This window comes from Cryptomeria japonica, chromosome 8, assembly GCF_030272615.1.
Source record: "Cryptomeria japonica chromosome 8, Sugi_1.0, whole genome shotgun sequence".
In the NCBI taxonomy this organism is placed as follows: Eukaryota; Viridiplantae; Streptophyta; class Pinopsida; order Cupressales; family Cupressaceae; genus Cryptomeria; species Cryptomeria japonica.
In genome coordinates, this window is record NC_081412.1 from 273,058,723 (window position 1) to 273,130,811 (window position 72,089).

A 72,089-nucleotide genomic window follows, 5' to 3' on the forward strand; every position below is an offset into this window, starting at 1 on the left:
ACAAAATATAAAATTATAAATATTTTGAATCTTAAAATAATTAATATAAAAACTCTAACACCATGAAATATCTATCACTAAAAAACAAATATAAGAGATTATCCACTCTAATTGTGATGTATGGGTGGATAGTGACCTTTTATCTCTTACAAACTTGATAAGACCTGTTATGATAAAATATGTCCCCATATGTATGGGTGGACAGTTACCCTTTATCTTCATTAAATTGAAAAGAACTTATATGATAAATAATGTAGGTATACATATCATATTCAATCCCCTCATTCCACAACTAATCCAAAAAAAAGAAAAGAAAAGTGTAAAGCAGTTTTCACGGAACAAGCACCAACTGCACTTATCCAGTTGGGTGCAGAGCATCAAGTGACAATGGCCCTGACCACAGGTCAAAAGTGAACCCAGGTTGAAATTAAAATATAGGGTGAGTTAAATTAGACATTTCTGTGAAGCGCCGAATGCTTTGTTTGCCCATCCATTCGCAACAAATCTCTGATACCGCAGCTTCAATCTGTCCATTTCTTCATTTTAATGTGAGTTCTTGATATATCCTTTAAAGATATCTGTAAAATCACTGAAAATCTAGTCCATTTTGTTTGATTAATTTTGACCACCCACCGCACTCACCGATCCAAAACTTGATGTCTTTTGCTTCGTTTTTCTGCGTTTGTCATTGAATTTTCTAGTTCTTTTTTGGTTAAATTTGCAAATTTTGTTCTCACTGGAACTTAAGATTCAAGGCGGCAGATTTCCTTGTATAACTGGGTATCCTGTTAATGATCTGTATTTGCAGTACATTTGTTTTAAGTATGCGCATTTTTGAAACATTTGGAATCTTTTGTTGTGATTTATTGATGCTTTCCTTCCTTACAATAATCAACTTTTTTGAAATTTGATACTGTATGTAAAATACTACTGCATGCCTTTATACTTGTTGCTAATGTACTTAATCAACTTTTGTCTTGCACTGATTTGTAAAGCCGCTTGAAGATATCAGAGAAGCTTCTTTCTCTTCCATCATATTTTCCTTTATGTTCTTTTGTTTAAATACATCCTTTTACAATTTAAGGTGCCGTTTCTTTACCAGGACTCTGGCAAGTATAGTAAAGAGAATCGGAAATTAATGTATCTAGATATATGAAGTGGCCGTGGCTTGCGCATGTAAGGTTTGCTGTATTTAAAAATAATTGTGATATTACAAACATTTATGTGATGATAAATAAAGTGGGATTCTAAATGGAAAAGCTTCCCTTAGGCGTCAATGGGTTTGAACAACATGATTTGAATAGATGGTAGAAGTTCACTATTTAGATGGTAGATGGTAGATGGTAGATGGGTTTATAACTTAGATATGATTTGTCGAAGCATTAGGTAATGGGAGGAAGGCCAAAATGGTACGACAGGCTTCTCGTTGTTTGAGTAAAGCCCTTGTTTGATTCTATTCAAATTCAAGATGGGAATGCTACTCTTTGTCTTCAACTTTAACTATTCGATTTAAATTTTTAATTAGTAATGGTTGCATTGATTTTCTTAGTCACCTCAGACAACTTGACTACATTTTTGTTTATGCTGGATAATCTGTATTCATGCGTGTGATGTTGGCATGTTGATTCTTCACTTTTTGAAACATTGTCATTAGAACTATAAAACGTAGATTATCCAGAAGCAACTACCTACGCCAAATGGAGGTTTGCATGCACCCGATCAGACAACTCATTAGGCATTGCACGGGATATTTTTGCCAGTGTCTGGAGCACATTCCTGAACCCTTGAATTTTGAAATAGACAGCAAACAGTTTTTCTACGTCGTGGTTCTGTCCTTATTCTTCTAGCGACTAGAATAATGAAAATGGTGTCTACGATCTCTTAGATGCTAGCATGCCAAGATGACCCAACTTTTTTTGGTTTGTCTAATTATATTAGCAATTTTGAGAGTGATGCCAGAACATATGGGTCTCAACTACAAAATCTCAAGATTTGAGTTTTGAGATTACTTGGACAGCTGTCATCAAAAAGGTAAGAATGACATAATTATCCCTTTAAATTGTTGTTTCTCTAGTTCCCTAAATTTCTTGCTTTGGTATCCGATGATATTACGCAGGCTGGATCGTTTGGGCAAACCGATAAAAGTGAAGGTCGGAAGCTGAAGATTTGTAATCAAATGAATATGGCAGAGTGAACATGGAAAGTTTCTACTTCGAAATGCTGAAAAACATCCTTGACGGCTGGATGTCTGAATGAACATTAAGAAATTTCACAAAATCGGCCACGTGGAGTTTTTTAGTAACCCAGTCTAAATACATAGTAAGTAAACCCAGAAAAGACTGTAATAACTAGTCTAAATACACAGAAAGTAAACCCAGAAAAGATTTTAACAGCAGACATATATATTTTCTTTTTATCTTTTCTGAAATACATAAGAAACAATACAACAAACTTATATCACTCACTGATGCTAATCTCTCTGCATAATCCTTGCTGCTGCCTAGTACTGTTGAAGACCTTAGAATGACTTTGCTGTTGCATTGCACTGCTGAATACCTTAGAATAACTTTGATGCCACCGTATACTACTGAATATCTCAGAGGGTTTTCAGCCTTGTGAGGTAATCTGAAAAAGCCTTAATTCATCTCAAGCAACAAGCTGCTGTAGCAGCATCCAATTTCTGTAAACATAATTAAGTTTTTGTCAATGTTCCACACCCCCAAAAATCCTCCTGTTTTTGAGACGGATGTTTGCAGGACAGGGGATTTGGTGGAAACATCCCCTCATGCCCCATCACCTCTGCAATTGAACCAGGGACATTTTCAGGATGTACCCCTCAAAGAGGGAATGTTTTTGGGATGCCCTCTTGGTTTGGGGATGTCAAAGGGACTCCTAGGAGTCTCCTAACCATTCTTGGGACTTTCAGACATCTCCCATGGAAGGAAAATGGAAAAGTCAATTTTGAAAAAAAATCAAATAGTTGTTTTGATTTGCGTGGCACAAACCCTAACCATAATGGTCTACAAACTCCACCCTTATAAGTAGGCTTCTAAGCCTCATTCCAAATCACTCCCAAGTTTGAGAAGGACTTGGTGTTGCGAAAAGCAAAGTGATAAAATTATGAAAATGGTATGTGCTATGAAGATTTGTGTGGTTTTGAAAATGGCTGCCTTTGGATCTTGCAAGGGGCACTACCCATCGACCATGTTAAGGGCTCTACTCCTAGACGCCCAAAGGGGATGTTGCCCTTTGATCTTGTTGGGGTCTCCGCCCTAGAACCTCACAAGGGGCTACACCTTGACTTTGCTAGAGGCTCTGCCCCCAAATCTCCACTTCCCACCGTTCACCCTTGGTCCCCCTTGTCCCAAGACTTTGAGGAGAATAGGTTTTTGTGTTTGTAATAATTAATGATGCCATTTCTCTTCCCAATGCTACCTATATAATTTTCAAACTAAACTATCCATGAATTATGGGAATTAATCCCACGTTCAATGCTAGTTAGCTGACAAACACTTTCCAAAAAGTTAGGGACATAATTGATTGCTCAAATCCTTATTTAATTGAAGCTGACTCCTTAATTGAAAATAACTAATGCTATAGTTGTAGCATCCCTTATTTAATTGACACAGCTAAAAGTAATTGACTAATGAAAAGACTGGCTAAATCTAATAGCTGACAAGATCTAGTCAACCCTAATCAATATCAACTACCAACAACTTAGTGTTTGCAGGTCAAAAAGGGGACATCACAATTTTTGAGAAATCTACACTTTTTCCAATGGTTGCAAAGTTTAGTTATAAATTCAAAATACAATTTACTTGCATGAAGCTATCGTGAGGGATTCCATTTACTTTTTTTGAAGCAATAGATATCAATTTGTTGAGTGGAGTGTATAGATGTATTGAATCTCTAATTTTCTACAACACGAACATTTCAAATACTTTTGCAACTTTTACCAACTTTAGGACAATAAGGATATTAAGTAAAGACAATATATGGTTTCTAAAGATGGATAAACTCCCGTGTCTTAACAATCTTATCTTGGCTTGGAAGCATTGAATTAGCTAAAGATTCATGTCAAAGCCTTATTTTAGAGAATAGATTTTGGCAAGGCATATGATCATATAAAAAAATGGAGCTTAATTATTGACATGTATTCATGGTTGGGTTTTCATATCGAATTTGTAACGAGAATATAATTCTTTCTTAGTAGCTATCAATTGTTTGCCAACCAAATCATTTGGATTTCATAGAAAAATGTGGCAAGTATGTTTGTTATCTCCTTTCATTCTTATAGTTTGTTATTTCCCTTCATTCTTTTAGTGCCCACAAAGGATCAAAGTAGTTCAACTGAACCTAAAAGATTGATAAGAAATTATGCTCTTGATTTAAATGTGTGTTTCGAGTTTTATTGGCAACCTTTACATTATGTTCAACATGTTGGTTTCTGCCCAAGTAGGATTATAGTACTTGGTTTAGTTATTAACATGAGTTTTGTAAGTCGTTTGTGACGTTTGTTAGAGTTTGTAACAATTAGCATGCTTTCTTTTTATGTAGCTTGAGAAGCAAGGTGAAGTGGGAGTTTCCAATTAAAAAACACAGGGTTAGAGGAGAATGCACCATGTTGGATTTTGTTGAGTTGCCAAATTTGTAGGCTAAGGATGTTGGAGGATGGTAGGGCAACTTGGAAATTGGTAACATTATTTTTGTGGTAGCTTGTTTTGAAAAAAGAGAATATTATGCCTTGAGGCACAAATGGAAAGCAAGATATGGTATTGGACGAATTTAAAATGAAGTTAATATGTTTAACGATATTGGCTTTGTAATGGCTAATATTAAATTTCATACAAATTTGCATGTGGAGGATAAATATTAGGATATATGATCCTTGACTTGAGGTTATCAAAGGGAATGGGGCACGAAAAACTTGCATTGTTAACCATCACAACCTCATCATGGATAAAGCCTAGTCTTCATTAAGATATTATTCACCAATTTTTTCTCTAGAATTTAAGAACTTAGAGCCAAGTGAGAGATTCTCCTAGAGATAGTTGATTCAGTCAATAACATCTTTGACAAGTACATGTGAATCGACCTTAAAACAATGTTGGAATGGTTCTTCATTCTTTTAATTTTTTGCAATATTCTAGAGAGATATGTTGGGAGATACATTAGATTCTAATTGGAGTAGTTTCAATGTTCTAGCTTTATGGTGTCTCTTTTTCAAAAGCTGATGCAAGAAGTCTTTTTCCTTTAGAAAGAAATAAACACGACCTTCTTAGATCATAAAAACATCTATGTCATGCTCCCGATCATGTCATAATGGATTTAATAATAATATTCACTACCACGTCAGAAATAAATAAATGAATTGAGAAAATTGTCTTAATTAATAAGACTTCACAATTTTTTAACACCTAAGTCACTGGCCATAAGGAATCCATTCCCTTGATCAGCAATCTGTAGTATTAACAAACCTTTAAACAAGACGTCTCTAACCCAGCATCGATGCATAAATATATATCAGTGATCTATTTGAATTTTGAATCTATAACACTCCCGACACAATAAGTAAGTCACCTTTTGGTGAATGAATGGGTATTAAGGAGCAATTTCATTACGATTAACAAACCACCATTGAAGAGTAAATAAAATGCAGCCATATTAAATATAATCATATCTTTTCCTTGACAGTTCCCCAAGGGATCACTAGGAATTAATTTAGGACAGCAATTAATAATAAAATCAGCATTAATTCCAAAGAGCCACGAGTTAAGGAAGAGGCAGTGGTCAGGTTGGAAGAGACACATCACTTGAAAAGGTGGTGATCTTGGTAGGAGGTGTGACCCTTCGGCCCTTCTTAAGAGATATTTAAGGCAGATCTTGATTGAGAGAAAGACATTGAACAGATTGCAAAAAAAATTATTTATTTGATGCAGATAAGATAATCGAATAACTGGATTTTTCATAGTCATATAAAGCTGAGTATATGCAGCCGATCAGGCTGTAATAAGACATATATCAGAATTATACACTAGCAAGTCTTTGGTATGCAATAGGGGCAATAATATCATGCATCTATAATTTTTAATGTAGATCCTGTATCAAGTTATTAATAAACTTTGTAAATCTAGTATGTTTCTTCAAGTTTGTCCATTCTGCATTCCTATAAACAATCATTACGAGAATGGAGGGAGATATCTTAGGGAAGAGGTGGTAGACAAGGTTCCCCTGAATTAAGTAGGCCATCCCAAGGGATGGAATCATCAAGGTGGATGTTCTTGCCGCTTGTGGGCCAAGGGGCAAGTTGTCTTGGTTAGACGCTGCGCCCTTGGGCTTAATTGGGCTGAACATTCTTTCTCAATGACCGTGGTTTCTTCGAATTAAGTAGGCCACCCCAAGGGATGGAATCATCAAGGTGGATGTTCTTGCCGCTTGTGGGCCAAGGGGTGAGCTGTCTTGGTTAGACGTTGTGCGCTCTTGGGCTTAATTGGGCTAAACAGTAACTGGACACCCTTTATGGCTGTCCTCTCCAAACTCTACTACTATGGTTGATTTAGGGAAAAGGAACCATTGGTGCTTGATTTATAATATCAACAAGTTTCATGGTTTATCTAAGTAGGTTAAGATGATTATTGACGAAAATGTATGTGTATTTATATTTGTTGTTGAATCCCTAAATGAATAATCTTATGAATTATATTTCAAGTATTATTTAACATGGCTGCAAGACCTAAACCAAGATTTATGTTTATAACTATATTACATTCCTTATTTCAGTTGAATTTGTGATTTTAGGGCAAGATCCCGGATCATCCCAAAAGGGGACATTACAATCTAGAAATTCACTTTTCCTCAGCTAGATGTAGCCATTGATAAATCATTCATAAGGAGGCATGTGATATTTCTTCCAATGTGATCAACTTGCAAAATTGTTTGGAGGAGCTTTGGACCAAGAGGATGCAAATAGATTGCTTCATTCTTTAATAGAGTCTATATTCAAGGGAGTTAGGTTTGTTGGATCTCGTTGCTATGGGTAAGGTCATCCACTAATGGTTTTCTCGCTGCTATTGTTGAACGTGTTTCAGAGTTATGGCCATACTTGGCATGTTTGTATGATTGGCCTTATAATATTTTCTCTGTACTCCACCTTATGTTAAAAAAGTGACAAGTCATTTTAGGGTTTCAAGTTGGGTGAAAAAGAAGGTAGTTACAATTTAGTATGACTTGTAACTAGCCAAAGTTGTCATAAAAAGACATTTTGTCGTTCGTATGTATCTTTCTCAAAAATCAACAAGGAGGAGAATTTTGAGAACTTTTTACATATTTTAAAGATAACTTTTGCAATAATAGAAGACATCGTCCATGGTTTTCAAGCCTTGAGGATGGCCCCTCTATGAAAAGGACAACCTTATGGATTCTTTGCCTTATTTTCATAGTATGTTACTTGTTAGCCAATGGAATTGGTCATTCCTATAGTTCTTTGCTTTATGTCTTTGGATAGTTCAATTTTGTAAATACTTAATATTTTGCAATTTTGCATCAGAGAAAGTCTATTTGGTAAATACTTAATATTTTGCAATTTTGCTTTATCTCTTTGCTTTAGCCAAGTAAATGCTTAATATTTTGCAATTTTGCATTGGAGGAATTGTAACTCTTTGGAGAGTGTAATTTTTATTCTTGCATGTGGTATCTAATGATTAATTTTTCATAAAATCTTTATATGTATGTAAAAATGTTTTTATATTTCATCATTTGTAAGATTTCCATAGGTGTTTAATAAAGGGAAGTTCTCTCCCATGAGTTGCTCCTAATCAATTAGTGTAGACAAATTTTGAAGGATAGTTGTTTAAGACACCTACTATGGGGTGCAAAGCAAAAGTTTGAAGGAAATTCCGTATGCATGAGGTAGAGCTCATGACCATTGAGGAAACAATCCAATGCTTCAACTAAACCCCAAATAGCTTGAGGCTGATAAGTAGGAACAACACGACAAGCGCTAAGCACTAGAGAGCAGCTATTGCTATGCTTGACAAATAAGAAAATAGGATTGATTTCAACACATGATTATTGCCCCTTCCACTAGCAAGAAGGGTCGTTTTTGTTGCCAACAAGGAGCAACCTTGCTTTAGTGGCATTTTTTCCTCAATAGTAGAATAATCATTGATCAAGTTGGCTAAGAAAAGTTGTACAATGTTAGATTGGGATAGTGGAAATTTGGATCCTTTCTTTGATTTTCAAAAAAGGTTCAACTTCAAAGCAACTTCCAAAAGGAAAGGTATAACAAGAAAGCTTGTGAGATTTCCAAGAATGGTAAACTTGAATAGAGTGCTTTAGGCATAGCGGTAAAAATCTTTTGGGGAAAAAATTGACAAACCAAAAGCATAAGATTTTTTTTTTAAAATTTGGGATTTAATTGGGAAAAAAATGGATTTAGAAAGTTGTTAAAATTGTTATAAAAGGTGAAAAACTTCTTGTAAAATTTAGAGGCATTTCAATAGCACAGGGATATCTAGAGCAAACAAAATTGAGAGTTTAACCATGAATTGTGTAATATATATTTTTGTCATTTATGTTTAATCATTGATTACATTGCATTGCAAAGATAATGACTACATGCTAATAGTTTTTAAATTTGAAATTGACAATCTACTTTGTACAAAGTCAGCCTACAAATTGACTATAAAGCTCCAAAAAATTAGACATAGCAAATGACTAGTGGAGTTATAAAGCAAGCTACACTAGAGGGCTATAGGTCTTGGTGATAAGTCTTGCGAGTCAGAGCCTCTCTTGAGTCTTTCAATCACACCACTATCATAGTTGCATTTTTTAAGGAGATTGTGATCATCACTACTGTCAAGGACAATGTGATTTGCAATTCACTTATGATTTGGATTGATCTTGTCGAGGTCAATTGGCTAGTCTTCCTCAATAGTACTTGGTTTTGTCCATATAGAAATTAGTTTTGACAATTGAAAGGGAAAATATCAATGATTACAATTTATAATTATGATTGCAAGTATTTCAAAACTCTAACCTTGAGCTTTCTTTAGCATCAAGTAGAGGTTGTGGTGAACAAAACATCTTCATTCATCTAAGTTACTGACGGTTCGGGCACGCAAACCTGGTTTGTGGGTTTGGGCAAATTTTTTTTGCCCTTTGGGTTCATGGGTCGGGTTCGTTCGTACACACACACACACACACACACACACACTTCATCATTAATCTGATCAATGTGTGAGGAAAACCCAACGATAGAAGGGGTGCTTTTAGGGACATTTTAGAGTTTTTGGATGCAGAAAACAGTAAAAAATGTCTGTTTTTGTTATGTTTTGGTGCTCAAAGCCTTTGGATACGCCCGAGTTCATACTTGGGGAATCCAAACCCTTGGGTACGTACCCAAGGCAAACCCAGATGAACCCCCGGGTGAACCCAAACCTAAGCAAACCCGGTTTAGGTGCATGGACCAAAACAGCCGAACATGGTAACTAAGTCATTCATCTATCAGTGTGTTAGATGGCTGTATTTCTTCGAATATACGTGTTCAAAAACACTCCAAACAAATAGCAAGTAGGTGAATTGCATGGTTGGCTCGAAATGCCACAAAAATTCCACCACTGCATTGAAAAAACACAAATTATCTCTAGATGATGCCATGCAACATCTAGTAAGAGTTTAAAACCCTTAATGTATATGTTCGCAATAGATTTTGCCAAATTATGGAGTTTGCTTGATTTTGAAGGTCTTCTTGCCTTGCATGATAAGCATATTTGGGTAGAAACCCTTGCCTTTGCTTGTTTATTGTAGCTGTGCCATAACTTGTTTGCCTTGTGTGAACTCAACACATATTTGAATGAGGGGATATAGAAAAACAATGGATTTATGTAGTATCTAGTGGCATGGAGAGGTGAGTGCATTTGTCGATCCCATCTTGTATTTATTTTGTCTCACAATGGCTTGTACTTGTCTTTGTTATTTTTCATCCTACCTCTCATCACCTTCTTTGTCCTATCCATGGCTTCAAGTTCATACAAATCGTCCATGGAGATTTCTCCCCATTCACTAGCCTCAACTCTTATGAGAGGTTCACAACTTGTTCAATTGTATCACAAGAACTTGCAGAAATATTCTACTCGGCCATTATTTTGCCATCCATTTTATTTGTGAAGCTAGATTCCACTGACTCATTTGAAACGAACGTTTGCTTCAAATTCATTTTTTGTTGGCAAAGAGTTTACAATGTAATGGAGTGCCTAGCAAATCTCATCACCTTGGTAGAACTAGCTCCTTGCCCTCTGTGAAGGAGTGTATTATATGTAACACCCTTGTGTGATTGTAGATGAACTTGGTAATAGTGCAAGCCTTTTGTAATATCTTCATAACCTATTCAAAATTTCCAATATCCTCTAGGGTTAGGTTAAGGTAGTGTGATACAAATGGGCAAAAACATAGAGGGATAACTTGCCCATTAGGAGTTTCCCAGTAGCACAACAAGCAACAAATTATCTATAATAAATTTAACCACATTTGGTGGCTCTACATCCACGAACACCTTGTCAAACAACTTGAACAATGCTTATTTGATTCATCCATGGATTTCAAAAGACCGTGTCAATATCACAAGAGACAAGGAAGTTGAAGAGAGTTTGGTTCCTTTTATTCGTTCACCTATTTAACATTATGGTGCATCCAATCTTTACCCACTCAAATTGATGTTTGTTAACATCCTTAACATCTTGTATTGCATCATTTAGCATATCAACCCTCAATGGTTCATATGGTGCGACTTTTAGCGCAAGACCAATTTCATTGGAATCCACCATACCTTGCCAATATTGAGACCTAGCAACATGGAACGATAGGCTAGATTAGAACTAGAAATTGGCAATTAAGATGCAAAGAAAGAATTATTGTTTCCTCTGCCCATGTTTTGGCTATGTATTATGGAAGTAGGTGTTGTTTGAGATTCTTTCATTGACTCTTTTGCACTGATTGCTTGATACAAATGATTACTCCTACCATTTTTAGAATTAAAAGACACTTCTGTCCTAGTTCTTGTCTTTTAGTTGTAGTAACAAAAATGGCTTGAATAACTTGTCTTGCTTGAAATGTGACATTTGTAGGGCACTTATCACAAGCAATGGTGTCATGTTTTGGATCCTTCATCAAATGCTATTTGAAGCATATGTGCCTTTGTTGACATCATTCAAATAAAAATTGCATTTGACCTTGGTTGTACCGAAGATTGGCTTGCAATATGCCCATGCAAAGTCCTTTTGGTGTGGCATGATGACTTAATCTATAAAAAAATCTGATTTCATGCTTCCATATGTTTCAAGGTTATAACTTTTGTTTTATCACTCCCAAAAGAAACCCTTCACTCCCACCTTTTGAAATACTTATATCCCCAATGCCAAACTGTCCAATGTAACAAAGTGATGGTATGGAAGATCAGCTCTCTTAATATTCCAAACCTTGTGATATATCTCACCTTCCTATATATTAAATGGTATGCGGAAGAGAGATGTATGTGATAATAGAGTGGTATGGATAGTAGAGTGGCATTGTAAGAAATGGCACTTGAAAGGTCACGAGTCTATCAAATGACATTCTAGAGCACAGAGGCATAATTGCTTGTTTGACACTCCCCCTTGCATTGGATTTATGGGTGATTGTTATATCACCAAAGAATCCCTTGTGCTGCATCCTCATCAACCTATGTGGCATCTTTGAGAGCATCCTCATCAACCTATTTGGCATCTTTGAGATTAACATCCCAACGCTTAGTTGGAGTTTGTTTATCTTGAAGCCTTCAGGTTCAAGCCTATTCCTTTGACTAACTAGATGAAGCTATATGTAGAGCAATTTCTCTTGACTAAGTGGATGAAGCTATATGTAGAGAGTAGATCAATTCCTCCTTGGAGTATAATGGTTGACAACTTGTCAAAGGAGATAAATGGTAAGTATCCTCTACTCTAATGCATCCTTGCCATGACATGTCCACATCCAATTAGGTTGGCTTGAGCTAATGTAGCTCTATTTAATCTCGCCTCTAGTTTGTTGGATTTTGGATTGCAGAGATTGACAAAGGCTAGGCACTATGTTCTAAGTAAGGTAGACTCTTCATCACTATACATCTATTGAAGGTCCTTCATGACTTCTTTCACCTATTTATTATTAGATGAAGGCACTCCTTAGGCCTTGTTGCATGCTATTTGGAATTTGGAGCATAGGCCGCCATATGAAGTGGGGTGTTCATAGTGTTCCATCATTGCGTCATAATGGACTTAATATGCTCCTCATATGTGGTTAGAGTAAAGTGACTTTATAATGTTTTGTTAATATGGTTGTACTTAACTATGTATTATTTACTTGTTGACTTGTGAGTAGTTGTTAGAAGTCACTTGTTAGTGATTATTAATGGTTGTGTTTTGCTCGACAATTGTTGGGTATTTGAAATAGTATTCTTGTAGTTAGGGAAAATAATTTGGTCCTTCTAGATGCTCTACTCTAACTTTTCTACAAGCACTGCTCTAAATGAATGAAGCAATTCCTTCTAGATGCTCTATTTTAACTTTTCTACAAGCACTGCTCTAAATGAATGAAACAATTATTGATATTAGTCTACAATTTCCTTGTATATTTTGTATATTTTGTATCTTTTTATTACTTTGCAATAGATGGAGCTATCATGTTAGTAAAATAGTGGATGGAATGCGGTAGACTTGTTTAACTTTATTTTTACCACAAATCAAATTGCTTTCTAGAAATTGCTCAAGAACCATGTATCTCTATTAGATAATATAATTTCTAGGATTCCAAAGTGGATCTAGACATGCTAAAGTATAGTTGTCTTACAAGGTATGAGAATTGCCATCTCTGAGAATTTATCAACTACTACAAAAACACAATCATTACCATGCTTGGTAGTAGGGTAGCTTGAGAGGAAGTCCATAGAAGCATATTCTCAAGGTCTCTTTGGAATCGACATATGTGTGTACAAACCTTCTTGTTGTCTAGTTTGATGATTATTATGCAATACAAGTGTTGATGTATTTGGCAACATCTGACCTAAGGTGTGGCCAAAAGAAGTACTTCTACAAAACCTCAAGAGGTTTTCCAACTCATAAGTGCTGTGCAACCTTGTTGAAATGAGCCTTGCATATTAGTTTTTGTATCTCTACTTCACGGAGCAGGCAAGTGCCCATGGTGGTATAGGAGTCCATCCTACAAATAGAAATTTAATTAACATTGATAGATATATACAAAATCTAGGTTTGTTGGCTTCATGTCCACATGCATCAAGAACAAAAAGGAGAGCTTGACTAGGTTGACAGCTCAGACAATTTGCAACTAGATTGGAACTTTCCTTCTTATGTTTGATGATTAGATGGAATTGTTGAAGATAAGAAGATTGCTTTTCTCTTGCTATAACTTGTGCCAAGTTTGCACAAATTGAAGAGGCTTGTAATTTGTGTGTATCATGATCTCCTTGCCCAAGTTATAATGCTTCCAACATTTACATGCTTAAACAATAACATAAAATTTGTGATCATATGTCGGGGAGTTCTTTACTGGTGTAGCGAATCAAATCAATAGTATGTCTTATTTCACAATGTAGAGATATTTATTTTGGTGACTAAAAGGTATCCTTGTATTCTTCAACTTGTGGCTCAACTTTGAAATCTTTGTTGCGAGAGGAATTGCGGTATGAACTAGTGTTGCATGAATATTTTTACATCCATGTCTCACCATCAAAAGAAAAAACCTTTTCCCAATACTGATTAAGTTTTTACACAATTTGGCACCAAAGAATGATAGCTTAGGAATTACTTCTAGTATGTGGCATCTCTTGTTACCAACATCTATGACAACATTTCTAGGATTAACTTTAGACTGTAGGTGGATGGTAAAGATATGGTTGCCCAAGTAAGCATCACATGCCTCTAACAAGGTGACATCACAAACAATTATATCTTGGAAATACTTGACGTTGTTAGGTGACATTTGTGAGTGACACATTTGTTAGGTCTCGTACTAAACCATCTAGTGGAGTATGGTTGTGGGTGAGGCATTAGTGGCAAGTTCAATTTTTGAACCACCTAAGGGGAAATAAGATTCTTTTGATTCCCATTGTGAATGATGAAGTGAAGTGGCTGATCATTGATCCACATTTGAGAATGGAACAATCTTTTTGCTTCATTTGTGTCTACAAGAGAAGTAGAGATGTTTATGTTATCAAACATAGCACTAGGCTCATATTTCATTATTTGCTTACCCGTGTCTATTTTGGTAGTGCTTGTACTTGCTATGTTAAGTTTGCAAGTAAAATCTTTTGAGGATGGCATTCTTCAATAGTTTGTCAATGATGAAGTGTAGTTGTTGATCATTGAGGCACATTTGAGAATGGCACAATCTTTTCGCTTCATTTGTGTCTACAAGAGAAGTAGAGATGTTTATGGTACCAACCATAACATTATGCTTAGATTCCTTGATTTACTTTTGCTTACCCTTGTCTAGTGTGACAATGGTTGTACTTGTGTCAATCTGTGCAAGTAGAATCTTCTATGCATGGCATTCTTCAATGGATGACTATTGGAGTTTTGAAGTGATTGCTTTTGCTTCTTTTGGAGATGGTACTGAGACCAATTCCCCAGTTTGTAATTCTACTTGGAAGGCTTAGACCATGGTTTGGTCTAAGACTTAGAATCTTAAGTCTTAAGTCTTGATTTTGGCCTTTGCTTCAAACTCGCAAGCAAATTTGTAAGCTTTTCCAATTGAAAAGATCTATATGAAATCCATATTTGATTGGATATGTGGTCTCAAGCTTGACCTATACATTCAAACAAGGTTTTGCTTTGGATTCTGAACATGCAGTTTGGACACAAAAGTATGAAAGGTATCTGTATATTCCTATACGAATTGATCTTGGCCCGAGCTCAACTGAGAAAACTTGATGTTATAATTGTTATTGGGCATTATTGCTTCCAAGAGTGTAATAGGTTTCTTTGAGTGCTTCCATGAAACCATTCAATGTGTCTATAGGTGTGTGTAAGTGATCCTCATGTGTCATGTACTGGTTGTTCTACCATAGACAGAGATAAATACCTAGAAGTGAAAAGTAATTCAACTATTATTAGGTTAAGCTAGTTATCTAAGTCGTTTGCACCTATTTTGCCTTAATAGATAGGGATGTCTAGATTGACTTGTACCTTGCATGAAGTGTGATCACTAAACAATTGATGTGAACTGTTAGGAGTTTGAACCAGCTTGAAAAGTAGTGAGAATTGATCAACAATACATGCAGTTTCATTTATCCTTAACATTCTTTGGAACATCATTGAAGTTGGCATCGTTGATGATTTGTCTCCTATCTAAGAATGTGTAGTAAGGTATGATGACGGGTAACAAGTCTCGAGCCATTTAATAAACCAAGTGCTAATGTGAGCAGACTATTATAACCAGCAAAAAGGTATGCTGCAGCCAACTCTGGCACAAACTAGGTACATGATTAAAATAAATTGGCTTTAAGGATTCAAACTCAATCAAATAAATGCTTTTAGGTTGTTCGCATTGCACTGTATGAATGCTGCCATATAAAAGAGTTGATGCAAGATATTTAGAGTGCCGCACTTGAGCGAGATTGGGCTGTTCATTCAATCATTAGTTAGCTTTTCCAAAAATATAGCATGAGTCTTCAGAGTTGCTATTACATTATCATGATCGAAAGCTCAACAGTTTGAAAGTTTTCTCCTTCAAAGGCTGTGAACTCAATACCAGGCCATTCTTGATGTTATTTTATTTTTTTCCTTAACCTTGCAATTCGTGAATTTGTCATCAGGCTGTCTGTACTCTTTAACTTCTTTCATCCTTCGCATTTATTCATCTAATTCCTAGCCATAATGCCACTAATTCCTGCATTAGTGTAAGGATTAAGAGATTCCTTACTTTCTCCCTTGTAAGTATGAAATTCCTTGGCCTTTCTTTATTTGGCTCCATTGAACTTTGATTGCCTACTTTTTTGACACATTCTTCCTTCCTTTGTTTATTGCTCCTATTGTCTATGCTTAGCTGTTCCTGCTCATCTTATCTAGATTTTGAAGCATCATTTCAACTAGTTTGGCTTTGAAGGGTTTGCAGTCTTTGATGATGAAACATACCTTACTGTGATGGCCCACCATTTGTCTCCCTACAAGCTTGGAACTTGTGATTCCAACCTTTCCTTGCAAAAAGATGAAAACAATGGAGACATAATGGCAACCACAAGCTTACAGCTATGTTAAGCAGGAGATTTTCCATGATGAAATTGTGAGCTTGGACGAGTTCTTGCCCAATCATTGAATAGGTGTTGCCAAAAGAATGGAATTAGGGTTGATCATAAAACATGTAACTAGTTTCTTCCTCACCTAATCTGTTATGAGATTTAATTTAAGATTTAGGATATAACAACAGAGGGGTTTTCCGTTTTCTGGAGAGAAGGATTTTGTTAATGAGGTGCAATTTGTAGGCTATGGTGTATGAAATTCACTGGCAAGCTAAATTTTGAATAGGATTTCATATCATCATCTTTATCTTGAGCAATAGGATTAAGACCCTGAATCTGGCATATTTGTCCCTCCACTGTGATCTATCTGTAGAAATATGAAGACTGCAAACTCCAAAAAAGGAGCCATGGAATACATCTGTACACAGTGTTGGAATAAATATCAGAGGATACTTCAGTTAACTGATCTCCGTGGAAGACCTTTGAGGAAATTTTGAGGCAAATGGTATCCTAACGGAGATCCATCCAATTCTAAAATCTGCCCATTTCATGAATCTTGAAGGTATGTGCAACATGTAGGTACCTTACTTTTCATATATAATCATATTCTGTACATATATAAACATATTGACTGTATTATTCATGTTAGCCGTTCGTTTGTTGCCACATTTACCTGAAACCAAGAATTAGAGTTCAAACTTCGACTAAATTGATTCAAAGACACTACATACCTTGTATGCAAATATACCAGGATAAGACTTGTGGATGGATTCACTAGTTACGCTGGTATTACATTGCTTGTTTAGAAGTATCTCTGGGAATGTGGGTGGTAGATATGCAAATATTTTTGTTGTTGGGGACTTGATAAAAATATTTCTATATGAAGTTTAACGAGTGATGTTAATGACAAATACTGTTTTTGTAAATTTAGTTATTGTACCTTCTTTGTTGCACTCTCTTTGTAAATCTCAAGAAGTGAACTTTTGTGATAATTGTGGTAATTAATGCTATTGAAATTAATATTTGACTTGGCTTCCATATTGTATGATAACAGTTAAAATGCAAGGTGTTATTCGAGCTGTCCAAATCCATGGAAGTATCTTGAGAAATGCAATACTACATCGTCTTCGTGTTGTTGAACCGTCTATGAGATCTAATGTTATAGTTCGTCATGAGTCTGCCTCTCCTAACTTGGAAGAACATGGTTTTGAAAGTGCTACTATTTCGGATATTTTGAAAGCAAAGGGCAAAAGTGCAGATGGCTCTTGGTTGTGGTGTGGTACTGATGATACAGTTTATGATGCTGTGAAGTCAGTAAGCATGGATATTGAACTACTTTTCTGTCATTCTGAGATTTATTTGATGTTTTTTGGCACCTTGTTGGAGTTTTCACTTCTAATCACAATTATGCAAGAAATAAGGTTTCCTGAATATGATCCCAATTTAAATTGTGGAAATGCATTGCAATTTGCAGATGACTCAGCACAATGTTGGAGCACTGTTGGTGGTAAAACCTGGTGCAGAGCAGTCAATTGCAGGAATTATCACAGAAAGAGGTGGGACTTTTCATTGTTAATAATTTTGGATCTCAGCCTGTGGATATCTCTGGACAATCTTTTACATATCATTTTCCTGTGTGGGAGTGGTCAATATATCTGGGTATGAGGGAATTAAAACTTGGAATTTAATGTGGTTACACTACATAACTGTTGGTGACAAAAGTTTCTGTAGTTAAACCATTAGCAGTTCCTTTCAGTTTGTCTTTCAAGGTATTGCCTGCTTTTGAATAATGAAGATATTTCCTCATGTTGAGTGGACAAGGTTTCTGGGTTCATGGGCTATGTCTTTATAGGAATTTTTACTAATGTTAGCATAGTTAATGAATTTCCCACTATTTTCTAATAAGAACGTAGACCACGATGAAAATGATACACCAACTATTTTGGAAAATGTGAGTGACAAAGTGTAATCAATCTTTTTGTCCACTTTGCCATGCCTAACCATGGATTGACATGACAAAATGTAGATTCAGCATGGCTAAATTGCACCTGGCAGAAAATGACATCTAAAAGACAAACATTTGGATTTAGAGAATTTTAAATTTTTTTATAGGGGCCAACAAGGATTTTCCCCACGCCTGGCATCTTGGATGTCCTGTGGATAGCATGACAGTGGTGAAACACTCCTCCCCACTTCCTCTATCTTGCCACCTAAGGCTTAACAGGGTGAGATAATAACCCCTGTAGAGCTGAAATGTTTCCCATTTGGGGGAATGTTCAAGTGTCCTGCCATCCTTGGGATGGCCCAGGGGACATTGAGGTGTCCCTCAACCATCCCAGGGATGTTAGGTAGTCCTAAGCGGCCCAAAAAAATTCAATTAATTTTGAAAATATAATTTAAACAAATTTAGTATCTATTTTGATATACAAAGGGAAGAACGTAGACAGAAGGGTATCACTGAGTAGAAGCAAGGAATCCATTATAAAATACAAGCTTTAGTGAAATTTGGTGACCTGTTGAATGGAAAGAAAATTTGTGATCTCATCTTATTTGTGTTCAAAGGTTTATTTGAATGCCAGCTAAGGTCCTTGTTCTAGATGTGAACGTTAGAATACCAAACTGCAGGGGCTCCTCTCAGTGTCTCGAGAAGAGATCCTTAGCCTATGTATTCTGGAGAAAAATTAAAATACATTGAACTGTTCAAGCATAATTTTTTGTCAAACGGTGCCTTTGATGTGTTTATGAGAATTGACAAGTTTACATGAAATGAGCTGAATTCACTGACATCATAATTGAATCTGTTTCAAATTGAGATTGTATTGGCTTAGGTTTATATTTTTTAGTAGATATATTTAAATGTTCACACTTTTAAAATTTCAGCTTCTTTAAGTTCATCTAAGTTGTTTCTGGTATTTTTTTAATTTATTTGTATTTCAAAAAATCAAGTATTAATTTTTATTTAGTTTTTAGTAGCTGTTCCCCTGCCACCCCCCCACTGTCCCCAAATTCTGGAAATTTTTTGTGAAGTCTCCAAAACTCGAATAAACATAAATATTTCAATATTTATCAGCGTTACCAGGAGACCCGTCTCCTACCCCTGGAGACACGTACCAGTACTGGAGACCCGTCTCCATTACCGGAGACGTCTCTGGAAACTTCTTGATGCATAAGGTTCTTTCTCCTGCCGTCTCCAAAGTCTCCCAACCAAAAAATGAAGTCTCCTCCTAAAAAACTTGGGGCAAAATGCAGTAAAAAGGCAAAAAAAAAAATAAAAAAAAATAAGAGAAGCTTACAGCAAAGCGAAGTCGTAGGGAAATAACTAATAAGGAAATTGTTTCGCAGAAAGACAAAAATCCATGCAAATCCATGCAAAGTTATAGTGATCGGATCTATTGATAGCGTAGACTTTTTGAGAGGACTGATTTCTTATCATTGTAATAGTCTAAATAGAAATTGCCTTCACTATTTAGCAGACAATATTGAGTGTGCTCAACATCTATATTACCTTACTTTCACTAAACAATTTAGATCGGCTATTAACAGTATAAACAATTTTAATTTCAATTTTTGTTCAATTTTAAAGTTAATGTTAAACTTTACCATTGTTCCTGTTTCAAAGTTCTCTGTCATGATATGTTTTAGAAATTATTAAATTATATATTTTTTTAAAATCGGCGTCTCCAAGTACCCCCCCGTCTCCTATTTTTGAAAATTAGCCGTAACAGTACCGGTACCAGTCTCCGAAGTCTCCAAGTACCCCCGTGTCCTGGTAACCTTGATATTTATTATTTCACAATATAGCTGAGTTTTGATTTGTTTAATTAATTTGAGTTCTTCCAAGTTAGCGATGCCAGATAGAGTGGAGCAAAGTTTGACCAAGTTTTGTCAAATCATATGGCAGGGATTGGAGTAATTAAACTTTCTAATTATTGGTGGGCCTTGTTAATGTTTTTCTTTTTCTTTTAGGTACTTCATTTTTTGATGAAATGTGTCACTTAGTGCAACTTTTGGTATATAATCTTGATAGTTCTTATCAAATTATTGTTGCTTACACGCTTTGAGTCCTTCCATTGTTGTAATTACATTTTAATGTGACACCAAAGTCAATGTTGTATTCCTAGTCTTATGGTAGTGCTCTGTGAAATATGATTTTGGTAGGTTACAAGTAAGCCTTGTTTTGCTAATCAGAAATATTTAAAGAAAATGTCATACATGTATCAGTGATCTTAGCACTCATTAAGAAAATCTGCACATGGTTTTTTATTAGAGATTGCTTTGCTTCTTGGCAGATGGTATATTATAAACTTTGTGGTTGACTATATGAAACAATATCTGCAATACAGCATTTTTTATTTCCCCTATAATTTGATATCCTAATGCAAAATTTTAGGCAAGAACATTTTCCTAATAGAATTAGTGAAGTATAGCTTACTTCATCACTAATTTTGTGCATTATTTCAAGTAGTGCATGAAAACCATCTGAACAGTTTTCTTACCATCTACCATCACGGTTTTCAATTGCTTTCAAATTTATGAGGCAACTTTGGTTTGGCTGGAGTAAGATGGTTCTTTGAAGTTTGAAGCTGTTTGTTAGAGATGATAGACTTCAGAATGTTTTCACTTACTTTTATTCTCTACTGCAAAAGTACATTGATGCAGTTGGTAAGGTTGGAGATGGCTTACTGGATAATCCTTGTAACTTTTTGGCATTACTTGACATTATCAGATTTTTATCAAATGCTTGAGAGTGATCATGGAAAACTTCATGTTCTTAATGTAAGTTTCTGTTGTTGGCAGAGCATATTTATATAACAATGGCGTCAAGCCACTGGTTTACATAACTGTATTCTGCTTTCTTTGATTGTACATGACAATCTGAGTTGTTGAAAGCAAAATGTCTGCCTTGTAGCATTTGGAGAAAAGTGTAAATAAAAATAATAGTACTTGTCAAGGAAAAATGTACTTATGTAAGGTTTTTTGAGGCCTTTATAGCAAGTATATATGAGGTAAAAAGGGGCAATGGGAAAGGGGAAAGGGGAAGACAGCTGGTGAAGGATTGAAGCTTAAATTTTTAAAGTAAATCAATTATATTAAGATTGTAATGTTTAGTGATAGGGGTACTATTATGGAGTTAAAAAGATTTTATTGAGCAAGAAAGGTGGAAATGTATCAAATATATACATGTTTGATAATATCTGACTGGCCAACTTTACTATTTTTAAAGTTAGTAGTTGCTATTTTGCTTGGAAAGTCTTGTAAACCAAATTATAACATTAAATAAATCTAGTTACTTCATCGGAGGAATTGGTCAAGTTAACTACCATCAGGTATGCAATCTCAATCCTTTAGTGTACGAGTGAATATGGCAAGTAGACCAACTTGGGTAACTTAAATCAATTCTTGGGCTATAGCAGCATGGTACCTTTTCCTAATAGTTGTAACTTTTCTACCTTAACTCTGGAAAATGAGGGCTAATATTTACAAATAATTTTTTGGTTTTAATAATGTATTGTTGCACTATTCCCTAGAGGCCTGAGGATGAGGTTACATATTCACTAAAGGTTCTGGAAAATAATTGGAGCTGTTAAGATTCAACACGAACAGAAAACAATAAAATTGTCCTGGGACTATATGGTTTCTTTTTGTTTCAGACATTAGAAAATATGACAGCTTGATACTTATATATAGTAACTCCTAGCATAACTTGTATGGGCAGAGGGCAAAACATCATGGAAAAATATTTGGCTTTCTGGAGTCAGGTGGTGTAGTTGCTTGAGGACACTGTTATTTTGCATTTAGAAATGAGGTAAAAGTGAACTATGTGTCCATGAAGTCTTCTTATAAACAAAATTAGACAGATAATCTTGAATCTGGACTTAAGGATAAACTGCCTCACTTTTCTTGGGCAAGAGTGCATTAGCAAGAAGTCCTTGTCTTCAAAAGATTCAACCATTTTGAAATACCTCCACAGAAGCCAATTTAAGTTTTTTATTTCTTCAAAATCCAACACTAAATAACTAAGTTGCCGGTTCAGGTTTGAAGAACCGGTACAGCAAAATTTTGAAAAGGGGTTTGGGTTCGTTAGTACAAAAACAATGTAAAATATATATATATAAAATTTATTTATATATAAAAGTATTATATAATATATAATAATATAATATATAATATTATTATATATTATATATCAATATACAATATTATTATATAATAATATATAATAATAGTATATTATATTATTATAAGCTCTGGTGGTTCCGCGGTTTTTTTCGGCAGCATCATTCTCGATTTTTTATCGGGGAGCCTTTCTATTATTGCATCCAAAATGTACCAGCACTCTTGTTCACAACTGAGCCCAAGTAGTCTCCACGCGGATCGAATGGAACCAAATCAAACTAATAATTTTTTACCAAGCACAAAATACAGTGACGCAAATTTTAACCATGCACGAAAATATAGCAACGGAAATACAGAAGCCCTGAAAATTGAAGTAGCTCCTCCAATAACCACCAACGGAAATGAATAGGAATAGTCAAAGGAGACAAGTCAGTTCGTGGAATTTAAAAACCAGCAAATAGGTGAAAAAAATTTCTGTTCTGTCTGTAGCAGCGAACCCGACCCTGCACCAGGACTGGACCCCGGACCAGGTCGAACCCGCACCAGCACCCAGGTCTCTGGGTGCCGAACCCGGTAACTTAGCTAAATAATAATGTTGTTCTTTGTATTGCTAAATGTAACTATTAGCAAGCTTATGCATTGCACATTGAGCGGGGTCTGAGTGGGATGGCAGGCGGATGTTCCCATCCTGGAAATGTGGGGATATTTTTTGGGTGGGGTGGGGGCAATGCATCCTTGTGGAACAGTGGTTTATTCTCTCATTAACATTGTTCAATATAATTGTTGGCAAACCAGGCTCTGCGAAATTAGTGGGGTCTGAGCCCAACTGACAATAGAAAAAGCCATCCTAGGGAGATCAGAATCTCTACTCCTTTTTCCCTCTTCTAGTCGGAAAAAAGGGACTTTGCATATGGCCAATTGATATTGACTCTTGAGTTAAGTCTGTAGCATAGACCTATAGTTTTAACTTATAGCCTTATAGACAAGAAATATCTATATTAGTGTTTCCATATGACTTTCTTCTCACGTTGAGTTTTCTCGAGGCATGTATCAGAGTTTGTGTCTTTGACTACAGTATCTTCACTTAGTTTTGCTGCAACTGATGCTGTACACTTTTCATTAGCATAGGTTTAGTAAACTTACAATTATGAGGACAAGTGATGGTCGGCCTTTGCTGGCTTTGTGAGGCCAAGCACATGCAGATGCCCCAGATCTGGGCAAGAAAAATTCATCTCAGTTAGGCTAACTTGCATGCAGAGCAGGTCTCGACTGAACTGGTCCAAGTATATATACGAATAGTTATAACTTATAGTGATGTAGCTGTTCAAAGAGATCAGATAGTCACAAAGAGAATTCATAGCATATATTCTCATTTTAGCCCTGTAATTTTGTAAACCCTCAAGATCAATAAAACTGCTGGGGTGTGGGAATTCATCTCTTTTTCAGAAATCATACTATGTGAAAAGATGTTGATTTTTCTTTCCTCTTTCTTTTCAGAGGGATCCACTGGTCTCTTCATTACTAGAGTGGGTCTATGTTAGCATCTTTTTGGTTTTCCCATTTTTGTGGTAAAATTTTGAAGTGAGGAAATCACAAAAAGTAACCAACATAGAGCATTGCAGATATGCAGCATTATCAGCTCCATCAATAGAGAAAAACTAATAAATTGTTCTCTATCCAAGAATCTCTGCTCAGAAATGAATTCCTATAGTTAGCATCGTTTAACACAAAAATAAAGAAATGTATTTTGAGCTTTCTAATGCTAGTCATATTCTGACGAAGATATTCTGCTAATTGCTCATCCAAATCCTTATGATGAAATTTTAGGGGAAACAGCATACAAAGCATGCTTATTCATTTTTTCTCCCAATATCTCTGATAATTCTCAATGTTAACACTGCCATATTCAGAAAATGCAACAGTACTGGCATTATGAAGGGAGGGATTCATTTAAGTACATATGTTCAATCAATGGACGAATGGTGGGGAACAATACACTAACTAGTAGGGGGCCTTAAGTTTAATGCTGCACTGAATGCCTTTGGATGGCTTCCATGGCTTCCGATGGATACAAAAATATAGCATGGCTTCAATTCTTTAGGTATTCCTTATGTATGTTTTTCTAGTTGCATGTTAAAATCTAATGTGGCTAGAATACAACAAATATATGAACAAGCTGACCTACAACCCTAAGTGGTCTTATTGGAGATTGAATTTAAAATTCTCTTTTAGAGTCATTCTTGCATGTAAACAAATGCTTCCAATTATGTTATCTGAGTGCATCTTTTCTCAGTCATGTCTGTTTAGTTACATCTTTTAGTCAGCTTCCTTTTCAGTACAGAATTTGAGATTTGATCTTGATATGTTAAATTAAATCTAAAATTTAGAATGAATTTCGAGTTGTGGACAAGAGCATAGCTTGACGTCACCTGGTAGATTCAACACTTGATTGCAATATGATGTTGCTTGTTAGAGTTAAGTACAGACTGCAAGGATATTGCAATTTTTGTCATATATTACAATCATATCTTGTTTTTTTTGTGATATGGTAAACAATAAAACTAAATCTACATATCATAAATTCCCATGAATTTTGATAAATCTGGGAACAATAAAACCTATCCTATTATCAGTCCCCTCACTTTTAGATTCTTTTTAACATTTTGAAGTTTGATGGTTGACCCCTTTTAATTACATTCTCAATATAGCTTATACAAGTGCATCATAATAGTTAGATTGTTTGAGAGTACCAGCTTTTACCTTGTTATGTTCAACACTTTATATTGGTTTTCTAGTGATGTGGTCTGATACCCGTAGCCTGTGGAATGTTTGTCCTCAAGAAGTGTGGACCAAAAATCCTAAGGATTTGATAACCACTTTTATCATTTATGCATACCTGTGTTTATCATAGAATGCAAATACATTTATTGGTGTTTTTACACTATATACCGATTTTCCACTTGTAATGAGTAGAGTACTACTTCCACAAATTTCCATCCTTTGATTAATCATCAAATCCTTTTATATATTATTTCCACACTAGATACCATTTTTTTGATCTCAGATTAATATCATGAATTTCTCTATATTAAATATTACAATTGCCAAGTAAGTATCAAGATTATCCATTGAAGGTTATCTTGTACATAGAAACCTAAGACAGGCTCTAGTTTTTGTAGACTTGTTTTGCATCACTTCTAACTAAAAAGCACAGTTTTGGAGAAGACATCATCAGTCCTCAGATTGTTCAAATTTCCTGATATTGGACTACGAAATCAATGCATTATGGTGTGTCACCTTTAGTATTGAAAGTTTTGTAACATCTTTACCATTTTCTTTGAGCCAATACCCTTTCGGGAAGTGCCAACCATTTTACTGCATCCAATTGCCACAAAACATTCCTTCATTGGAATAGTTCTTATCCAAGATTGTGGTCCTCAATTTTGTCTCCCTTGGTGGCATATATGATGCGGACCTGCCCTCGCTACCATCGCCATCGCCTCCTTATAATAAGGAGATCAAGCCACATGGAATGGAATGTTATTTTCAAAGAAGAATTTGCCAATGGCATCATTTGTATCATTCAATTACACATTGAACAATTTAGTTATTGATTTACGAGCATCACTTGTCAACTTTTGTTTCCCCTCGCCTCCCCTAGCCTCCATTGCCTAGGACCTTGAAGAAGAATCTGGCATATGTGCAACTTGCCTCTACAGAGTAGAAGTAGAACCGTGTTGTTTCTCTGATAGTGATAACTCTGCAGCCTATGAGACAAAGAAGCAGATATAGTTGCAACTGTATTGTTTTTACTAACACCCCATAGATTATATATTTCAGCTTTATATTTCAGGATTGCTGGTCTCCCAAAAATTCACATGCTTCCACACTTTTTCCTCAGATGTGAAGAAGGTGGGCATTAACTCTAGTAAAGCTTCTCTAAAATTCAAGTGCACAAAAGTGGCACTTCCACAACCCTGTGCCCCTAGATGTGCCAAACTTGCTTGGCAATTTCGTTGCAAATTGTTTCGAAGGAGACTTATGATCAAAAGGACCCTTGGCATACTTTGCCAGTAATGTGGAGGGGCAATTTATATTTGCAGCTGCACTTGCCATGCAACTAGTGGTTTGTGTTTCACCATTATGGTCACCCCTCTTAGCCTCAGCGTCATCCTCAAATGCATAATCCGATTTGGTACTTTCACTTTGAACCTCAACCTCATCCTCACTCATGCCATGAGAATTCATTGTGACATTGTAATAAATAATACAAAATTTATAAGTTAATAATTCTCGAATTAAAATTCAAACTATGCATGCAACATAATGCAAAGGATTGAGATATAAAGATTTTCTTTTTGTTTTTCCTACTTTAGATCACATAAAGCACAAAAGTAGAGGATACACAAATAAAAATCGTTGTTCTTAATCTTTGTCAACCAAGGATTTCACTTTTCTGTTTCTTACTTCTGGTTGTAGAGGATACACAAAAGTTTTAGCCTAGTTTGACAAAATTGAAAATAAATTTCAATGTTGAATCTTGATGAAAATATGAACAAGAAACAATGAATCATTGAATATGCAGTTGCAGCCATGTCTATGAAATTATGAATAAAATTAAAATTCTAGTATGAGACTAGTAAAAAAAGTTCATAAAACAGTCATTGAATCCTACCTTATGCTTGAAAATCCTTCCAACTTGGTGTAGAATCCCCCCTCTTCCTCTTCTTCTTGCTCCTTCTCACCCATTTTTCGCTTGCAACACTTCAATCGCATTTTCTCTCCACTCACTCTTTTGCTCCTCTTCGATCTTGCTGTTGAAATGAATTTGAGTAAAAATAGAGATTTTGGGAGGCATTGGTGGGGCCCATTGGCCATTAGGGTTCAGCCTTGGGCATTGGTTTTGATAAAAATTTTAAGGATTTTTTTATTATTTTTTCCTTTTTGGTTTGGCTATTGTGGGAGATGCCTGAGAATCATTGGGACAGTCAAGGGACACTTGGGCTTACCTGGGACCTTCTGGCATCCCTACTGTCTTGGCCATCTTGGCAGCAGCAGTGATGTGGCAAGGGAACGTCTCCCCCATGTCCCCATGTCTCAGGGTTACCCTCGTCCCCGAAATGCTTGGATTTTAGTGGGTGGGAAAGTGTGTCCGTGTGGTTCACTGCTTATAAGTTCAAATTTGAGTGTTCAACAATGTGATACAACATGGAAAATAAAATAACTCATCCACAAGCCATGCAAATGGACTGATCATGCAGATAAACCTGTACAAACCCTAAAAAATTGTAATGTCCCTGTTTGAGATTTTCCTTATTTTAGTTCTGAAACAATAATTTTAATTTTAAATTATGTCTGTAATATATTAATAAGTATAATCTTATCAAAACTGAATATATTTTATTATAATCTTTAACTCAAAAGCTTAAGAATAATGTGAAATATAGAACTTATATTGCTTTATTGTAACAACTATAATAGCCTCTTTCCAAAGTCTAACGCTCCTTATATGTCTTCATAAAACTCTTTACTATCTCCTCCTTTAATATATATTGACTTTCCTATACTCGGAAATCTCCCCATTGAAGACCCATTTATGATCTTCTTATCATGAATATGATCTTAACCTTTACAGTATGTATATATATTGACTGTTGTTCCTAATATTACTTCACGTATATTCACATGATATTTGCTACTAACTGAGAGTGTATGTTGTTGCCCATATTTTCCTTTAGTGTATATGTAAGTTTGACTGTTGCTGATCGCTCAGACCTGATCCTCTTATTTGATACAAGGCTTGTACTGGCAGTAATCTAGTGATTGTCGTAATAGGCTAATGCTGGACGACTCCTCATGACTTTCTACGATTATTGTATACCCGTACCATGTTGGACAGAGTGTGGACGTGGACTGAGGTTGCCTTCCCGTGGCTTCATATATTCCTTTGTGAATCCTCTTCTATTCGCTGCTGTAAATCAATTGTCATATAGCCCGATCTTCCCCTGGCCTAATTTCCCCCATCTCGGGTGAATTCGATGGTCTTAATATATGATGGGAAACGATGTTTGAATAGACACGTATTCTTAATTTATCCTAAATCGCACCTTTTGGTTATACTTTGATCGGTTACTTAATGATTTTGCTGATCATTGATAATTCTTAAATAGATCGATCATTATAATGTAACCATCTCTCATATAGTTGACCCAATCAACCATCTTGATAATAAGTAAATTTGACTTGTTTTTATCTTTGTTCTCAACAGACGCAAGTTTATTAAATACATTTCTTAATCCAATTGCTGCTCATAATTGGGTTGTTTTATTAATATTCTTCTTGAATAGACATCGACTCTTGATTTTGCGTGTGAACATATCAATCAATATAATCAATTTTCTTTAATGGTGTTGCTGTTAGAGATCCTTACCAAATCATGCTGCCAAGTGGAGTAGTCACTGAGCTTTGCTCCCAAGACATTATCGCTGACATCTAGTGATGACAATATTATCTCCGTAAGACATAATTGCTGCATATCACTTCATACGTTAATTGCTTTCAAACGTATACTTATCACTGTTTTAGTCAACTCTATGCTATGTCTTAATGATATTGCCATGAGCCACGTTACCCACTATATTTCTGAAATAATATTGGCAGCATAGGAAATGATATGCCTGTGAATGGAGACAAGAGGTGATGTGGCTCATTGAGTGGTTCGTTTTTCACTTTTAGAAGAGTTTGGAAGGAGTTTATACTGTTGCAAGGGAGACCATTCTGACATGTGTCAGATCTGGTCTGCCAGAAAGATATGCTGGACACTTAAAATTAGTAGCAGCACTCAAGCTGGTGAATTGATAAATTTTTATTTGTGTTTTCTTGGGTCTTTCTATTATCTTCAGCCACCAGCCATTGAGAAGGGAGGAGTGAGACCCACAAGTATTTGGCAAAGGCTACAAAGGTAAATATCAGTTCAAGGATAAAAAACAGAAATAATATTGTAAAATTTATATTATTATTTGATAACTATAAAATTAATATTAATATTTAATAAATATATGATTTATATTAGATCTTGTTTATTATTATTATTAAGATTTTATTTAGTTCCTTATATTTTTTTATTTGGTTATATATATATATATATATTTATATTTTAATTATATATATATTTATTATTAAATTCTATTTTAGAGCAGGCATTATCATGTTTTGATTGTTTAGATGGGGACATCACAAAAATGAAGAAAAGTCTTGAAGAGTGAGCTTCAGCTCCTCGTGCCACTTATATCCAGTCAAAAACAAGTGTTTACAATGTCCAATGGATGAATTGGAACTCTTACAAGAAGTTCAACAAGTCACTAACATCTGCAAATGATTACCACACCATGGAAGCTCCTGTTTTCATCTTTGTATCAGTTAAATTTTGAATGGAATGAATGTAAAATTCAGAGCCAACCCTTGCACAATGTGTTTCCAACATTCTTAATTGTGCTCTCCCGTGTCTATCCTTGGTGCCAAAATGAAGTCCAAATGTTGGGAAGTTGAATTAAGCAGTCAAAACCTTTCAAATCCACATTATGTCCAGTTTGTATGAAATCACCTCCTATTTGAAACCTGTGGTTTTGTCGCAATTCAATTTCTGCTTGTTTTCAACATCTGACTCCTTATTTATTGACCTTATGATGCTCTGAATCATCCCAAGGTTGCCATAAACATGAGAATAAAAATAAACATATTGGCTTCCAAAACTGTCCCATGGAGGAATCACCTGTAACCATAGTTGCAAGACAACTTCTCAACTGGAAATGACATCAATTCACTCCATGCTCACATTAATTGGATCTGTTTTTCAGAGTGATTAGAATATCATTTTCAAAAATATGAACACCTGTGTGAATGCTAGTGCGCAAATGTTGGGCATATCATTTCCAGTGACAACATCTTGCCTTTATCTATCTTCTGCAAGACCAAACAAGTTGTGCACCTGCAATTCCCATCTACATCATTTTTTGATGAACAATGTAATCTTAGGTGCTCTAGAAATTTCATCAATTCCCTCCTCCCATGCTGCCAACACAAATATGTGTTATCCACATCTCTTTCAACATTCCTACGGCCAGGATCAAAGATTTGTTCTCAAATCCTGCATATATAGATTAATAGTTTGTTGATTGTATTGCTTCTTGTCATTTTACCCATAATATTTGTCCTAGAGACTGAATTGTTGGCATTGTGTTGTCATTGATGTCAACCGGTATAGCAAGACAACCGATATAGGAGAAGAGTTGATGTGTTGTCATTAGTGACCATCAGTATGCAAAAGGATGAACCGGTATGTACTGGTATGCTAGTAGTGAAGTTAAGAGACCGGTGAGTAAAAGGTTGTTGACATAGTGATGCATACAACCAGCATGAAAGATATGGCATATTGGGAGGCTAATTGTGATGAAGAGGCGGAATGTTATTTGAATCACATCAACACCAGAGGTGATTTGTGCAAGCCACTGGATTGCTAGTATGATGTTAACTAGCAAAACTCCCATAGGAAGAAGAAGCTATCGTAGGTTATGTGATAGGTTGACAGAGTATGATGCTTTTGTGAGCAAGCTGACATATGGAAAGATACCGGGACATATGTCAAGTTGAAGATGTATCCTCTCCGGTGAAGTCACACTTGTACCGACAGAATGATTCCCTGAGATAGGCAGGTGAGTGAATGAACAGACCGGATGACCAAGCAGGATATGAGAATGCTTCCAGAGTCTGAGATCAGTTAAGCCTCCAGAGAGTGTAATCAGAGAGACACACCGGATAAGCATGTGAAGACAAGATGTGTTACCAGGATGGTGAAGGAAGATTTGAAGTAAAGGGTTTTGCCACTATGGCAAACCGGCTGTGAGATGAACTGAACAAATGATGCTATGTCTGCAGCTGCACACAAAATAGAGTTACCAGAATGAAGGAGGTGTGTTGTTTTGCCACCGGTGCAGATCTAATGAAGGATGATGAAATTGAGTCATCTAGGTAGTTACCGATAAACAAGGATACCGGTATGCAATGAGTGAGCTGAATGTAAAGAAGTGAAAGACCTTCATCAGATGAAGTTACACGTGGAGTTACTCTTAATGACTGCTGAGGATCGACATGGTTGATGCCCGGTTGATGTGTTACACCAGCAAGATTAAATTGGTGTTGGCATGAAGGTTTACTGGCAAGGTTTGTGCCGGTATAAGCAAACCAGTAAGGATTGATTCTGGTAAGGATTTGCCGGATGTGCAAGCATGAACCAACTCTATGTCGATGAGATTGGATGCATGAGAATCTAATGCCACGCGAAGCTGAGGTGGCGAACATGCAGAGGTCGGTGATGTCTGGTGTCAGAGAGGTAGTTGTGATTGGCCGAGATTAAATGTTGACTGCGACAATCACGGGGGAGTTGCAAAGTTTGCGACTCGATGAAAGATGAACGACAGAGGAAGATCAGAGATTTGCTGGCAGCATGATCGATGCATGATATCCGACTTCAGATTGACCTCGAGAAGGAAACAGTTGGATCATAAATGTGTCGATTGATTTCGAGGCTAAAGAACAGGGTTAGATTGCTATTTTTAGCAAATATGCATTGGATGATGGAAAACGCGTACAGATGCATTTCTCCAATGCAGGTGATTGATCCAAGGCAGATTGGATCGGATTTGATGAAGATTTGATCGGTGGAAGAAACCCTAACCGATTCAAGTTTGAATTGGTTTTTGGTGGGAAAACTTGTTTATATATACGCAAGCCAAAATTAATGAGGAGTGCTGGTTGAATGATGTTGCATGAGAAGACTATGTTGGACAGAGTGTTGGTATACCTCTATGAGTAATGAAATCAGTCTAAGTCAGTTTGGCGAAGATCTTAAGTGTCTGAGTATTAGAAGGAGAGCCGGTAAGAGGGCTTAACCGGTAAGGTCAAGGCTACCGGTGAGAAGGCGGTAGAGAGTGAATGCAAGTTGAATGAAGAACTAGAGGAACCCAGTCAAGTAAGAAGGAATGGTAGAGAATCGGTAGTGACAGATAGCTGTGGACAAGATAGAGGTAAACCGGAAGAGAAGAGGCAGTGTGCTGAGTGAAGAAGGAACTGGTAAGCAACAACAGTGAGAAGAAGAGAGCAAAGAGTGATAAAGGAGATCCAACAAGATAGTGGCTGAGTTGCTGAAGATTCAATTAGAGTAAGCAGAGAACTGGTAAGGTAGAGGAGGTACCTTACCGGCAGGGAGGATTGTATTGAGAGGTTACAAGATTCACTTGTAACTAGATTAGTACCTTTGTATTTGAATGTAATGTATTGTGATCACTGAGTTGTAGCTTGGTGCAGGGGTTGTAGCTCCTTTGGGTTGGTGCCCATAAACTAGCAGGGGTTGTAGCCCATAAATCAGTTAGGGGTTGGTGCTCCTTGGGTTGGTGCCCTAAACATTGTAATCAGAATATTTCATTGTGAGGTTGGATTGGAGCAGTAGTCTCCAGCAGCATTGCTCACCGAGGTTTTTCCCATCTTGGGTTTTCCGTACATGCTAGTGTTATGTGATGTCTCTTTGTGTGTGATTGCATTTGTGATTAGTCTCCCCACTAACCGGCAAGTCTGCATTGTGTTAGATCCCATAACCGGTATACACACATAAGTTAGTTAAAGGGAAAAATGTGAGAACCACTGATTCACCCCCCTCTCAATGGTGCATTGTGTCTAACATGAATAAGGCCAATCTCAATACACCTCCACCATAGAGGTTGTTTTCGCATCCTTTCTTCAAATCACATCCAAAGCCTCTTCAGTAGAAATCCAAAAGAGTGAGAGCACCAAAAACCACTAGAAACACATCAATCTTTTATCATCTTGTTTTGGATGAAGTCCACAAAATGAAGTGAATCTTTCGCACAAGTCATATAATTGGGCGACTCTTTAGTGTTTGCTATAGGCAGCTTTAGTGCATCTTTTTTCGGTAAATTCAAGGCAAGCTGCACATCCTTGATGTCACCTTATTTTAAGGATTCAATTTTTCCTTCACTTTCTCATCTAGATTCAGGTCAATGTCTTGCATTGATGAGCTTTCTTGAAACCTCTTCAATAGTGCTGTACCTCAATCCATTATAGCTCCCACTATTCAGCAAGTCGTTCCCCATTTTATTTATACAATCCTCCATGTTCTCGACCATGATCGTTCAAGAATTTGATTGTTGTTTTACAAGTTCATTGGAGTCCTCCATTCCTCCTTAATCACATTTGTTTATGGTGGATTTGCTCTAGTTAAGCACTCACACACTAACACTTATTCTTTTGCTACCTCCAGTGCTAATCCTGGATGATATTTTCAATGCTTTTATGAAGTTCATCATGGCCCATAGTAAAGTTGACTCATGTTTTATGGTTTGCATTACTGCTGAACTAACTCCAGAGGTCCACAGATTTCCAAAATTATAAATCCATCTCCATGAATTGCTGCACACAAGGCAATCTGGGCAGATATTGTGTGGTTCCATCCAAATAGGCACCAAATCTTGTGTGTTCATCATTTGCTTTGTTAGGCTTCTACATACCCGCAAGTCAAACTGCTAAGGTCTAGTCACATTATAAGGTACTGGCAGGTGCCAATAGTGTTTCTGCCTCTGTCCTCAGAGGGGCCTAGCCCTCCATATGACTTGATTGTTTTTTGTCATGAGGGGCTTATGAGATGCAGAGCAATGCCCCACAAGCTAGTTTCGGTTATTACATTTTGATGCTGGTCAATCTATAACAGTCAAGAGGTGAAGAATCACATGGAAGCGCAACAATGTCTACTTCTGCAAGGGTTGTCTAGCCTTCATGGCATTGTGATATTATGTGTACATTCCTAGATTTATAGTTATATCAGATCTCACAGTACAGACTATAGAGTCTATAAACACAGCTAGTGGAGATAGACAACCCTACATCTCACTTGAGAGTATATTATGTAATATGGTCTTTTGTTCTAGTTCTGCTATATTCTGCGATCCATATCACTTTGGGGATGGTGACGTGTTTCAAGGAGGGTGGTAAGTGTTTTGGCCAATGGGGACTTTATATATATATATGACATCAAAATAGAAGTCTACGCATTCATATAACATATCAAATTTGATTTTAAAAGTATCGGTATTTTATTTATTTGAATCTCATGCATTTATTTCTGTATATTTATGAGTCCCAACTTTTTGTTCTAATTTGTCTTGCTTATTCCTATAAAACATTATGTGAAGTGTGTTATTTTCCTTTACATTACCCTAGTACTTCCATAGACAAACTCCCTAATGGAGTCAAGAGGGTGAGGTGTCCAATGTAGGACGGCCAACGGCCATAGATGAAAAACTCTGCGCTTTTTTAAAAGACTCGCGAGCCCTAGTTGGCAGCGAGTCACTCGCGGTTAAACTCGGTATCGAGTTTTGTAAAAACGCCCAGCGAGTAGAAGCCCAGAAAATCGCCAAAAATCGCAAAAACTCACGGGAAAAATCGGCGCTAAAATGTAATGAAGGTTACTAAAAGTCTAAAACTGTCGAAAACCTAATTTTGATTTCATATTTTATCTTTTGTCGCGATGAGGAAAGGATTTGCACTTTCGCCGACGCGAATAGGGCACGGCAATGGGAATATGGCACGACAATAGGATACACACCGTTGCTGATGCAAATAGTTTTAATCAATTTCCAATAGATTTCAAACAAATTTTTATTGATCTATATTAAAAGTTAAACTCTTTCCCACTGTAAAATTTCAGTTAGTTTCCATCAGCGCTTTAGGCTAAATTCACAAAATACCGAGAAGGTAAAATTTCTATAGGCGGTATTAACAAGTTTCATGCCCAGACACATTGCGATATCAAATACAATTATACAATAATCTATATTCTTTTTAATAATAGTTATAGAACAATGTAAATGTTTTTGTTAATAAATTGTTGTATTTTACATTTATATATTAAAAACAATCTATTAAAAAGAATAGAGATTAAATTATAAGAACAATTTATATTAAAAAAACGTAGATTAAATTAAATATATATATTGTAGAAATATTAAGAATTTAAGATAATCGTGATTCTTAATAATGCAGCATTTAGAAATGTAAGGAAATTAGTAATATAGCTAGGAATTGTTTAAACTTTAGGGTGTAAATGTGTTTTTTAAGAATATTTAAAAAAAAATGTATTTTCAAATGTTCGATAAAGTTGTCGAGTTATTGCCGAGTTTTTCTCCTAGTTTTGGTGAGTCCTGAATTTAAAAAAAAATTTGGGCTTGCCAAGTCGTTGCCGAGTCCGAGTTTTTCAACTGCTGCCAACCTATGGAACCAATTACTTATGTCCTCATCAAATTCAAACTAGATTGTAATGCCAGCACTAGAATTATCTGATTTAGTGAAAAACAAATGCAACTGGAAATGGAAGCATGTGATCATCTAATTACAAACTCAGAAATTTGTAGCTTACGACAATCAAGAAATATCAGCAAATGCAGGTTATATTTAGACAACAATTTCTTCATTCATCTTACGCGCATTAACTTTCATTTACTTTAAGTCTGAAAAACACTTCGATCAGCTCTCTATATCCTCTTATTATATAGTAGTTTCAACAGATGGTTCAGGACTGGAGCCCAGAATGCAGATAAGATATTATTATTTTTCTTTTCTTCTCTGTACTTCCTTGACCCTCTGAACCTGTATCGTACTATCTTTTTTGAGCAACTTCTTTTGGGCTTATAACGGAAATATCAGTGTTTTGAATGGGAATTGGCCCAGTTGAAAATATGCAATGGAGGAATTAATTCAGATGGCCTGCTGCAGCAACCACTGGCCAGTACAGATGGCAAAGGTAATTTCCATGATCAAATGTGTTTGTAACTGCTGCAGGTGAGGATCTAGCAGGGATAAGGTGGGCCCCAACTGAAACGAGTGCCTGAAGTTGGATTCAATAGACAACAAAAGAAGTGCACCCTTCCTTCCAGTCCATGTAGACCTCAGGATTAGAACAAGTCAAACAAGGAAAGGTGGGTCCCAGCAATACACTATAGTGCCCAGCTAGGAAGAATAATTTTGACTTTGCATTGAGCATGGAAGATAATCTTTTGTTGTGGGTCCCAGCAGAAATAGATCCATCTTTTAACTGTCTTCATGTCCAGGATAAAATAGACCAAAATTTATTCAAACAAAATTTCAAGAGCTGGACTAACCTATAGAAAAGAACGAACAGCATAACAAAAAGAAGCAGAAAATAAAGAAAGCAAAAATTGTTAGTAGTTGGTTTTTGGGTGTGCAGGATTGTATGAGCCTCGAAATACTCCTGCATCACCCCCCAACAAATGTCAGTACATATCAGTGTTTGTAAGATTCAAATTACTACCTGTTGTGACCTTTTCACACATCGCCCCATTGCTAACGGGGACCCCCTCTTTGCCAGCTTCCTGCATTGTTAGGTTAGGGTTTTGGCTGCTTAGTGGTCAATTTTGCGTTTCCCGTGCCCGAGTCTCGGAGTTTTGATCATGCCTAGTGCCGTCTAGGGTTTTTGAAGTTATAGGATCAAGTTGCAAACGTTGAAATTTTAATGATCCTAAGTTTTGTCTAAGTGTAGACCCATTTGAGCATTAACGTGTTTTTAAACACGCGCATCAGTGATTTTAAAGTGCCAAGGTATTCACAGACCTTTTGGAGTTGTTTTCTCGCTCCTAAGGTATTATTTATGTTGATTTCGCACTTTATTCCAATATTTTCCTAGTGTTTCGCTCATATTTTTGGAAAATTATTTTAAGTCCAGTCAAATTTAAAGTCGCTGAGTGATTTTGAGTGGTTAAAATGATAAAATCCTAAGGGGAAATCCTTATTCCAAGGGTTAAAGGGTCAAATTCCATGCTAGAGGTGCTTTTCCCCTCACATTCCAGACTACCCAACCCATTCCCCCACTCAAAATCCATACTACACATGGGTTTCCCCTGGAATCCATACTGGCCACTAATTTCCCCCACTGTTTATCCAGACTGCCATCGAATTTCCCCTGGGAGTGCTAAAATTTGGCTAAGTGTCAGGATTTATCCAGACTGCCATCGATTTTCCACCAGGAGTGCAGATTGGAGTGTGGACTGGAGTGCGAGGATAATTCCATGCCTGGGTCGATTTTCCACCAGGATTTTTGTGACAACTAAGTGAGGATTTTTGTCCGGATTTCCATCCAGACAGGGATCGAATTTCCCCTGAGAGCATTTGTAAGGATTTTTGTCCGGATTTTCATCCAGACAGGGATCGATTTTCCACTAGGAATATTTTTGAAGAGTTTTGAGTCCGGATTTTCATCCAGACCGAGCTCGAATTTCCACCAAGGAGGTATTTTTCCAAGTTAAGTGAGTTTTGAATGTGGATTTTTGTCTAGACTAATATCGAATTTCCCTTGGGGGTGATTTTTTGCAAATTGAGTGCATTTTTTGTCTGGATTTTTGTCCAAACTCACATTGAATTTCCCCTAGAGGTTTTTGTGTGCATTTTGATGAAATTGAGCATGGATTTTTATCCAAGCATGAGTCGAATTTCCCTTATGGGGTAAATTTTGACACTTAATGAATTTTTTGAAGTGATTTTCAATCCCGACCCAGATCGATTTTCCCTTGGAGGCTTTATTTTGGATTTAATTTGCAATATTTAAATAAATAAGCTCCATCTTAATTGCTTTTAAATAATTATTAATGATTATTTAAAATTTAAAAGCAAATTTAATAACTTGCAATAATTATTTAATATTTGAACCTTCTAGAAGCAAGTTAGGTTTTCACCAAGCAAGTATTTATACAAGTGTTTTATCCCACATTGCTTGTGTGGTGAAAGTGAGGTGAAAGCAAGTATATGAGAGGAACTTCAGCATTATTTTATTATTATTTTTGCCAGGTGTCTCCGTGAAAGCGATTTTTTCTCCAAGTTGGGCGAATTTTTTAGCAAGGCGTTTTTGTGAAGTGTGGGATTGAGGATTTATTTTCCTCCATTTTTCCAGCTTGCTGATCTATTCCTCTTGGCTGCCATTAAAGATCAGTTTCAGATTTTCAATTTTGCTAAGTTCGGCCATTTTTTTCAAATTTAGCATTTTTTGGTGAAAGTTGGCAATTTCATGTTTGGAGACGAGGGCGATTTTTCCTCCACCTTTTTTGCTTGCTGTTCAGACCTTCATTGCTGCAGATTGCTGCCATTAACAACATTTTTCAGAATTCTGAAAATTTCGATTTTTGCTAACGAAGGCAATTTTTTTGTGTTTGGGGTATTGTTGTGACCATTGAACACATCGCCCCATTAAAATGGGGACCCCCTCTTTTTTGCTTTTGTTTTGCCTGTTCTTCTCTCTGCTTTTAGGGTTTTTGAGTGAGTGAGTGAGTTGTCTGGACTAGGGTTAAGCCTTAGGGGTTTCTCTTGGATATTTTCAAGCCAAGTCCAGTCAAATTTTGAAGATTATTACGCGTCCTCGCGAAGATTGCGATTTTTTTGAAATAAGATGAGCCTGCCAGGAAGTCAGATATGTCTCAGGTTAGGTCCAGTCAGGGTTTTTTGAGGGAAAATTCAAATTTTGTCTAAGAGTTAGCATTTTGAAGATGGAATTGTACATTTTTGCCTAGGAAAGTTTTGATCAAATTTTGGAGGCGAGATGATGCCTGAAACAGAGAAATTGTTCCTGTCCTTCATTGGAGGCTCAGGGCGAATTTCATTCTAAGTGCAATTTCTTGTTTGCGAAGGCTTGCTAACTGGTTCCCGGCCTTAAAGATGACCTAATTATGCCTTGTGAAATGATTGAAGATCTAAATTGTGGATATTTTAGCTTAGAAAGGTGAAATCGCTCCTGTCCCTCTCCCAGGGACCAAGGCGAAAATGTTTTTTAGTGCATTTTGGTCTCTGACTTTGTTAATTTGTTTTGTGCAGGGTCTCCAGGGGAGCTAATTGGACGTGACTTGACGATTTCAAGGATTTTGAAGGTTTAAGAATGATGAAATTTTAAGGATTAAGATAAATTCGCCCCTGTCCCTCACTGAAGGACCAGAGCGATTTTCTTTATACATCCCTTTTTGGACCCTTCTCGGACTTGAACTCTTGTTCGTAGCTTGTAACAGGATGATATCTTCTCTAGCAAAGAGATTTCGAGATGAAAAGCGAGAAGATTTGGCCTAGAGGGCAAAATTCGCCCCTGTCCCTCATTGAAGGATCGGAGCTTGAATTTCAAAATTGCATTTTCCTTGCAAGATCAAAGTGATTTTACGATTTGAGGAGGCCAAGGGAAGTGTGTTCTGTCCGTTGAATATAACTTGAGTGGGCCACAAGGGAGGGAATCAACCCAAAAGACAACAATCGCCCCTGTCCCTCACTGAAGAACCAGAGTGATTTTCTAACAAGGCAAATCTCTTGAAAGGGTAAGGCAAGTTTCATATTTGAAATGAATGAAAGAGGGCGTAATTGGTCCATTGAAGATAACTTGGAGGGATAGCAAAGCACAGATAGGTTCATAATTGCAAAATGGCTCCTGTCCCTTTCCAGGGGACCAGGGCGAAAAACCTAAAAGGACTACCTCTCCTCGCCAAATTGGGACGAACCTAGGCCAAGGCACAAGTTTGGAATGATACTTAAGATGCTTCGGGGTGAAATGGAGTTGCAGAGACCACAAACTTCGATGACAATTGGCTAAGGCGCTCCTGTCCCTCTCCAGGGGACCAGGGCGAAATCCCCACATATGCCTATTTGCCTGACATTTTGAAATGCTATTTTTTGTTTTCAAGACTCAAGAGCGAGTGGGGAATGATGCTTTATGCTTGGAAGGCAATTGGAGGATGATGAAGACAAAAGTTTGTGTAATGAACTAGAAGGCGCTCCTGTCCTTCACTGGAGGACCAGGGCGATTCTTATAAAATCAACAAATTTTCCTCCAGAATCACGCCAAGACAAGGTGGTGCAAGATGAGATATACCTTTTTGAAAATGGTGAACAAGGAATTACTTCCAAAAATTGACAATCCTGGGCTCAAATGCAAAAATCGCTCCTGTCCTTCACTGGAGGACCAGGGCGAAAATCTCTAGAACATCAATTTTGCCTTGCAAAAGCGAGATGAGCATGCATAGAAGGGACGAATGGAGATCATTGCTTACCCCCCCCAAACTTGAATTGGCAATTTAAAAGATAAAGATCAAGGACAAAAGTGTAAGGCGCTCCTGTCCTTCACCAAGGGACCAGGGCGAAACTATCCTAAGGCATGTTCCTTCTAAGAGCCAAGTGAATTAAACTCGAGACTCCTATAAAAAATGCCATTTTGGACACTTAGGATGAAGTTTTGAACGTGGAAACAAAAGATGCAAGGCTTAAAATACAAGAGCGCTCCTGTCCCTCTCCAAGGGACCAGAGCGAAGTTATCAACTTTCATTATTTTTTGCCTTATTTTAGCAAATCGCACTAGATGCCAAGTTCGTTAAAAACTTCGAAATATTTTAAAATTTTTAAATAAATTGGCATTTAATGAAAGGCGCATAGCATTTAATAATTAATTTTGGAGCCTTGGAAAATCGTTTTTTTAATTAATTGAGGCATTTCGAAATTAATTATTATTAAATTAAAATTAAAAGAAGAGCGCTTAAGGCATCATTTTCATTGCTTAATTAAGTCGGCCTTCTTCTTTTTGTTTATTTTGGCCTATTTTTTCACCAAGTCGGCCTATGGGAAAATGAAGTGGTGAGCGCCTATATAATTGGGGTGTGTCGAGCGATTTTATCAATCATTCATTCAGTATCAAGTGCAATTTGGAGAAGCAAGGAAGAAGTGCGAAATCTGTTCCAAATTGGAGCGAACTTTGTTGGAGGCTAGTGGTGGTAGATTGATGCTCGTGAGGACTAGAAGAAGGCGCATTTTGCTAAAGGAAGGACTTCAATCTACATTTTGCCTAGCGAATTCTCCCTATTTTTGCATCGTTTTTTAGAATTAATCTTCAAAGTGGAGGTATGGTGTGATCACCTTTATCCCAATGTCAAGATTTTGAATTTTGAACTTCAAGCTTTTTTTTGAAAATGCATAGTTAATTAGGAAATGATAACTCAAGGATTTATCATGAAGTTTCCTAATTAAAAGCTTAAATCTTCCTTTCTACTCTATATTCCTACGTTGCAAAATATATTGCTCATTATGAAATGTTGTGTAGGTGTCAGGATGGCGACCCCAAAGGCAGGAGCATCCACTAGTCGTCCAGCTCTCATGAAGGAAGATCAGAGGAATGAAGAATTGGAGACCAAGATCGTGTCAAAGTGGAGCAACATTGGAGATACCAACTTGGGAAACTTTAGTGTGAAGAAGTTTCGAGAGGTCTCTTATATTGGAAAACCATCACCTGTCGCAAAGAGAATAATTGAAAGTGGCATCATCAAGGCGGCCGGTTTCCCTCCAGCAGTCCAGTGCCATGAGCTGATGATCGAGTGTGCCCGCCATTATGACCCACAATCAAGATCAATCGTGTCCAAGGAAGGGAACACTTTGGCTTACCTTTCAGAAGAGGCTATCAGTGAAGCTCTCCATCTGCCAAAACATAAAGATATGATTTACAAAAGCTTGGAAGGAGCTAGGTCCATGTACGAAGATGATCCGGACACTTGCTTGAGCATCATTAATAAGAATTGGTTACTCAAAAGTCGTCCTCGCCTGAGCAAGATTCCCAACACACCACATAGGATCGACTTCCAGGAGGAGTACAGAGATTTGATAACTTTGCTCAATCGAGTTACAGGGGCTCCTCAAGCCTTCTATTTTGAGAAGTGGATGTTCTACTTCATCCAAGTGATAGTTCAAGGAAAAGGAACAATTCATTGGGCTAGAATTATTAGCCATTGCTTGGACGTGCAGTTGAGAAGACTAAAAGCTACCAAATCCTTCCACATGAGTTCATACATCATATATGCCTTGATTAGGAGTTTCGAATATGTAGGACTACCTCACAGAGGAGTGATCGGAAGAGGACTCGGGGAAGTCAGAGTTTGTGAATCTTATGTTCATTTGCATCACCCACCAGGAAGTGACTACAAGTTAGTCAATGATACCTTTACGATGAATATCACCAGGATATTGCAAGGCGGGATTCACAATCGGTTATCTCAAGATGCACAAGAGCTTGTAAAGAGGTATGGTGCTTGGTTCATCCAATTCCAAAAGTTTACATATATTAGAGTTCATGGGTGTCCTTCACCTCCCTATATGTTGCCAAGATATCCGACAGACAGGATAGTGCTACTTGAGGTGACTAGGCAGTTGGCGGCTTATGCGAAGGCATTCAGACACAGGCATGGAAATGGAATTCCTGTGCCTATCATACTAGGGAATTCAGTTGAGGTATGTCCTAATGCTCTAGCCTTGGATGATGCAGAAAAGGAGTTGGCCTTATATTCATTTTCATTCTTTGCCTTGAGGGAGAATTTTGATCCTTATGGGTATATAGAAGAAACAGTTAGTAGAAAGTACAAGCACGAATTTCAGATAGAGGACTTTTGGATGAATCTCTCAAGTGATCTAGAAGTAACAAGAAAGGTGCATTCCAGATTGCCTTTAGATCTCATCAGGAAATGCAAAATTTACAGAGTGGCTGATCAAGCTCAGGACAGTGGCAGACACCTCCAATCTTCTTATGATCGAGAAGACAAAGCAGTGAAGATAGATTGGAACGAGCCTGAGGTTTTTGACTTAAAAGCTTTGATGGCTCCAGTATTGTCATATACTCGCAAATGGGTAGATATACAACATCAAAAGTTGAGAGATCAGAAAGTACCAATAACTTTTACTTTGGAGGAAAAGCCGGGAGAACGAGGAGCAAGCGTAAGTGAAGGCAATCTTCATCCTAGAAGTGCAGATGAAGGCAATCCTCATCCCAGAAGCGCAAGTGAAGGCAATCCTCATCCTAGAGGTGCGAAGAGGAAAGAAAGACCTGAGAAAAGGGAGCCCTCCAAGAAGAAACAAGAGGCCAATCGAGATCGCTCATCCGGTACGTCTTCTCGACATGAAAAAAGGACAAGTCAGAATGTAGGACAAGAGAAGAGGGTACCTGAAGTTGAGGAATCTATGGAATCAATGGTACAAAATGATACACACGAAGAAGGGAAGGCATCTCAACGTTCATCAAGTCAATCTCCTCAAGTTAATGAGCTACATGAAGACAAGAATAATGATGAAGTGACATCTCCTCTCCGAGAAGAAGAACCATTGCCTAAAGAGATACAAGTTAGAGAGACAAGATCCGCCATTCCAGATTGGTTGAAGGAGAGGCTAACAAGGGTGATTGTGATCGAAGATGAAGATAATGTAATTGACTTAGAGAGCCTTGTAGGAAATTCTCAGGGAGTGGCAGAAAAGAGGAAGGCCACCAAGATGTCCAAGATGATCAGAGATGAGACAGGGTCTAGGAAGTTGCAGATAGCTACACCAGCAGTGGACAAATATGAAGGCGAAATCCTTGCAGAGGAGTATGATGTAGAAACATTTGAGCTTGGTCCACTCACAGCCGAGCAGACACTGGATGAGGCAACTGATTCATTTGAGGCACTTAAAGACAAGCTTAAAGAAGAAATGGAAAAGAATAGAAAGCTTGAGCGAGAGGTCGGTGCTTGGAGAGGCTACTTTAGCCATCTCAATCAGCCTTTGGGACGTCAGGATCCAGCAGTGTCTCCCGTGCAAGCACTTCCCCTTGAATCGGTTGGTGAGGCAGAAAGAGTTAAGAGCTTGGTTCAGCTTATGAGCTCTTGGATCGACAAATCCCATACCGTAGCCGTTGAATTCGCAACAAGAGTGATGCAGACCACCCATCGAGCTATCCAGGTCCTTGAGATCATTCACAACCTAATGATAACAGTAGCCGCTTTTGCCCACACTAGAGATGTTATCATTCTTGTTCTACAAGTAATTAGGCAAACACCAAGGAAGATCCTAGCACAAGAAAAGATAATGGATGGAGGAGCTCATAGTTTACTTCAGTGGTCGACTCTACTCTAGATGAAGGAGGTTCTTTTCGAAGACATCAGCACCAAATGCAATCAAGTTGAAGGAGTCATCCATCCAATTCAAGACAAGGTGTTTGAGGTGTTATGTACCATTCTTGGCAGGAGGATCGAAGTTGAGACAGATGTGGACCTTCAAGAGTTGGAAGAAAGGGTCAAGGTCATCTTTTGCAAAGATGAGAATGTCATCACAAATGAACAACGGGATCAAATGTTCGCTACTATGCTCCTAATTGAGAAGATCAAAGAACTCGAACCTGGATGGGATGCGGCTCTTCTCAAGGCCTTTGATCAGGTTATCCACTTGGAGGAACGAATGAAGAATCTTCCTGAGATTCCTATTACTGAGATTGAAGGAATTGTGTCTAGATTCATTGCATATGCTAAGAAAGAGCATTGAAAAGGGAATAAGGTTCTAGAAGAGAGGTTGTTGTAGATGATGTGGCACCTTAATTATCATTGGTCTATGTCTCCTAGATTTTTGTGCCAATTAAATATTTGGCTATGCATTTAATATTGTTCAATAAAAGGGGAACTTTTTGTAACAAACCCTAATTAGGGTTTAGGTGTCAGAATCTTCAGCCGTTGATTTTCTTTTGATCTGGGCCGTTCATTGGAATTGAGGATGCTATATATACCCTCACTCATTTTCATTTTTGTAAGAAGAGAATTAGAGATTGAGAGGAGAAATAGATATTAGAGTTAGCTAGTTAGAAGTTATTTTGTAGCAAGATTGAGCATTGAGGAAAGAATTTCAAGCAATTGTTGTCTATTTTGGCTTTGAGATCAATAAAATATTGAAGTTATGGTGTTTTATTGCAATTCTTGTGGCTACTTTTATGGTTGCTTACTTTCTTGAATCATTCTTGGTTGAAGTAGTATTTAAATTTGAAGGACCAAGTGTTGAGCTTGATCTTTGGTGAGATTCACGTTCCAAACCACTAGCTTCTTGCTGATTGTAAGGACGCCTTGTGTGGTCAACTGGAGATATTTGGATTGCTTAAATCTTCAATCATCATTGAACTATTGATATGTACCTTCATGGTAGTGTCTATGGTTCTTGATGAATTGAAAATCATTAGTCACCTTAGAAGATCGCATCAATTTCAGTAGAGTTGTTATTCCTTGGCAATACTGAAATTGGTATAATCTTACCAAGTCTAGCCTACACTGAGTCATTCCTAGGATTAGATCAAAATTCATTTCTTGCAAACCCTACCTTTTGATCTTTTGAGAACTTGTTAGTTTTAGGAAATCCTGTTCTTACAATTTGGAAATGTAAGGCCCCTTGATGAAACAGCATTCACAACGACCACTGGTGCTTATCCACACGTAGAGACCCTACATCAAAGAACCTTGGAGTCATCTTGATTGATCCTTTTTTGCGACATCTTCAGCAATCAGAGGCTTTATTCAAGAGAGGATAAGGTACCCTTGGGTATTTTATTCTGTGTTTGATTGTGTACAAAATACATGTCAACAGGTATCCAACCCCAACTTGGGCGATTTTTCAGATTGCTGCCATCCTTGCTACTGCAGATCAAGGCTGCCATTGAAATCAATCTTTAGATTTCAGTTTGGTGCCATAGTTGGAAAAATTCGATTTTTGCTAAGGGGGTGATTTGGTGCCATATTTTGATGATTTTCATGCATTCTTGGTGGCTGCCATCATTTCCAGCCTACTGATTCGCTTCAGATCTGAGGTTTGCTTCAGATTTTGACCTCCATTAATGGCTGCCATTAATTTTCAGACTTAAGTTTTTATTGCCCAGCCAATTCCAACTTAAACATTTAGCATTTGGAGGTGTTTTATGGAGTTTTCTATGCATTTTTTAGACCATTTTATCGCTGTTGCAGGTCTGAAACTCCATTGTTAGGCAGTTGTCTTCCTAAATTTTCATTTCCAGCCACCTAACCAGTTTTGGTGAATTTGCTTGGGGCTGTTTCCTTAGCAATTTTTCATCATTTTCAGGGATTTAAACCACTTTGCAAGGTACTGGTAAGTCTGAAGTGTTCGATTTTTAGACTTGTCCTCAGAAAACTAAATTTTACCAGCCATACTTACATTCTAGAAAATGATTGTTTTCATCAATAAAACTGATTTTTATTGATTTTATGCACATTTTGAAGATTGCAACATGTTTTGAAAGTTTGATTTTCAGGTTGTCTTTAGAATTTTGACCTTCATTGTTGACTGCGGAAGGTGTCTTCAGACATTCATTGTGTGAAAACACAACCTTTCACACCTTTCCTTAGTCATCATCAATCCGGTATACTCCTTTACATTTTTGCTTGCATATTTTCTAAGCATAAGGAGGTATTCAATGAATTTTCTGGAAGGCTTCCATGCCTTAGTGTTGTCACACTTTGAACTTAATTGCTAAAATTTACCAAGTGTATGGATTATTTTCTTGACTCCATGCTCTAAATTAACTAAATCTTTAGAAAGTCGGGAATTTTATTACGAATATTTTCCTAAGTCTAATTTCGAGCTTCGTACAGGTACGATGTTAGTCAGGATATAAGGAAAGGAAAGAACTGCTGAAGACTGGATTTTATCTAGAGTTTAAGATTTCATCTAGATGGAAGATCACTGATACAAACATGCATTTCCTGGACTTTGACCAGATGCAGCGTCGGATGTTCGGAGTCAGAGATCAGGTTCCTTCCCCAGCATATGCGAATATTATGAAGAGTGGCATTTTCCATGCCGCTGGATTTTTACAATCCATACAGTGCAGTGAGTTGATCCTGGAATGTGCACGATGCTACGATCTGCTCACGAGAATGATTAAGAGTCCTAAAGGCGTTGTCATCGCCTACCTTGCTGAGGATGCCATTGCTGAGGTGTTCGGAATTCCACGCGGAACGAACATGAAGGATGTGACCAAGGAGGATTATGCAAACAGATACACGAAGAAGATGGGTGTATGTAAGAATTTAATTAACAAAGAGTAGATGATTGAGCCTAGGTCTCATCATTCAAAGGCTCCCAAGACACTTATGTGCATAGATTTTAAGGAGGAATATAGTGATTTGATATTCCTACTCAACAGAGTGACGGGAATGCCGCAGGGAGCAATATTTCATGGATGGATGTTCTACTTCATCTAGGACTGTCTTAGAGGAACACTAGTGAATTGGTCCAAGATTATAAGTGACAACCTGGATTTCCAGCTGAGGAATGTAGAGCGGTCCAAGTCATTTGCCATGACTTCTTACCTGGTGTACCTGCTTGCACGATTTGTTTCATACAGAGGATTAATATGCAAAGGTGAAGTCGGGAATGGGCAAGGACAATTTAAGAGTTATGAATGCTACCCCCAGCTGAGCATGCATAGAATTGAAGACTACAAAAGACTGAATGATGCATTCACTATGTACATCACATGGATGCTGCAGGGCGGAATCCACAGAAGATTGTCCAAGGAGGCAACAGAGTTAATAGAGAAATATGGATTGTGGTATATACAGTTCCCCACTTTCACATACCTCAGGATTCATGGGTTTCAATCTGAACCCTACAGACTTCCTAGGTATCCGACTGACAGAATGATATTGTTGGAAGTGGCGAGACAACTTCTAGAGTTCAACGTTATCCCCAGAGAGAAGCATAGGACATGAATGACATTCCCTATTTCAGTTGGGAAGACGTCAGAGGTTTGCCAATCCACCATAGCTGCCAACACTGCAGGTGAGGAGATTGCATTCTACAGATTTGCTACATATAAGAAGAGAGAAAGATTCAATCCAGACAAGAAGGTCGGAAGGATCAGAGGAGAGAAATTCACTCATAAGATTGACATAGAAGATTATTGGGCTAACCTGAATGGACGAGCAGGCAGTAAAGAGAAGAATGTGGTCCAGAATGTCAGTAGATTTAATGAGGAAGTGTGGACTTTTCCTCATTCCTGATCAGGTATTAGATGATAGAGATCATACACACCCACATTATGAGAATGAAATGAAGAAGACAATCCTATTGCCAAATTGGTTAGAGTCAGAAGAGATTGACCTGAATATATTGATGAGAGAGGTCTTGAATTTCTCCCTCCTATGGGTGGATATACAAATGAATAAGTTAGTTGACATGGGTGTTCCCTTCACTTATGAAAAGATGAAGCCGGAAGAGTCTACTTCCGAGGATGATCAGAGGACTGTCAGTGATGTCAGGATTCATGCAGACGAAGAGAGTCAAGCTCCCAAGAGAAGGAAGAACACGCTAGGAGAAGTCAAGGCCAGAGGGAAGAAGATTGAGGATGTGAAGACGAAACAGAAGACTATTATCACTCCACTTATCATTCCTTCACCCCCTCCCAGTGTCTCATCAATCGAAGTGATTGAAGTAACAAAACAGAATAAGGAGACTCAACAGTGTTCCAACACAGTGATACTATCAGAGAATATTCAGGAATTCCATGCCACAGCAACATCTGCAACTCCTGATGAGAATAATGATCAGCCAGACTCCCCTACCATCCTTTTGGAAGTTAGCTTGGGAAATGAGGTATATGATTGGACCAGGGATAATCCTGATGATAATGAGGATGTTATCTCGACATTAAAAGGACTTGATCGAGAAGTATGTCTTGATGATGGTATGGAGATGGCCGGCTATTCCTGAATGGTTGAAGAAGAGTATGGAGAAAAGTAAACAAATGATAGAGGTACAGCTTATTGATGATATTGATGACTACCTAGCTAGGAGTGCTAAGGAGAGGGAGCCCAAGAGAGCGGAGATTTTATCACACATAGCTAGAGATGAGACAGGAATGCGGATTGCGTAGATTGTTGTTCCTATTGCAGGCGTGACAACGGACATTGCTACTCCTATGGATTTCCAGATCACTTCAGTCGCCCTTGGTCGTACATCCACAGAGCAAGAATTCCAGGAGATTGGTGACAACCTCCAAGCAATCAATGCAATGTTAGACAGAGCGGTTGCGGAGAATGAAAGGTATAGACAAGAAAATGTTAGAGTCAGAAAGTATATTGCAGGGGACAAGGCGTGGAGATCCCACCCTTATTTCCTCTATTGCAGTTGACCATGGAATACATTCACATTGCGAGGTAGCGAGAGGTACACACTCAGAGGTGGAAAAATGGATTGAAAGCACAAGAAAGCAGGTAGATGATTTCCTTACTCAGTTTGTCCATGCATATGATAAGACAACATCACTCGTATTCAAAATCCAGTATTTGGAGGGAGTTTGGGAAGAATTCTGTCCTATTCAAGACAAGACTATTCCACACCTCCTGGCATTGAAGAAGCTTCCTAATTCCACCTTGGTCAGCGAGAACATTGTGCACAGTGGAGACATATATGATTTCCATGGCTGGTATTGTGCATTAGCCTTGAAAAAATCAGCTTATGAGAACACCCAATCGAGCTGTATGGAGATGGAAGGATTAATTCAGGACATTCAGATGAAGATCCTTGCCTCGATTGAGGAATTATTGGGTATTGATGTTAGTGATGCTAGTGGTTTACACTTAGCCGAATTAAGAGACAAGATGAAATTTATGTATTTTTGCCTGTTGGACTCTTTGCAGAAGAGTCAAATTGATGACTTGGTCTCTTTGTTGATTCATGTTCATAGTTCGCAGAAGCTCATGCTAGAATGAGAGAACACTTTGAATGCTTGCTCGGACTCATTGGACGTGATTGATTTACAACAGGATACCTTGCCTAGCATTTCCATGGAGGAGTTAGATTCAGTATTGGCTAGATTCTTGGAGTATGCTAGGAGAGAGAGAGATGCAGGGAAGAATCTTCTAGAAGATTTCCTATATGATGACTAGGTATCTTTTCATTGGGCCATATGTTGGTGGTGCCATTTTTGATGTAACCCTAATTAGGGCATTTCTAGGGTTTTGTTGGCATGATCTCGGCCGTTGATCTTAATCAATCTGAGCCTTCCATTTTGTAAGAGACTCTATATATGCCCCTTTGTCTCTCATTTGTAAGAGAGTTTTTGTAGAATTGTTGGTATATGCTGCAGCTATTTGAATCCTAATCATTGTTCAATTGTTGGTGATTTTGCTCTTCAAATGTTGTATTTGCATTCATGGTTCTCAATTTCTCCAAGTTAGATTAGAATTTATTTTCATGTATGTTAGATTGAGTGGAAGATTTGTTGAGTATATTTGTGTGGAATCCTTAATCAATACCACTAGCCTCTTGCCGCTGGTAAGTGCGCCTTGTGTGGTCAACTGGAATTTGAGTAAGCATAACTTCAACTATTACTCGTCTGTTGACAAGTATCAACTTGGATGGTGTCTACGTTTGATGGTAATAGTTTGAAAATCTTTAAGTATACCTTAGATGATTGCACTAAGCTTGTGTCAATACCTAATTGTGAGACCTTGCCTGGTTTGATTCCACTAAATCCATTCATCATTTCCTACATTCCTAGGATTAGAATAGATTTCCTGAACCCTATTCCTTTTGTCCCTTTTTTAGTAAGAAGTAAATCCAGAGCCATATTGATAAATATTAAGTTGTCAGCACACCTATTCCGCATCATTCATGATAATTCAAACATTTGCATAAGTCCCCAAGTGAAACACAACAATTCACATGAACCACTGAACTTACCCACTCGTCAAGACCTGACATGTAGAAACCTTGGAATCATTTTAGTTGATCTCATTCTTAGCATCTGAGGTGATTTTGTTCAAGAGAGGGTAAATTACTTTGGTAATTTATTCTGTATTGTTATGTGCATAAAAAACACATCAACACTACCTTACAAAGCCATACACTATAGAAGGACTAATGTGCCGCTTAAAGATTAAATTAGTTAATTTTTCACAAAACTATATGCTATGGAAGGACTAGTGCCACTTAAAGATACAAATTAGTTAATATTTCATTGTAAAAATCCTATAAATCCATATTTACTTCAAATTCGTCCTATAAATCATCCACAAAAACACCATATTCTCTACTGGAGGGTTGTAAAATCTTCAACAAAGAGCAGCTGCCTTGGTGAAGAAGCAAAATGTCCAAGAGCAAGTGGCTGTAAAATAAGAACCTAAAAAAGTGAAGCACAAGAAAGAAGAAAGAACACAAATGCTGATGAGGGTTAGGAATAAATCACAAAGCTGTTGGATCCCTTCAGCAAAGACCAATTAGTTGCTATCCTCTGCGAGGATGCCATGGAAAAAACTCAAACATGCAGAGAAGCATTGGGAATTTTTTCTTGCCATCAGGGGCACCTAGACGTCCTCAATTGTGATGAGGATGGCCAAATGTCCCGACAGCGATTGTGTGGACATTCCAGAAAATCATTGTAGATTGAGGATGGTCAGGAGGTGTCCTCTGATGTCCTGAAATCCCCGAAATGGCTATATGGGGATGGGGACTGGAATTTCAGAGTGGGAACACCTCCCCATGAAACATATCTTTCCTATGTGTCATTCTCCAAATGGCAAATACCTTTATTCTAACAATTTAGAGTGTTGTTTTGCAGGATATCTCCTAGGATCTAAATAAGAAACCAAACTCTTTATTCAATGTACCTATTGTAGGTTGGTCTAACTTAAATATTAGAGAGGCTGAGTAACAACTTTTCTTTTCAAATGCTTTTCTGCAATAGAGCATCTCCTTGGTTTGTTAATAAACTCACATTATTATTATCATCCATGACCTCCTACCAAAGGCTGGCACAAAGCTCAGGGTGTACACGTTTGAGAACGTCTACACCATCCACTACTGATTTTAGTGTGCTCCTTGGGAAAGGATTATCATGTAGCTCTTCAATGCTTCAAGCATTTCATGGGCCTTGTTGCCTGTACTTATTGCCATAGCTTATTGAAGACATCATGCCTCACAATTGGTTGTGGACAAGACCAACATTAATAGACACACTAGCACATTCTCCTATTATACTCTTTATTATATCATTTTGTAGAACTGCCAGGATGTTTAAAGGGAAGAATTTTTTTTATTGGTGTCTCCAAGCCTATGTGCCATGTTGTAACATAAACAATTCAACAATTAACTTACTCCTTTGTTCCTGTGCGAACACATTATTGTTAAGGGATCTGTTTTGCATCACTAACAGCTGCTTCTATCAGAATGGCTTTGTGTCTTTCAAGAGTTTTAGTGGTCATAATATGGGTTATCCCCATAAGGAGCATATGGGTTTTATTGAAGTATTTCTCTGCTTCGTAAGGTATATTATTGTAATGATGGGTTATCTGTTTAGAATGAAAATGTCAAGGTCTATCGTTTGTTGTTAACATAGACCTTCATGCTAAACTTCTAGCATAATCATGGAGCCAAATTGTTGGAAGGATTATTAATCTATCTTCTTTGATGAGATGCCATTGATAGTGAGATACCCTCAAATTTGCTGAAGTTGTTTATTTTCTATATAACAAATGTAATAATGTTGCTTTCCATGGGACAAAAATGCTTGTGTTGAAAGTATAACCAGGAAGGTGTTGAAGCTATAGATGGACCTAACATTGTTTATGTCAGAGAAGGCATGGCTGAAATAAGAAAGTGTGCTTAAAAAGTACAAAGCTATGGAGTGGAGAAATAGGGTTATCAAGGATGAAGTAATGCTAACAAGATGGAGCTTGCATAAGGAAATCAGAAGTCTTGCCATTCACAAAGCCATTTCGATAGAATGAAAAGCTTCAACTTTTTGCAGGATAGGCACCTCTGAAGTAACAAACAGCTTGTTGGCCAAAGTGGTGAATTTTTCTTATGGTTTCAAAGTGTGTGGAGGATCAGTTTGTGGGTCTGTGGCCTCTTTGGCAATAAGCCAATGGGTTTAGGGGAGGTTTGGGCAAGTGCTATAGGTTTCTTGAGAGGCAGGATGGCAGTTTGTCCTCAAGCAGCAACTGTTGGTGAGGTAGAAAAGAGCTCTCAATGAGAATATCCAATTGTAGAGTAACAACAGAGAGCATTTGTGATATTGTAGCATAGTGCACAGGCCTCAGAGATACCAAAAGTTTCTTCCCTTATATTATTATATAGCTTGCAAGAATACTGCAACAAGATTCAAGCTCAATAGGAAAATGTGCTAGCATGTCTACAGATGTTTGTCTTGTCCGTAGTTGGGTGTGGGGCATGGAGTGCTTAGTAATGTCTGTTATGTGTGAAGAGTTGAAGAGTAGTGCTTTCAGAGGAGCACAAGGAATTAATAGTAGATGGAGTAGGCATGTCAGAAGGCAGCCATCTCAATCTTGATGCCAGCTGTGGGGGGGCGACTATGGAGATTCATAATGATGATGACAACGATAATCTCGTCTTCATTAGTAAACCAAGGAGATGGCCTTTTGTGGGAAACTGTAAGGAAAGTGAAGTAGATAATCGGCATTTTTAATATTAAGTTGGATCCACCTAGAATTGGGGTTTATTTACTGAAGGGTTGTGCTTTGTGGTATCCTCAAGTAAATTGCTAGTGAGAAAGTTTTTTTGAAGTATTGGCAGTGACACTCATGATTAGTTGCAGAGGTAGGGGACGAAAATAAGGGTTGAATGTGTGCAATCTTAACTAGAGTGAAGCCACCAAAAAGGATTGCCACTAGGGGTCAAATAGAGGGCCCTAATGAGCTTGAAAAAAAGCCTTAACATTTATGTTACAAGAGTAGAAAAGGCTATGCGAACATGGAGGATTATATCAATAAAATGGAGGACCACGTGAAGAATAGTGGGAGCTATACAAAATTGAAGGACAACCTTATTGATGAGGTTTGAAGATATGTCATCAAAGCAATTCTTGAGCTTGACTTTGGATGGGAAATTAAAGAATAATTAAATCCTAATAATGAGGAGTTAGCACCAAGGATATACACCGTGCGTGAAACTCATAATAAAGGTGTTCTGATGGGACTTATAGTTGAAATTTAGGACTCTCATGTATGACTTGGTAACTTTTCTAGCAGATGAACATTTACTAGGTGTCTCTCCTCATTTTATGACACTCAAATATTTGGGTGCAATAAAATTCAAAGATAAGAGATAGGAACGTTCTAGTTAGTTTTGATGTGATCTCTTTTTTCAGTAGAATTCCTATTGAAGGGGCTTTGGATTTAGTTTAGAAAGAAGACAAATGAGCAAACACTCTCTTGTTGTTTGAGGTGTGTTTGAGATCGAACTTCAATTTCCAAGGCAAATATTATGAGTAGAAAGAAGGGATACAATGGGATCATCTCTTTCTCCCTCCCTTGGTAATTTTTATATGGAAGAGTTTGAGAACATAGCTTTGAGGTTGGAACTGCCAACTCCTATATGGTGGAAGAGAATGTGGATAGCAGAAATTTCTGCTGGCAACATGGAAGGAGTTGATGAAATATCTAGCACATCTATATAGACAATGTGATAGTGTTCAACCCACGTTGAAGGCTGACCAAAATTGTCAATTGCCATGCCTTAATTTACCCTTGCGTAGATAGACTTTTTTCTAGAAAGAAAAGTGTAAAAGACACATATCGAGAGTATTCATATACGGTCCAATCACCACCAATCACAAAAGGAGTGCCTACTTGCCACCTTAGCCATAGAACAGGTAGGGTGGCAGATATGATCATGTTGAACATGTTGGGGCACTTAAAGAGGGTTTTTTCTCTAAACGGATAGAGGAGGAAAATCAATAGCCTAATCTAGAAGGGGTTTCTCATGAAATGTTGAGGATTATAAGAAGGCATAATATTGGTTTGATCTTTTTCGGAAAGGAAATTTAGGAGTTTCCTTCGATTGGCTAAGGGTGAGTTGGATCGGAGACTTAGAATTGGGCTTCCTATATTGAGTGTGGAGATTATAGTGTGTTTTAAGTGGGGAAAAAGGAATCACAATTAGGACTGAAGGAAACTTAGTGCTGACAAAAAAAAGAGCTCTTGCCATGAAATCTGTTATGGCAGACCACCTGGGGAGAACCAAGGGAGAGTTTTTATGCCTTGTTTATTAGTGGGTTGTATAGGAGAGTGAGGATTCTAAGGAAGCGTAAAATTTATTTGATCTTTCTTCTGCAGAGGATAAACAGGAATTTTCCAGGATTGGCCAAGGATAAGGTAAATCTAAGGCTTAAAAGTGGGTTTCCTTCATCAAGTGCATGGACAATCAAGGCTAGAGTTTTGTAGCATTGCTTTGATATACATAGAGCTCACACTGTGAAATCAACATTGAAAGACACTTTGAGAGAACCAAGCTCGCGTTTCTCTGTAAAATATCAGGATTATATCTTGTGAAAAGAACTACACAAGAAGAAAGAATGAGGCATTAGATTTCCAATTCTTGCAATAACTTAATCAGAGAGAGAGGCTTCTTTTGAGTCAGACTTGGTACCCCCCAGCTCAACTAGCTCTCCACCTGACTTGCATGATTAATCAATTAATTTGAATAGCAATTGACTAGTTACTACTTGTCTGTATTCAAGGTCATTAGGATTTTTTATCAAATTGTATCTTGGAGTGGCTTTGTAAGGGACCCTTCCTATGTTAGTACTATATATTGCATTAATTGTAAGTTCATGGGGCAGGTGATAGGATCAATCATGATTAGAATTTGAAAAATCAACACATATGGTATTTCTATGAGGAGCCTGTGGTTGTATTTCTGTAAATCATAAGGTTTATTTTGCCTAATGATTGGTTGTAAGTTCTACCCAAAATGTTGAGGATTACTGTTTCTTGTTGACACAGGTCTTTCCTGAAAGCTGAAACTCTACTAAAATTGTTATTATGTACTGTAGAAACCTTTTTTTTTTTTTTTCAATTTTCTAACATTCAAGTCCCATTAAAATCTTTAATAGGTTGGCTCTTCTTCGGCCATGTATGGTATTTGCATTCACAAGGTTGTAACTAGAAAGCTTTGTACCTTTAATATTCATACTTTTCAGTATCAGGTCTATGGTCCTTTACTGTTTCTGTTTGTCAACCTTCTTGAGCTTTCAATTTTCTTTCCCACTCAATGCCAGTTGGACTTCTGGCTAGTATAATACTGTAGCGAAATGAGTTTTGTGGTTCTGGTTAGCCTATACAAAAGTAATTGATTTATTGGTTTCTGAAATTTAGTTGCTCTTCGTTTTTATGGATTAATGTTATCTTGTGATCATTTGCATCTTACAGAATTTTTTGTGTTAGAATGATTCCAATGATTAGACAAACTTAGCAAGCTAAGAAGTTGGAGAAAACAAAACCAATGACCAAAACTTTGGCCATTAAATTGTTAATTGAATCGAACAGGAAGAGACAAAAATACCTCACCATGGAAATTGATGCATTGTAGACTCTATATGGCCATGAATGCATTGACAATTGACTTTTTGTCCGAAGGAGTGTATTTTTAAATGTAGATATTTCACTTTTCTGTATGTTTATGGTTGCACTCTATTAATCATGCAAGTGTAAATTTGGATGATACATCAATATACATGGGAAATCCTGGTTTTCGAGAATGTTTTTAGTTTAAGGGATACCGACTTTTACTGATTTGTTTCAGTTGAATTGTGTAGATTATCTCAGAAAGATCATTGTACAAGGAAGGTCTTCGAAAACAACCAAAGTAGGAGATATTATGACTGAGGAAGTATGTTGTCCTTCTGACATGCTTTTTGTAGTGTTCAAATCTTTTTATTCTTGACAAGCGAATGATGTATTTTGATTTTTCTTTGTATTGTCAAACACAGAATAAGCTTATCACAGTAAGACCATCTACGAAGGTATTGCAGGCAATGCAACTTATGTCAGGTATATATTAACAAAAAAATGAATTTTTCAGTGGAGGTGAGCTTTTTTCGATTTCTCACATTCCTAATGATGAGGGCATTTTTATTTTCTTCACTTCTATCAGATAACCGTATCAGGCACATCCCTGTTCTTGAGGGAAAGGCTATGATTGGAATGGTTTCAATTGGAGATGTTGTTCGAGCAGTGGTGGATGAGCACCGAGAGGAATTGAAACGCCTAAATGAATTTATCCAAGGTGGATACTAGATGATGATGAAAACTTAGATGGTTGGATGCAGACCTTGCCTGACAATGAAGCTGTCTTTATTGTTGCACAAAATGCTATGTAGGGTTTTTCACATCTGTAATACCTAATGAATATGATAATAAGGAGAAAACTTCCAACTAGAATTCATATGAATTATAGATGGAGCTTGAAAGTTGTTTATAAATGTAATTGAAAACTTACTTTGAGAGGAATTTGTTCTTTATGTTTTGATTAAGGAATTTGTTCTTATGTTGATCGAATGCCATAGCAATGAATGCTTAAACCTTATGGTGACTATGTTATCCAGTAAGATTGACAATACTACCATGCTTTTGTTACAAGTTCAAAATTTTCATGGTTGGATGCAGACTTTGCATGCAATGAAAATTTGTCCTCATTCTTGCTCAATTTGCTGATTATTAATGTTTAGCAGTCTGTCACATCTGTAATACCTTATGATATGTTAATGATGAAACTTTGAACTAGAGTTTGAGCGAATTATAGAGGGTGTTTGAAATTTGTTTAACTACCGTTACAGGTTATGAGGCCATTTTTTGGTGGGGTTGGGTATGTCCATACAGAAAAAACATTATAAAATCATCAATATAAACATGTTTTGGCTTAAGAATATGAACTAAGTTCAGATAAGGACAAATAAAAATGTCTGTTTCGAGGTCCCATTGAGGGTTTAGGGTTAGATTTTCAGGTTAACCTGTAAATAACATGTTGCATGTATGCTGTGTACAACATGCAATATTTTGCATGAGTCGAGATTATTGATTAGTGTTTGGCATTTTCGTAACTGCAACTATAAGATTCAATTAGCAAAAGATATTAGCCGAAATGTGCGCCTATTAATAAAAAAATAGGTGTACCAAAAACGAGGTAGGCTTGCACATCATATAGTAGTTATAATTGTCCAAAAATTGTAGTGATGTAAGCATAACTGTGAGGCATGGACATAAAAATGTAGCTTCCTGTAATCTGATGATAGCATAATTTGGAAATATTAATCTTAATTACAAATAAATAGAGCAAGATTTTAATAGATATTGCCATATTTATCAAATTATTAGCAAGTGCCACTGTGCGGTGTTTGTCTGTACCCTATTGTATTTTATTTCATTTCTAGAAATAAGATCATAATAATATTTATAAAAATATATTGAATATTGCTAATTGTCTAGATATATAGTATTTGTTTGAATATATAGTATAGATTCTTTTTTATTTTATTTTAAACATTGTATTTCTCTTAACAAATAGTTTATAAATGGTTAATTTAAATTTTTATAACAATGAGATATTATTGTAATGTCCACGGCAGGTTTTTTTTTTTAAGCATAACATTCAACACCCATTAGCATTAGCAAAATAACATCTCAACCACGGGAGGAAAACTTAAACAATTGAAATACTACATGATGGCGGTTAGACCAGCCACTTCCATTTGTTTAGTCGGAGAACTACAAATTTATTAAAGCTTGAATAACAAAAACTTGGCAGTATAACTAACCACTTCCACTTCTATAGTGGGAATACAAAGTACCACTTCCACTTGTATAGTGGGAATACAAAGTACTGAAATTAAACAATAGACTTGGCTGTATAACCAGCCACTTCCATTTTTCAGCGGGTGATACAAGAAAACTGAAATTAACTTGAAAACAAAAGACTAGCAGTATAACAAGCCACTTAACTGAAGTTAGCTTGAAATTAGCTTGAAAATAATATTAAATAAATAACCAAAGTTATTTAATAACTAAAAATAGATTCTAAGAATCTTGGAGAGATTGTTGTTGAACAAGATTGTTGAGAATAGAACCCAAGTGTTACTCTGCTACACAACTGTACTGCTAAAAATAACACTGTTAAAAATAGTGACTCCAATCTCCATTTGAGCATATTTTGAGCAGTCGTCATGACTTACTAAAAATAGTAAGTCTGAAATTCATCACGAAAGAATTTGCATGTCAAACCAAGCTGGAGCTCTCAAAAAACCCAGAAAAGCCCTATAAAGCAAACACCCGTTAGCTTGTCGCAATTTATTAAAAATAGTAAATTTGGAAATCTTCTCTAATTGGAATGCATGTTATACCATCCTGAAGTTCATGAAAAATCCAAAAAAAGTCTAGAGAGCAAACAGTCATCGCAATTTACTAAAAATAGTAAATTCAGAAACCTTCTCTAATTGGAATGCATGTTATACCATCCTAAAGCTCATGAAAAACCTAGAAAGAATCCAGAGAGCAAACTGTAAAACTCCTGCAAGCACCCCTCTAAAAACCTTCATGAAGACAAGAACCCTAATTTAGCCTTTGGTTAGCCTACGGGTTTCCAAAATAGGCTAAGACTCCATCCATTAGTCTAGAACTGAGAAGGGGACATTCCAATCCGCCCTCGCCAAAATTGTTTGGCCTCAAGCAATAGCAACGCTGGATGTTGCAAAATTTGTTCATTCTCTCAAGTCACATCCTCCATTGGCAGGTTTTTCCATTTGATCAAATACTCCTTAAGAGTCCTCCTTAATGAACGTTCCCTAGAGTCAATAATGGCCTCCAGAATCAACACCAATTGTCCCTCCTCATCCAGGGGAGGTAGATCTGATAAAGCTACCACATTATTTCCAAGTACCTTCTTGAGGTGTGACACATGTTAAACACTATGCACCTTGCTGGTTTTACGTAACTCCAACTCATAAGCCACTTCACCAATGTTCTTGGTGCCTCTGAAGGGTTAGTAGAAGTAGGGCTTAAGCTTCTTTGCCCCACTCTTCTTGAGAGTGGATTGTCAGTAAGGTTGAAGCCTCAAGTAGACCATATCTCCAACCTCAAAAGTGGGTTCCATTCTATGCCGATCAACATACATCTTCTGCTGATTCTGAGCATGTTGAAGATTGTCCTTCAAGGATCTCAGGACATCTTGACTTCGTTGTAACAAATCCCTCGCTTGAGGTGCTCTACTATCGCCAACAGTCAAATCAACAAAGTTAGGTGCCTCATATCCATACAAATCTGTGAATGGAGACATCCAAATTGACATGTGATAGGAAGAGTTGTAACAATACTCTCCCAAATGAAGCCATCTCACCCAAGCCTTTTGCTGCTCTAAAACATAATTTCTGATATAGCCCTCCAACCATTTATTCACAATCTCCATCAACTCCTCAAGAAATTGCTCTTTGAAAGAACTAAACTGGAACATCATAGGAGTAAACCCCAGTAAGCCAACATTGGCTTTCTCATCCTCAACTGTTGAACTACGAATCCAAGTGATCCCAGGGTTCCAAATCAATCTTAAAAGGGACCCACCATGCTAACATTGTGCCACTCTGATCACAACATCAAACATCACTTGTTGTGGCAACTCGATAAGATCCATAAGTACAATCTCAGTAACTAACATGATCTTGGGAAACTCAAAGATATATCTACTCAACTCAAAATCATAATCATCCACATACCTCCTCATGAAGTCCTCAAAATGAAGAAGATCAATCTCTGTTACTACTTTGAAATCTACCAACCAAGGAATACCTCTATTGCCACTACTTGAAATTGTATCACTAACACTTAACCTCCATGTCTCATTGGAAGAAACTCAAGTACCCCAACAAACCAAACTCACTGTAGTCAACCAATCATCATCTAGAAGTATGCATACTATCATTATGAAGTGACAGTAGTGACCCCAACTCTTCCATGTGGAAGTGGAGAATAACTGAACCATATCCGAAGGATCTCCCACAACTGGTTGCATAATCGTCTGGAAGTGCTCAAAATCAAACTGGCCAAAGTCAAAGGTCACCATAAATAGTGTGGAACAACTCGAACAACTATAAACAATTTGAAATCTTACTAAATGCATAGGAGACATGAGTGTGGGAGTACCTGGAAAGCCAACTCCTCTAATCAATTCATCTCTACCATCAATCCTCAACCATGAACAACTCATCAGCTGCCCTGAAGGAACCATCCAACATATCTACTGATCAGAATCTGAACTCATGTGTAATTAAGCTGATCAGAAAGTGGACAGTAGTTCTAATGCTCATCGTCACAACTCCAAGGCTCTCTGAAAGATGAGCCATAGCATAAAAAAAATTCACTGTCCTGGACCAACTTTGGAGGTAAACTGTCAAAGTTTACAACACAAACCTTCATAAGGCGAACTCCTTGAGTTTGGAAGGTCTGAAATAAACAATAACTACTGTTGTAAATGATTGAAATCAGCGAAGTGCAATTTGATTTAAGTGCTCTACATAGAGGACAACAATTGTACCAACAAAATTTTCAGGTATAAGCATGAAAGTTGAGCATTCCAATGCTTAAAAATAAATCAAAAGTGGCTGGAAAACACCTCCAAGCAATCTCGAATTGAAAACTATTACTTGCATGACCAAAGAAATTGCACCAACTCCCTTGAATGAGAGCAAACCATAACGTGAAGTGACTAATCTGCAACCAATCAACAAGCTCAAATCTGAAAATCCGATCCATTCTTTTCCAAAGAAGATGCCCAAGAGTATGCATTTGATCAATGCTCCAATTTTGAAATAATAATCTCATGGTTGCAAATTGCACCTAGGTCCCAAACTCTACAATGTGATCCACCCTCATCATTGAAGGCAAAAGGAATTCCCACATCCAACTTGAAAAGTGGATTAACAAATGTCCAATCAACATAAGTATCAAACAATGGGTTATCAACTTGTTGATTACTATCATAGTCATGCTCCACCTAAGCATTCTCCTGCTCCAAAGTCACTTTTTTTGATTTGAGGGGACAAAGAGCAAGATCATACTCCTGAATGCAATCAAGCTCCTCCATTACCTGATTGATCTCCTTGGCCATTTCTCTATTCTTTTGCTCTCTTAAATGTTTGGCCTCATAGAGATGATCATTTGCTTCAAGAAGTGTCTCTTGGACACTTTTGAAAGCAAGCCTAGTGGAATCAAGCTCAATGGTGAGCTCACTAACCTCTCCCCTCAATTGCTTATTCAAAGATAAAGTCTCATCTGCAAACCTAGTGGCAACATCTTTATCATGCATCATGTGTAAGAAAACCAATTTTATTCCTCCCATTGTGTTCTTGATCATGTGCAAATCAACAAGGGGAACATTTTGTTCACATTGCTCTCTCGGTGTCATGAAGATGATTTTTTCAACTAGGCTTCTAATGTCATCCAATCTAGATAAAGTGTGTATTTCATTTTCAATATAAACCAACAATTCATTCTTCCAATCATAATCCAACAAGGTAAATGTATTGCTATTATAATGAATACCAAAATCACAACTATCATACTTGGCATCAAAGTCTTCTAGGTTGTCACAAATCAGATGTGCCTCTTCTTTATCATTCTCAACAATGAACTGTGAATCTAGATCAACAAGGCCACTATGTCCATGCTCAAGATCAACATGTATTGATAAATCAATCATATCATCAGAACCATCAACACCATCTTCCATGTAAAGATTGTTATTTAAAACCAAAACAATATTAGGATCAAAAGTAAATTCATCCCACGTTGGATCCTCTTCATACTTTGTTTCTATTACACCTGGATCCCAAATGCTAAAAGGTCGGTTAAAAAGTGCTCACCATAGCTCTAAGTATCATCCAACTTAGATCTTGAATTTTCTCTTGGTTTCCACACATTGCTATTCTCACCAAGAGCAATGCTAGAACCAAGTGATGTTCCCTCTTCCCACTCAAAAAGTGGATTGTGATATGTCTTCTCTATACCCATCTCAAACAATGGGTTATCATTGATAGCGACATGCATACCAAAGAGGTCTTCTTGTTTACTCGTCCTAAAATCCTCTTGTGAAAACTCTTGCGAAGTTTGGACAACAAGAGAGAAATTTTCCAACACCAACTCTTCAACATGATTAGATATGAACTCATCTGAATCATCATAAACATCATCACCATGAACGTTTTCATGAGCTGATCCTACAAAACCACCAAAACTACCTTCAACATCCTCTTCATTAGTGAACTCATTAGTCTCAAGACCATCATTGAATGAATCTAAATTAGGCTTTAGAACTATTGTTTTGTTCTTTTCACCAAACTAATCATCATTATTTCCAATCACATGTAATTCAGAGGGAGTATGTTGGGGCTTGTCACACATTTTTCATATGTCAAGGCAACCTTCCCATCCAAACATTTGGATTTTGCAACACTTGTTGAGTATGCCCTTTTAATGTCAGGACCTCTCATAAGCATGGTCAATTCTTGTATCAACTCAGCTATAGATTTCTCCGTAGTCATCTTATTATGAATTTATGCTAAAATCACATGATGGCAGGAATATCTGATTTCTCTATCACTCATGGAGAAATTTACCAACGGAACTCGCAGGCTGGCAGAAAAACCAGCTCTGATACCACTATAATGTCCCCCTTTGTTTTTTTTTCTTTTCTTTTTAGCACAACATTCAACATTTGTTAGCATTAGTAAAATAACATCTCAACCACTTAAGTAGTGGGAGAAAAACTTTAACAATTGAAATACTACATGATGACGGTTGGACCAACCACTTCCACTTGTTCAGTGGGAGAACTACAAATTTATTAAAGCTTGAATAACAAAAACTTGGCAGTATAACTAGTCACTTCCACTTGTATAGTGGGAATACAAAGTACTGAAATTAAACAATAGACTTGGTGGTATAACCAACCACTTCCACTTTTTAGTGGGTGATACAAGGAAACTCAAATTAGCTCAAAAACAAAAGACTTGGCGGTATAACAAGCCACTTCCACTTGCACAGTGGGGAAAGTTAGCTTCCAAGAAATGAGTACAAATTATTGTTTAGTACTACTAAACAAATTATTACATATGCAAACTGTGCAAGGAAGATAAAACTAAAATCAGAAATACAATGACCAAGTTACTAGCCCAAAAATCAACAAATTGAACTAGGGCAAACAACAACTCCTCGATGTGGAATAAGAATTCAACCACTCCACCAAAAACCACCAAAGTATGAGAAAATGGGCGCCAAGAGCATACACAACCTTTGAATCCGTAGCCACAAAATTCAAATGAAAGCTCCAACTAGAATGAGAAGAAATGTAGATCAGTTGTAGGGTTTCTTCACCAATTTATCACACCAAACTCCTTGAAATCCAATGGTAATCTTTGAGTGAGATCACTCTATCAGCTAGGAGTTATCTTTCAGACTCGAAATTGAAGATAAGCTAGGAGGGCACGCAACCTCGAAGCCAAGTCTCTGAAAGCAATTTAGCAACACTTTGTTATCAAATCCTAGCATAAACAAATGAAGGAGAGAAGGGTCTTATTTATAGACTTGAGCCCCAAAAAATTGAATTCACTTTTCCCTCCAAATTGGATGCCTCATTACGGAAATATAATATAACTTATGTTTGCCCTCTCGGGTAAACGGTTAAATGCAGAAAGTAAATGCACAGAACATAATGGAAATATATTAAATAACCAGCCTCTGTATTAATTCCACAGTCCATGTACAATAAGTGCTTATAACATTACATCTGACACGACTAACATGATCATACTTCGAAGAAAAGGTACACAATATATAATACCCGAAGGGGTGCGACACAACCGTCGCGACTCCAACTACCTACCCGTCGGCTAACTAACTGACCACCGTAACTCATTATTACCGACGACAACATAAACATAATATAACAACATAACATAATGATTATTCCCGGCAACATCATCCCCCCCAAGAAAAGAAGTCGACTCCGACGACTTAATACAAAATAGAGATGAACGGTAGGAACTACTGATGCCAGTCGGGCCCGGATCTTATACACTTGCTGCGTCCTCGCCTGAAAACCCTTTTCTGCTACCATCCGATGCTCAAGTACGGAATTCACCAATATTGCTTCCTTTGCCATCACAGTCCTCCTATGCCTAACCCAAACTTGTCTACAAAACACGTTTTTCAGTCTCAGCTTCCACCAACTGCTACTCAAATGATACTGTCTCCCTAGCCAATTTGTCCTCGATAGCCACCAGTGCTGCTCTCCCGGCATCCAACTCCTGGGTATGCTGAACTAAGTCTCACGTGACTATTGCCTCCAACCTGGTGGTCAGCTCCTCCCGAGCCCTCTGTGCATCCACCAAGGCAACCTCACGTCCAGCCGAGACATACTCCGAGTTCCTCAAAGCGTACCAGTCATGCCTGGAGGTGGCCACAATCTGCTGGCACAAATGCTAGGAGACACCTCAAATCCTCCATCACACTCCCCAAAGGATAAAAACTAAATTGAATAACTCCCTGGTGTCATACAACTACGCGGACCTGCAATGCCTTCCCTCAAACTCTGTTTGTTCGCAACCTCCAAATTCGTCTCCCTCTACGGCTTATGGCTTCCCGCTAATGCTTAGCGTCAGGCTTCTTTCTCACTGTACGGAACAACCCACACTTACCATGACTTCTCAGATGCCCTTCGCCCAACTCAAAAAAGTGTATTGTAGCTCAAAAAATAAATTGGGGGTCTGGGGGCAACGCCCCCAGCGGGGTCGAGGGGTAGCACCCCTCGCGGGGTCTGGGGCAGCGCCCCAGTGGGGTCGAGGGGTAGTGCCCCTCGCGGGGTCTTGGGGCCAGTACAGGGCGGGGTCGAGGGGCAGCGCCCCCACCGCCAACACCAATTTACAACCCTCATAACCATATGAAAGTCCATGGCGCACAACATTTCTGTGATATTTTAAGATGCCAAAAACCCTTCTTTTCCACTCTGAATTTCCAGTGTCTTGGCGTCAAACTCCAACGAATCATTTTAAATCTGGTCGTCGTCGTCGTTTTTTTTTTTTTGGCACTATAATGTCCCTGATGGCACCCTGGCCATACAACCTCCCTGTACGGTTAACAACAACACTGGCACCTCCGATCGTGCGGCCACCTTCCCGTGCGGTCGACACCCTTCTTACCATACGGACACACCTCCACTAGCACCTCCGATCGTGCGGCCACCTTCCCATGCGGTCGACACCCTTCTTACCGTACAGACACACCTCCAGCATACCGACAACATGCTCAACTGTGCACACCGTACGGTCCTCCTTCCGCATGCCCAACACAGTTCAACCGTACAGTGACCACTGATGACGAAGCGACTGCGTGTGTGTTTGTGCGGTTGCGGGCTGCGCGCTGTGCGGCTGTGGGCTGTTCGGCGCGTCAGTGTGCGGGCGGGTGAGTTGTGCGGCTGCGGGCTGCGTGCTGTGCAGCTTTGTAGTTGCGGGTGCCACCGCTGGTGTCCACCATACGGTGTTACCACCACACGGTGGTCCCACCGTAGGTTCGTCCCTTTTTTAAATTTTTTTTTTTTTTGACCGTACGGTCGCTGTCATACGACTGTACGGTTTTTTTTTCAATTTTTTTTTTCTTTTTAATAATCTTTTTTTTTTTGTTTGTTATCTAGAGAGTCTTCGGCTCGAGTCCCTTGTCTCTGGGATCGCCCTTCATCCTTCTCGATTTTCCTCCCCCAAAAGTCTCCTGCTTTTGTCCCGTGCCTCTCGAGTCGCCTGCCCGGCCTCTTAGGTCCCCTTCCATCCTCTCGGGTCCCCCTTCGGGCTCTCGGGTGTCCATCCGGCCTCTCAGGTCCCCTGCGCGCTTCGCGTGGTAGGGTTTCAATTTGGGCCCATTAGTGGCAAGTCTATTTTCAATGGCCATCGGAAGACCTGGAACCACAAATTCTACAGGGACCACGACCTCCTTCCCGTACATAAGAAGAAGAATAATAATAAAGATTTTGAAGACTACGGTCTTCCATACAAGGTTCCAATCGTTGCCAACACTCTTCGGATTATCTACGTCGCCAGGGTTTGGGGCGTCTCCCTTCCAATATTCTTTGTATTCCGGCAGGTACACCTCTGTTGGTTGCTCTAGTTCCTCTACTTCGAGCTTGTAGCTTTGGAACATTTCGTAATCCTCTATTTGCCAGTGGAAGAGCCCGTTAAGTGAGCATACCTCATCTTCAGAACATCCCTCCAATTCGAGCACCCCTTCACTGTTCGGCTCCATCGCGTTCTTGCCCTTGCTTTCATCGGGACCCCCTTCCCCTTTATTAGAGTCCTCTAAGTTCGAGTCTGAAGAGGCGAGCTCTTCGCCGACATCTTGGGTGTGTAGGTCAATGGTATATTTCCGCCCTCCCTTCTCCATGGAAAGTGTATTTTTCTTCCAGTTGTGGTTTACCCTCACGTTGATCAACCATGCTCTCCCCAGGATGACATCATAGCCTTTCTTCTTCGAGGGAATAACCATGAAATCTAACAAGAATGGTTGCGTACCAATTGTCACTTGTTGGGCCATCAACAGGCCGAGTGGCTTAATGCCATGTTGGTCCGCTCCCACCAGGTTGAATGTGGGTGGCCATAGGGTGGGCTTCCTCAGCCGCTTCCATGTTTCTTCTGGTAATACATTCACCCCAGATCCCTCGTCCACAATGGTGTCCTTCAGAATGGTCCCACAGATACCCATTTCTACCACAGTTGGGTGTCTACCACTACTCAAGGCAAGTAACATCGGGTCAGTCGAAGGGCTGACGAAAACCTCCACCTGTGGTGTACTCTTCGAAGCGGTGGCGGGAACCCCTACCTGTGGTGCACTCGACGATGCGGTGGCAGGAACCCCTACCTATGGTGCACTCGACAATGCGGTGGCGGGAACCCCTACTTGTGGTGTACTCGACGATGCGGTGCTTTGCACATTGGTGAGGATGGTAGTCCTCAATTGTGGCATAGAGTCTAGAAGGTCTTTTACCTTTATCGGCACCTCTATCTGCAAGATTTGCCCAATGATATTTTTCGCTTCCGTACGGGATGATGTACTTGCCACCTCGTTGTCTCGTCATTCGATCGTCATCTCATGTTCAATATTGGCCTTTGCCTCCCGTAATCTCTCCTTCTCCGTACGGGGGTTGGGATAAGTGGCTTTTTTCGTCTGGGCGCGAGTGATCGCCAGTACTTCTTTCTCACTAGTCTTCTCAGCCTTCTCAATGTTGAGGAGATTAACCCCTGCCTGCGGGCAATTTGCATCCTCATGGTCGCCTGGCCCACACCAACGACAGAGGTGCCGAGGGGTTGCTTCCTTCATGCAATCACGGGCGAAGTGCCCCCACTAATTACAGGTCCTACATTGGATAATTGGCCGGCCCTTGGCGTCATACTGGATACGGCTTCCATTATTGTTATTGTTGCTATTCCTTCCGCCACCGCGTCTGTTGTCCCGGTAACCTCCAGATGATGTCGTTGTGTTGGTTTGCGAAGTTCTGACGACCGGCTGCTCTTGCGTGAAGAGAACTTGTTGGCTCCTAGTTTTCATATTGTAGGGACATTCCTTTGTCAAATGTCCCGTAATCTGACAAATGTCGCAGAAAGCCTTCTTGGGACAAGACCCCTTGGTGTGTCCGTCACTCCTACAGTCGGTACACCACACATCATTTTCTTCTGTCTTACTTGTACTCCCTTTCATGGCTTTGAATTCTTTTATCATTCGTTCCATGTCCTTTTGGAGAGCGTGCACCTTTTTACTCGATTCGCCACCGCTACTGCTTTCCCCGTCAGAATCTTCATCATCGTTAGATGAATATTTATTACTTTTCTTCTTCCTTGATGTTTTGTATTCGCTCTCTAGGTCCATCGCCCTATTATAGGCGTCGTCATATGACGTCAAGGGTACAATTTTCATTTTTTTTCGTAGGGAGGATTTCAATCCTTCAACGAACCATCATTTTTTCAAGTCCTCAGCCGGTTGGCTTTCCATTTTACCCAACAATTCCTTCAGTCTCCTGCTGTATGCCCGTACTGTCTCCTTGGTACCTTGTTTGGTACTATATATCTCTGTTACAATTTCGTTGTCATCATGGAGCAATCGAAACTCTTCCGTGAATTCCTTCTGTAGGTTGACCCACGTGGCCACTTTTTGCTTATCTACATCGGAGTACCAATCTATGACAACTCCACGTAACGTGGCTGGGAACTGCTGTACCCAGTCATTTTGGTCTATCACTCCGTTGGCAGACCAAATGGTTTCACATGTACGGCAGTGCCGTAAGGGGTCTTCCTTGCCGTCCCCTGTGAACTTTGGCAATTTTTGTTTACTCGCCATCTCGGGTCGTCTTCCTGGGGGCGGTTGTGCCTGTGTCTGTGACCCTGCGCTACTTTCTCCGGTGGCGCCGGTGGTGTGTCCTGCGTGGGCGACTGGAGGTACGGTGTTTTGCTTGTCGTGTGTGGCACCTACACCCGTACGGTTGCCCTCCCCTTCGCTCCCACCCACACCCACTCCTGGTTCCCGTTGGTGATCTTCACTCCGTGGTGTAAGGGATAAGTTTCTAAACTGATCCCGAGTCTCTTCGACTAGATCTCTCCTTAAATTTGTTTCCGGTAGAAACTCTTCGTGGCTCCGCGCCCTACGGTGTTCTGGCAACGCGTAGAAACTTCCCTTGGCTTCTGCACCCTCCATGACACCTCCGTGGTTCCCTTCAGGCCACCCTTCGGCAGGTCGTCCTTTGGCAAGTTGCCTCGGCCTCCGTCTCCGTTCTACTTGCTGCTCCAGAATCAAGGCCTTCTATGCGGCCTCCCACTCGTCCGTTTCTGCTTTCTTATTTCTGTCTTTATTTAATATATTTGGCATAAATCACCTCCGTACATAGCAAGCACACACCATGTAAACAATTCTTTTATTTTTTATTTTTCCCTTTCAACCATAATTTATATCAACATTGTGTCGGGATTTTTACAGGGTTCAATTTCCCCTTCGCCTCTTGTTCCATGTGCGCGTCGTCTGTCTCTGGGTTCATCTCACCGACGGGTAGGCCCATCGTGTCCGTGCGCCATCCGCGTCTTCCGTTCCCGAGTACGTCTAGGCAACGACGCCAAATGTTTGCCCTCTCGGATAAACGGTTAAATGCAGAAAGTAAATGCACAGAACATAATGGAAATATATTAAATAACCAACCTCTGTATTAATTCCACAGTCCATGTACAATAAGTGCTTATAACATTACATCTGACACGACTAACATGATCATACTTCGAAGAAAAGGTACACAATATATAATACCCGAAGGGGTGCGACACAACCATCGCGACTCCAACTACCTACCCGTCGGCTAACTAACTAACTGCCGTAACTCATTATTACCGACGACAACATAAACATAATATAACAACATAACATAATGATTATTCCCGGCAACAACTTATATCTTTTGCTTATTTTTATTTTTTCCCAAAGTTGGATGCCAAATATGAATTTCCATTTAATAAAATATTTCCTTATTCTCTAAGTCTAGCTTGGACACCCAAAAACACTTTTTTTTTTAATTTTACAAAAAGAAGTATATTAAATATCGCCCAAGTAAAGCCATATGAAAATATATTAAATAAATAACCAAATTTATTTACCAAAAATAAATTCCAAGAATCTTGGAGAGATCACTGCTAAACAGGATTGTTGAGAATAGAACTTAAGTGTTACTCTGTTGCACAACTGTACTGCTAAAAATAGCATTTACTAAAAATAGGACTTACTAAAAATAACACTACTAAAAATAGTGACTCCAATCTCCATTTTAGCATATTTTGAGTAGTCATCATGACTTACTAAAAATAGTAAGTCCAAAAATCATCTCCGAAGAATTTGCATGTCAAACCACGTTGAAGCTCTCAAAAATCCCAGAAAAGCCCTATAAAGAAAACAATCGTCAGCTTGTCGCAATTTACTAAAAATAGTAAATTCAGAAATCTTCTCTGATTGGAATGCATGTTATACCATTCTGAAGCTCATGAAAAACCTAGAAAGAATCTAGAGAACAAACAACTGTCACAATTTATTAAAAATAGTAAATTTAGAAATCTTCTCTGATTGGAATGCATGTTATACCATCCTGAAGCACATGAAAAACCCAGAAGAATCCGAAGAGAAAACTGTAAAAATCTTGCAAACAGCCCTTTGAAAACCTTCCTAAAGACATGAACCCTACTTTAGTCTCTGATTAGCCTACGAGTTTCCAAAATAGGCTAAAACTCCATCCATTAGTCTAGAACTGAGAAGGGGACATTACAATTATCCACATGAGCCATTATTAATTTTATGTAGAGTAGAGCCCAATGCTCCCTCATCAGTTAACCTATATTAGGGGAAGATTGCAAATAGCTTATAAATAGCCTTTAAAATGTGTTGGATACAAATTTAAAACTTTGAGCTGAAATCAATAGTGAGTGTAGCATGAGTTAATATATAGAGATAATGACCACAAACTAGAGACCAATTTAAGTAGCGACAAGAGGCATTGCCTTTTTTCCTCTTTGAATTATATGGCCTAACATTTTGTTGGTAGCAACTTTTTTGGCTTCTTAGATTATGAGAGGATATGTATCTTTTGTATGTTTAGAGTTGTTGAGTGAGAAGCATTTTATGTTTACATATATGCACATTTTTTAGTAGTGGTTTTTGTATAAGATTTGTTTTAATAGGAGATGGTTGGAAAAAATAGAGAGTTTATCATCAAACTACATTGATTTCAAATTGATTTAGTTGTTTGGAATGACAATTTGTAAGGTTCGAAGCACACTGGACCATTTGAGTAGTTATAATAGTTGTTGAAGATGACAATAGCTATTAAATATGCTTGCTTGTTGCTAAAGTTGTGTGTTTTGTCATAGTTGTGTGAGCTTGTTGCTAAAAGTGAACATGATATTGTCGAGCACCTTTAG

At 38.0% G+C, this 72,089-nt stretch overlaps 1 protein-coding gene across 1 annotated transcript; it reads left to right on the forward strand.

Annotated features, from left to right (window-relative positions):
* Positions 1 to 284: 284 nt before the first annotated feature.
* Positions 285 to 57,616, forward strand: LOC131072437 (CBS domain-containing protein CBSX3, mitochondrial). The gene is made up of 7 exons (XM_058008594.2): positions 285 to 548; positions 4,558 to 4,674; positions 17,319 to 17,578; positions 17,739 to 17,820; positions 56,880 to 56,953; positions 57,054 to 57,114; positions 57,218 to 57,616. The coding sequence occupies exons 2-7, from the start codon at positions 4,662 to 4,664 to the stop codon at positions 57,358 to 57,360; spliced, it is 633 nt and encodes a 210-aa protein (XP_057864577.2). The 5' UTR covers positions 285 to 548; positions 4,558 to 4,661; the 3' UTR covers positions 57,361 to 57,616.
* Positions 57,617 to 72,089: the final 14,473 nt, after the last annotated feature.

Coding starts and splice junctions, on each gene's coding strand:
- LOC131072437 (XM_058008594.2), top strand. Junction 17,579..17,738: donor TTTATGATGCTGTGAAGTCA/GTAAGCATGGAT, acceptor TGCAATTTGCAG/ATGACTCAGCACAATGTTGG. Junction 57,115..57,217: donor GGCAATGCAACTTATGTCAG/GTATATATTAAC, acceptor CACTTCTATCAG/ATAACCGTATCAGGCACATC.